This window comes from Asterias amurensis, chromosome 6 (assembly GCF_032118995.1).
Source record: "Asterias amurensis chromosome 6, ASM3211899v1".
NCBI classification, from domain to species: Eukaryota; Metazoa; Echinodermata; class Asteroidea; order Forcipulatida; family Asteriidae; genus Asterias; species Asterias amurensis.
Genome location: NC_092653.1, coordinates 9,713,191 through 9,785,279, shown reverse-complemented (window position 1 = coordinate 9,785,279; position 72,089 = coordinate 9,713,191). Strand labels below are relative to the sequence as shown.

General features: G+C 38.9%; 2 protein-coding genes across 2 annotated transcripts; both read right to left on the bottom strand.

Moving 5' to 3' along the window:
* Nucleotides 1–25,883: 25,883 nt before the first annotated feature.
* LOC139938806 (uncharacterized) lies at nucleotides 25,884–27,965 on the bottom strand. The gene has a single exon (XM_071934443.1). It carries the CDS (start codon nucleotides 27,231–27,233, stop codon nucleotides 26,205–26,207), a length of 1,029 nt encoding a protein of 342 aa, XP_071790544.1. The 5' UTR covers nucleotides 27,234–27,965; the 3' UTR covers nucleotides 25,884–26,204.
* A 3,468-nt stretch (nucleotides 27,966–31,433) lies between these two features.
* LOC139938982 (phenolphthiocerol/phthiocerol polyketide synthase subunit C-like) lies at nucleotides 31,434–53,494 on the bottom strand. The gene is made up of 5 exons (XM_071934673.1): nucleotides 53,363–53,494; nucleotides 43,886–44,191; nucleotides 41,751–43,222; nucleotides 40,787–40,880; nucleotides 31,434–40,622 (listed from the first exon to the last, which is right to left on the bottom strand). Exons 2-5 carry the CDS (start codon nucleotides 44,151–44,153, stop codon nucleotides 35,071–35,073), a joined length of 7,386 nt encoding a protein of 2,461 aa, XP_071790774.1. The 5' UTR covers nucleotides 44,154–44,191; nucleotides 53,363–53,494; the 3' UTR covers nucleotides 31,434–35,070.
* Nucleotides 53,495–72,089: the final 18,595 nt, after the last annotated feature.

Here is a 72,089-nt window from a genome sequence, read left to right as displayed (position 1 = left end):
GACCATCTCGATGTGCTTTTTAGCGCAGAAGATATTGTGTGCAAAGTGCAAACGCGTTTGTGACATTTTGATTTCTCGAAGTATTTTCACCAAGTGTTTTAGCTCTTGGTCTGAGTTTGCATTGGTTTGTACAAAGTGATGTGCGGGCAAAACTATTTTGTTTTTCCCACAAAAAAAGTGATATACGTGTTTAGGAGTTACTTGCTAATTAAAATGTTTGCTCGAATGTAACGCAATCGAGTGAACTTTATTATTTTACTTGTTACAAAGCCTCTTCACCATTTCAGTAATTGTACCAACCATTGTTCCTCATTTGTACAAAGTTTAAAGACAATGAACACTATTGGTAATTGTCAAAGTTCAGTCTTCTCACTTAGTGTATCTCAACATATAAGCATACAAAAAAAATCCTGTGAAAATTTGAGCTCAATTGGTCGTCGAAGTTGCGAAATAATAATAATACAAGAAAAAAACACCCTTGTCACACGAAGTTTTGTGTTTCGTGACCTCAAATTCTAACTGAGGTCTCGAAATCAAATTCGTAGAAAATTACTTCTTTCTCGAAAGCTATGTTGGTTCACAGGGAGCCGTTTCTCACAATGTTTTAACTATCAACAGCTCCCCATTCATCGTAACCAAGTAAGGTATGCTAAAAACTAGTTCGAGTAATTACTAATACATGTGTCCGCTGCCATTAAGCCGTTCATCATAATTGAGGAAAACAAGTAGTCATCACTTTCGAAGTGTATTTGTAATTCTTTATCGTTTTCGAAAGAAAAAAAAACAAGACCTCATACTAATTTTATGGTGTGATTCACTCGCAAATTCTAACTTTTGTAAGTGGAATATCATATAACTTTTTTTAACGAAAAATCCAGTCGGATGGTCAACAATAGAAAGGGGAAGGTAGCACAGCATTTAATCCTAACAGAGTGTCTTTAGAGTTAAGGCTTATAAGACACAAATCTTACCATTTTTCAACATTAACCCAGTTGATGGTAAAATGTTAGGCTTATAACCTCCAATCTTAAGTCAATTAAGTAATACCTTGCATCTTATTGCGGACAAAGTCATACCATAATATGTCAGGATTTATGCAGTGCTACCCTCTTAAGTCTATTTTGCTTTTGTATTAACTTCACATCTCTATTAACTTTTACTTCTCTTTTGATTTCATCTCAAAGCGCATAGGGACTTCTCTGTGATTGTGGTATGCGCTCTACAAAAATGGTTCATTATTATTGTTATTTATAACCATCTGACATCTATATTTGTAGAAAAAAATACATATATATTTTTTTTTATTGCACCGTTACAAAAGTCACATTCCCCCCCCCCCCCAATCCGATTACAGTTGTTTTCCGTACTGAAAGGTCATGTGCTTAATTTAGTGTGTTTAATCCAAAACCAGATGTAAGTCGAGGTCTGTCTGCTTCGCTTAAGGCGCGGACTTGCAAATAATTGTCAATCTATTTCGGCAACAATGTAGTTTGTTCAACATCCAATGTCAAAGCCATGTAGGGTGAGGGCCAGTGTTTCTCAGCATGTGCAAATTCGACCGGTCCTATATAACGGCTACAGCGTACGGCTACTGCTAGATTCCCACTCATCGTCATCTTGCGTTGAAGCATAAGGACGTCATTAATAATGGCAGTACCCAGCAACAGCCGTAGCCGGAGGGGCAGACGCCAATTCGCACATAACGAGTAAATATTAATTAGTACACAAATAAATACCTTAGAATAGAGCACTACAATAATGAACTGTTGCAGTAAACGAAACACTTACACCACACCCACAGAAATGTTTATAGGCCCAATTTCAGTTTTTAGATTGCATTTATAGTTTATCAAACACTTCTTTCAATCAAGATCTATTGTTATTTGCTGCGTCATCGCTGCCGTGTTTCACATTGTTGCATGCAGTCATTTTACCCCATTGTCAATACAGGATAGAGCTGCCAACGACTTACAGTCATTTTGTTTGACTGTTGTGCATAATTTAATTATAAATACGTCCTTCATAAAGAGTCACTTTGAAGGTAATCATATGTATCTTTGCGACAAAATAAGAAGTTAATCAATTGAGAACACAATTTTGTCCCTTTCTTTTTGGTTAAAATTCACTGCAACCGTACTCGGATCTAACACAGTGTTACTAGACTTGTGGACTGCCGCTGCGAGATACTCAAGTCGTGGTGGTGGCGAAATGATTCAGGTCTCCCCGATAGAAGACAACTCTCGCGAGATCACTGCTCTCGCGCGAAACTGCTGGCTGTCGAGACAGTAGTCGTGGAAGCATCAGACTCGCGAGAATACCGCCAGTGTCGTGGGAATCGCGGGTAGAGTCGGAACGCTATCATCGAAACATAAATTTAACGACTTGTCAACAAGTCTATACAGTGTCACCTGGTATACGAAGTATAAACGACATAATCATTTGAAACGAGGTGCGTGTACCATGAGGTATTAACAATCCATGATATATCGATGTGGCCCCTCTCAGTCGTAGACCAGCACACGATTCGCCTGTTTGGTCTGCCTGCTGAGTAAAGATCCGAGTGTTTAATTTCGTGTTAACTGGACGGCTCCAAACAAATATTAGCGCACATTGAAAGCCAAACAATCCCTGAATAATTAATTGAATAATACATATTAGTGCGCCATGTGAGGAGAGGTAACTTTTTTGATTACATGCTGAGGGTGTTTTTAACTTTTCTGTTCAATCTTCTTCATCTTTGTTTACCTCCTTCTTTCTTGTTCTTCTTATTTCTTTCTTCACTACGAGTGGTTCGGGTGGAGGGTAAGGACAACTCGCTCCAAGGGCAAGATCAGGCAATATCCCTTCTGTCAGGTAGGCGTTTAAAGCCATTATAAACTTTCGGAACAGAACAACAAAAGTTCACAGTTTTACAAATAACTTACAGGGTTTACAAAAGGTAATGGAGAAAGACTTCTCTTGAAATATTATTGCATGAAATGCTTCACTTTTTGAGAAAACATTAAAACAATTATCAATTCTCCGTATCGAGAATTACGGATTTATTTTAAACACATGTCATGACACGGCGAAACGTGCAGAAACAAGGGTGGGTTTTCCCGTTATTTTCTCTCGACTCCGATGACCGATTGAGCCCAAATTTTCACAGGTTTTAATTTTGTTTTTATAAGTTGCGATACACGAAGTGTAGGCTTTTGGACAATACTGTTTACCGAAAGTGTCCAATGGCTTTAATAATGGTTTCTTTCCTTGCCCTTTCCACTTCTACGGACCCCAGTTCAAATCCCACAAGGGCATTATGTGAATTGGGTTTCCAGTCCCTATTTGATAGCCAGGAGTGGCTTTCTTGGCATTAAGTTCCTCACACATCTTTAATCGAAACTTTCTTTCTTGTCGTCACTACATTGGGTTATTGACTAGTTTAGTGATTAATTTCACTCTTCTGAGAGTCATTGATTTACCAACCAAAATTGATCAATGACAAAATGAATAATTTGTGAGCAGGATTACACACTGGAAAATTAATCAAATCCCCCTTTTTTTTACCCAACAATGCATTCCCTTCAGTTGTTGTCACTTAATCAACGCGTACGGAGGAAGATAGAGTGTTCACAGATTTACAAATGACTTACAGGTTTACAGAAGGTAATGGTAAAAGACTTCTCTTGAAACATTATTCCATGAAATGCTTTACTTTTTGAGAAAACATTAAAAAAATTATCGATTCTCGACAACGAGAATTACGGATTTATAGTAAACACATGTAATGACACAGCGAAACGTGCGGAAACAAGGGTGGGTTTTCCCGTTATTTTCTCCCGACTCTGATGACCGATTGAGCCCAAATTTTCACGTTTTTAATTTTTATATATATAAGTTGTGATACACGAAGTGTGGGCCTTGGACAATACTGTTTACCGAACGTGTCCACTGGCTTTAACCTGAATCCGTATCCGGATCATCAACACGGTTCGGAACCAGAAACTACCCAAACGAAAGTCAATCTGAACCAACAAACCACTCGTTATAATGTGGATTGCATCACCGCCATTATCGAGAAAAGGCAGGAGAATGCACAGCGTAATATTAATAATAGTTTGAGAGGCTTGCCATCTTTACACGAGAGGCTGAAATAAGAGCGATATGATGCGTGTTAAAGGGAAGGTACACGTTTGGTAATTGTCAAATACCAGTGTCCTCACTTGGTGTATCCCTTCATAACCATAAATAACAAGCCTGTGAAAATTTGAGCTCAATTGGTCATCGGAGTTGCGAGAAAATGATGAAAGAAAAAACACCCTTGTTGGACGAATTTGTGTGCTTTCAGATACGAATAAAAGACTTCTAGCTGAAAGTTTTTTTGTATTTAGTGAGAAATTACCTCTTTCTAAAAAAATACATTACTTCAGAGGGAGTCGTTTCCCACAATGTGTTTTACTATCATCAGCTCCCCAATGCTCGTTACCAAGTCAGTTTTTAAGTTAATACTTGTTTTGAGTAATTACCAAGCGTGTACCTTCCCTTTAAAGTTCCAATCGTACCTTATTTGGCAGCGCATTTCACAATAACCGTCTCAATGCCCTTCACGATAGTGCCCTATATTCATTATGCCAATAACATTGGGTGCGTTTGATTACTTCTCCGGGTCGACCCCGGGTAGACCCCGGTCTGCCCCGGTGCGTTCGAATAGCTTCGATGTCATTCCATGGGGGCTCACCCGGTTCAGCCACAGAGCTCTTGTCATGGGCTCACCCGAGTGAGTGAACACTGCGGGGTCGACAGAGGGAAGCTAATCGAACGCACCCATTGATTTAATCTTCCTCAGCTCCCTGGGGAACGGTAAACAACCTATTATGGGCAACCGTGGCGCCTCAGGGGATTTTTCATTCACAACGTCAACCTCTACCCTCGCATGTACCCTGGGTCGACCCCGCGGTGTTCACTCGGGTGAGCCCCTGACAAGAGCTATTTGAACGACCACACTCACCCACTCAAGGTGACTTTATTCACCTCGGGTCACCCCCCCCCCCCCCACCCAAGTGACCCATTCCACAAGCAGGATGCAGGGCATTGAGGGCTGACCCGTTTGAGCCCCTGTAATGACGTCAAAGCTATTCGAACGCACCGTGGGGCAGACCGGGTCAAACCATGAAAGCTAAACAAACGCACCCAGTAAAAGTGACTTGCTAAAAAAGGGACACAAATGCAACGATTTGGATTCGAACCCACACTCCGATGACTTAAGCACCAGAACACGAATACGATGCTCTTCACCACTCGGTCATGACAACCTAGACCAGGTCTCGCGTTTCGATATGGACAGGGTGGGAATAGATTAAGAGAGGTTATACGATACTGCGACTGCACGACATTTGAAAGATATAGCTGCGATCCATCCAACCCAACTTATCAGCAAAGATTTCTATACGCGCAATGTTTTCGACATTCGTGGTGTTTCAATGGGAGACTTTGGGACGCTAGGTGGCAGCAGACTTACTATTGTTTACGTAGTTCTGAGCATGCGCACATGACCGAGAACAATGGATTTTACCTGGTAAGTCTGCTGCCACCAAGCGTCTCAAAAGTCCCACATTAAATTCACTGCCGGGTCTTTTGCTGTTCATTTCTCTCAATTGCCTTTTTTTTCCTTTTACCTGTATAATAAAAAACAGTATTCCCCTGAGACAACAAGTAAGCCTACACTCAAGCATAGCTGAGCCAGGTAGGTAGCAGCTGCAACCTGCACGTGTGGAAATACATGCAGAGCGTATCCTTTACCTAATAACGTGCAACAAAACATACACCTATAATTGATTTGCATCTGATGAAGAAAAAAAATTGTGTATAGTAAATAATACATAAAGATTCGCCGCATAATCACTCGAATGACTCTGCAAATAAATCCGATAAGATTTTCCCCTTGGGATCTTAACGAAACGAACAATCTAAAGTCGCCCTTCGGGACAGTGCACCTGCGGATAAAGTGGCTGATTATATAAGAAATTGCAATATGAATGACAATTTACACAGATTGCCCTCTAACCAGGGCTCTAGAGCTATATTATTATTATTATTATTATTTATGTGGCCCTTTCACAAAGTACAATAACAATGTCTACAAACAAAATGTTAGCTATCAAAAAGTCTGGTCCCGAATGATGAACATAAGGTTTGGATACAAAAAAGTAACCTGTGAAAGATAAAGTGGGTAAGGTGGGTAAAGACAGGAAATGGGGTGGGAGAGGGAGAAAGGCACAGAGAACACCCATTTCAAGCTGCCTTCGGCTCGGGCCTTTATATCGCACGGCAATTCGACCATGCCTGTTTTAAACGAACGTGAAAGAAACTAGTAGCTACCCTACTATTCCCTTATCTAAGAACTAGAAGTGGAAGGCACTAAAAACTAACCTCTACAGCAGTTCGGAACTTTTCGTGTGCTCTCGGAACATTCCGGCACGGTTCGCGACGATCCCCGACGCAGCAGGTTTGGGGAGTTGTTACATAAGAGTGGACTAACCACTAGGACCTGGTTGTTAATGATTTCATGTCTAAAAGATGCAAGTACTGCTTCAGACCTATTTATTCAAGTACATTTGTAGCAGCAGGTTTGGGGAGTTTTTACATAAGAGTGGACTAACCACTAGGACCTGGTTGTTAATGTTGTCATGTCTAAAAGATGCAAGCATAAAAAAAAAAAAATGCAAAATGACGTCATAAGGTCATTCTCGCTCGGGTATTCTCCGATGGGCCGAACCGCTGTGGAGTTTAGTATTTAGTGCCTTTCACTATAAGTAGCTAAAAACACAACAAAGCCACAATAGCATGTCGCATTGTGCGACATTTCTGCATAATATAGCTGACTTTTGTGAAGCAATAAAGGCCTTCTAAAAGCATATCCGTAAAACTGGGCATTAGGCCCAAATTCTGGGGGTAAAAAAGAGTAGCTAAGCACACTAAACACTTTTGCTTGTGGTTATCCACCATGATACCCTTTCCCATGTTACTGTCTTTGATTAGTTTCATGCTTATTGTTTTGCTTAGCAGCAAATTGTCAGCAAAATAATTTCTAGCATCTCCATGATGGTTCTGAACTTAATTCCAAAACGTGTGTATAAAGCGTTTACAAATAATGCTTTGCAGATTATATTACACTGCTCCTCCCCATTCGTTATTCAGTGGTAAGTAGTTCTGCAGCTTTTCAGCTATATGAAACTGATTGTCTCAGTAATTAAATATCCATTTTGCATGGCGCAAACTGTCTTGTTGAGAACACAAAATGGCCACCGAACAGAAGATTCCTCATCTCTCATTAAAGCCTGCGTCATCGATTCGACCCAGGCAGTGAGTATACGGTTTTGGCGTGTAGCTAAATTCTCCTAGGGAGAAGAGGGGAAAGAAGAAACGTTTTCGTAATAATCTCGAACAAGTTTTGTCTGTCTTCAAAAGCGAAAAAAACAATCAACACCCCTCTATCATTCTGCAAACAACGACATTACCCCAAAGGATATTTTAATGACACGGTTTTGTCACCATAGTGTCCTCGCTTGGATTATGTTATTCCTGCATCACGGGATCCTTCAAATCTTTCCTCTCTATACCTGACAGTGCGTATAATACACTCAGACCATCTAACAGTAAGTCCCAATGCCAAGGTGAATTTCATTTTCCCTTGAAACAAAAATTCTTTGGATCGAAAAATTAAGCACGGAACAAGAATTGAAGATCCTTGCATCAGACCACGAATAATCTTAATTGCATCTTAGCAATTAACATCGACCAAAAATAGATTCATTGCTAGACTAAATTGAGTGGACTGTAAATTTGTTATAGAATTCAACCGGCATCTGTATTCACAACACATAAAACACACCTTCTACTAGGACGATGTCTTCCCAAAGTCAACTCAAAGAAAACTGTTTTGAGTTGTTGGACTAGACAAAACAGTACGTACATTAAAGTCTGTTTCAATTTAACGTTTTGAGGTTTTGGGTTTGGGTGTTTGTTTTGGGTTTTGTTTTTCTGTTTGTTGGGGGTCTCTAATTTTGTTTTTGGTAGTTTTTTGCTAAATGAACTTTATTTGCATTAAGTTGCTTTTGACACTTGTTATCATCTTCTTGATAGCTAAATGAAGGCCAAATTGAACGAACAGCCAACAAAAACCGCTACCTATTATCTAGACATTAAGTATCATAATAATATGTAAATGCCGATGATACCCTCAAGCTAACAGCTTAACCATTCAAAATCTCCCACCATTGGGCATTGGACGACGACACCAACAACAAACACAACGAAGACGACAACAACAAAATTAACAAGAACGACAGCGACGACGACGAAGACGACGACGACGACAGCAACAACAACAACAACAACAGCAACAACATCAACAACATCAACAACAGCAACAGCAACAGCAGCAGCAGCAGCAGCAGCAGCAACATTAACAACGTAAACATCAACAACGTAAACATCAACAACAAAAAACGCAGTTTGAAACGCAGCTCAAAAAATGAAACGTTTTCACGAATTACCCATTATTAACAGAACCCATCAGTCACTCACTCTTTGCCATTTAATATTCCTGTCACACACGCATGTTATTCAAAAAAATACTTCGCTGCAAATTATAATCAGAGTGGGGATACAAATAATATATCTGGATCGATATCTGGTCGTGTTTGGTGAACACTTCTCTTATGATTAGCATCTACGTTTTGTCGAGTGTCAGTTTTTCATTATGAAAAATAGTCTTCGCGTGCATGCGGCTTATGCAAACATGAAACAGTTGTTGACGGCATACAACGTAATACTGGTCCGTGGTTCAGCTGTTTTAATACAAAAAAGAACCGCGGTCGATGTTGTTTTGCCTTGTTCTGGTAAAGAAAGTTGGTTTATACTATTGCGTTTGAATCATATTGTATTGTTATTGTTGTCGTCGTCATCGTCGTCTTCGTTGTTGTTGATGTTGCTATTGCCGTTGATGTTGTTTCTGTGTTGTTATTGCCATTGTTGATGCCGTTGCCATTGTCGTTGTCGTGGTCGTTGCCGTTGTCATCGGCGTCGTCGCTGTTGATGCTGATGCTGTTGTTGTTGCTGCAGCTGCCGTTGCTGTTGCTGTTAAATCATAATGTTGTTGTCGTTGTCGTCGTCGTCGTCGTCGTCGTTGTCATCATCGTCGTTGCTGCTGCTGTTGCTGTTTATGCTGTTGCTGTGGCTGCAGTTAAATAAGTTGCTGTTGATGTTGCTGTTGATGTTGCTGCTACAGTTGATGTTGATGATGCCGTTGCTGCTGCTACAGTTGCAGTTCATGTTGTTGTTGCTGCTGCTACAGTTGCAGATCATGTTGTCGTTGCTGCTGCTACAGTTGCAGTTCATGTTGTTGTTGCTGCTGCTACAGTTGCAGTTCATGTTGTTGTTGCTGCTGCTACAGTTGCAGTTCATGTTGTCGTTGCTGCTGCTACAGTTGCAGTTCATGTTGTTGTTGCTTCTGCTACAGTTGCAGTTCATGTTGTTGTTGCTGCTGCTACAGTTGTAGTTCATGTTGTTGTTGCTGCTGCTACAGTTGCAGTTCATGTTGTTGTTGCTGCTGCTACAGTTGCAGTTCATGTTGTTGTTGCTGCTGCTACAGTTGTAGTTCATGTTGTTGTTGCTGCTGCTACAGTTGCAGTTCATGTTGTTGTTGCTGCTGCTACAGTTGATGTTGATGTTGCCGTTGCTGTATGATCATGTTGCTGTTGATATTGATGTTGATATTGTCGTTGTTGTATGATCATTGTTGCTGTTGAAATTGATGTTGCTGCTGCTGTTGCTCTTGGTTTTGCTGTTGTTGTTGCCTTTGTCATGGTCGTTGTCATTGTCGCTGTCCCTATACAGGATATCGCCACTCATTAACAACAAAAATTAAACACTAATTTTCAAAAATAAATCTAAGGCATACATGACAAGGGATGAAAATAAAGACTTTAGTTTGCCATATGAAGAACCACTCTGCATGATACTGTCTAGACTAACACGCGCTTCCAACTTATCTGTATTTTTCAAGGTAGCCAGATCAGCTGATCAATCAAATTATAAAATACCTAGCAGGGTAACTGTTTGTCAGCACTCGCAGTCACGCTTACAAACTCAACGTCTAGTTGCAATAATCAAGTTGTGTTTGTTGTTTTTTCGTCCTCATGTAAAGTGAGAGCAAGTTTGCAGATTCCTCAACAAAAGCTTGCTCCTCTCAGCAGTTTTCTAAGTGGTTTCCACTCTGTGAGTGCATAATCATTGTCGCTATCAAACCATACATGTGTAGCTTAACCGGATTCAGGACAAGCCCTCTGCGTTACATGAATGGGTTGCTGAATGAAAAAAATAGTACAATATTCTCTTATGTCAGTCCACCATGATCTCGTGTCTTGTATTTCTATCATCAATATTTTTATTAGGCGTAAATGATTTTTCTTGTGAATGTTTTAAATAAAATGTGTCAATGAAATTTTCATTTACGGACTGTTTACCTTTATTTAGTGTGCATTTCTGTAAAAAAAATAAATTCTCAGATTTCATCTGTAATGTTCAATATTGTAAGATTTATGCCATACAGCTGTTGACTGTAATGTGGTTTTAGCAATAACTCAATCAGAACAAACAAATAAAACAAATTCTGCAACAACCTCAACAAATGATTCAGGTCAGTTTGTATTTTGTCCTTCGTTGTGTATGTTATAACATGGACTTTCTCCAAGGTTATTACAATAAAACCTGAGTGGGCAGGCTCAGCCGTATTGGCCTTTTCAGAGAACAGATTGGCTGCCATAAGACAAAGAAGTGAAATCTATTCTTCTATCTTACAATAGACATTGTCGTGTTCGTGACGTAATTGAACCGTTACATAGACGTCACGCCGTCTCCAACCAGCTAGCTCCAACGATTGCAAGTAAAACATGAAGCTAGTTTCAGTGGGGATTTACGTAAAGGCCTAATTGAAATATATTTTAACCACTAATTGCAAAGTCTTAATATCCATGCAGTAATCAGATTTCTGCCTTGATGATATACGTTTGGTAATCACCATTAAAATTAATTGCGTTGCAAACTTTTGGTTAGAAGACTTTAGCAGCTTTCGAGAATGTATAAAGTATTTTGAGAAACATTTCACTACAAAGTTTTTATGCCCCAAATATTATTTTCTTCTGAGAAGCGTTAGCGCGGTAACGTTTCTCGGAGTTTGTATTCCTGTGAGAGATTATTTATACTACGCGAACATAAATATTTACTCCGGATTTTCGACGATTTTTTAAAAACGTGACACTTTCGAAATGAAATTTTTAGATGTTAATTTTATTTTATTCTTCTACATTTTTGGATTTTTTTAATTTTGAAGAACAACAAAGGTTTTCAAAATCACAGAGCAATGTTATCAGGAGAGTCGCGTAAATCCGTTAAATCAATTATTTTGTGACATTGTTTTACTTATTTATCAAACACTACAACACCTCACGAAGTAATAGTCCAAGAGAATCGTTCATTATCTTCAAACCTCGTAAGTTTAAAGGATTTGGGTACTTTTTCAAAATGTCCACAGATTTACATTGATAGTGGAAAGCTTCCCTTCAAATATTACTAACTAAAGTTGTGTAGTTTTTGAGCAATGGGTAAAACAAGTCACAAAATAGTTTTGGTCTCATGAGACCAAAACTATTTTAGCATGTAAAATCCCCTTAACCAGTTATGATATTATACCAAAACCATAGCATAACTGATTTATACGTTTTTACATGCTAAAACCGAGACGAAAATTATTACTTTTACTCATTTCTCAAAAACTACAGCACCTCAGTGAGTAAAATTTCAAGGGAAGCTTTCTACTATCATAATCTTAAAACTGTGTAAGTTTAATGTATATCTGTGGACATTGTGTTTTTTGTTAGGAAAAAGTACATATACCCTTTAATGTAAATCTGTGGACATTTGTTGTGTGTGTTCTACAAAACAAAAGTACCCGGACCCTTTAAACGTCTTCCAGCTTATGAGTCGGAGGCAATGGAACATATATGTTCCGTATATATACGTTACTATTATTGACATGTAACGAGGTGTTTAATCGTTTTATCATGCCTGATTAACCAATAATAAATGCCAAGTTGAGCGGAACATTCCCCCTTCCCTGGGTACCCTTCACAATAAATGACTTTGTGAAACTCTTCAACAGACAACAGTAGAGATTAATGTGAAATATCATATCCTTTCGGGCTATGATTTATCATCATTTCAGTTTATTTAGTTATGTCACAACATTTATTCTCAATTTACTTATGTTTGACTAGTCTTGCTGAAAAAAATTATTTCAATATGAGCGGGATATTTTATCAAATGTTATTCAAGTAGGGTGAGCTTTGTGGAGGGAAACTATGCTAATACTAATATTTGAACACTTTGAATGTTTGGAGGAAGGACATTTATTGAATAAATGAATCAACCATTCGATTACCAAATCGGGTATTTGAGATAATTTAAATTCACTTAGTTTTTGTTTAACTACCACTGAATTATGACAGGTTACTGTTCCAAATAAAGACGATGTAAATCTTTTTTTTCTTCTTTTTTTTCGAACAGCGGTCGATTTGTTCTAATCATATACAAAGGGAGAGCATGCACATAATTAAACTGACCTGTGAAAATTACCTGTTAAGGTGGTAGCGTTTTGGGGATATCGCCGACAATCTGGAGTGGTTGCAGGAAGAATAATCCGTATTGGAATACAACATGTAAGAAACGTTGCATGCAGAAACGTTGTTCAGAAATGTTTTTTAATCCCTCCCTTTAAAACCACTTTACTGTGAAGGAAATTATTTCTCGAAAATGTGAAATCAACAGCTGCATTGAGTTTTTTTTTTTTTGTTCATCAACGAAGACGAGCAGAGTATACGCATTTCTTAATATTTATGCACGGGGTACGTCACAATGTCAATCCAAAACGAGGCGATAGGCGCAGCCACTGCAAGTGGTGCGGACGTGCGCCCATAGCCTCATTTTGGGTAAGAATTATGACGTCATGCATAAAATAATATTAAGAGAGGCGTATACTGTTCGTTACGTCAAGACCAAACCGGCTCATTTCAGACCCAACACCCACCCTAAGAGATTTACACATGGTTGTACCCGCAAGTTTACTATTTATTTATAGTCTCTCCTTTTTTTCTCCACACCATGCAAAGCTTCAAAAAGTGGGAGCAGTTACTAATAAACCAACAATATAATACCTCAATTCATGGTAGTTTGATTCTAAGGCATTTCCTCTGAACTGATGGTGTTTGTGTCATCCACATCCTTTCTAGGCCCAATCATTACAACTCAGCGAGATGTAAACACGATCATAAGCATATAGAAAATGATTTGAACTTTGATTTTAAAAATGACGATACTATCGAAGCTGTTTGCATGCTCGCTCCAGCAGTACTTATGAATTCTGCTTTTCTTTAACGATGACACGCACAAAACTATTGTTGTGTGTTTACTGCTAGGCAAGATAACTTCCTCTGGATAACGCAAAAGTTGTCCATTAGGGACACCGTTAGGGGAATTCTAATTAAAGCCCGGGGCGCTCTACAAAAGAAATTGTGTTCAGAAGTAGTAAACGGTTTACCGATTGTTGTTATCCTGATGCAGTTCGTGCTTTTAATGGGAACTGGTTTGTCATTAGGTAAGTTTTCTTCTGCTATAATTGTATATTATGTCAAGATTTTTTATTTTTTGTATGTTCTTTGTGAGGTTTTTTTAATGAAATTTCGTTATTGTAATTTTCTAGACAACTCGAGGTGCACTACAACTTACGATGGAATTGGTTTTTAACATTTAGAACATTGGCTGATTTAATACATTCTGGTAATTATCGTATCTTATCTTAAAAACACTGGACACTATTTGCAATTGTCAAAAACCAGTCTTCACAGTTTGAAAGACAAAAACACACTTGTCGCACCATGGTCACACGAAGTTGTGTGTTTTCAGATGCTTGATTTTGATACCTCAAATTCTAAATCTGAGGTCTCGAAATCAAATTCGTGGAAAATTGCTTCTTTCTCGAAAACTACGTCACTTCAGAGGGAGCTGTTTCTCACAATGTTTTATAATATATCACCCTCTCCCCATTACTCGAACTCAAGAAAGGTTTTATGCAGCTGAATATTTTGAGTAAATACCAATAATGTCTACTGCCTTTAACTTTACGGGGACAAAGGAGAGAACAAACTATTTCTCCGCACAGCCGGGATGTGTACCGCCGTTGATATATTCATTGCGATACATATGTTTTATTATGGTGTGGGTTCGAGTCTCATGTCATAACACTTGTATCATTAAGCAAAGACACTTTACCATGATGATTCGTCCTTCGGATGGGACGTAAAGCCGGTGGTCATGTGTGCTGTGTAACTCCCGTACAAGAATCCACTACACTTGTTTCCTGATTTGATCGGCAGCATTATTGCGCCACATCACCTTTAAACCAATAGATTGTGCTATATGAAAGGTCTCATAATTCAAACGTAGTTCAACAAACCTTGCAGGGAAATACTGTATGTTAAAGGCAGTGGACACTATTGGTAATTGTCAAAGACTAGCCTTCATAATTGGTGCATCTCAACATGTGCATAAATTAACTAACCTGTGAAAATTTGAGCTCAATCGGTCATCAAAGTTGCGAGATAATAATTAAATAAAAAAACACCCATGTCACACGAAGTTGTGTGCGTTTAGATGGTTGATTTCGAGACCTCAAGTGCTAAATCTGAGGTATCGAAATCAAATTCATGGAAAATTACTTCTTTCTCGAAAACTATGGCACTTCAGAGGGAGCCGTTTCTCACAATGTTTTATACTATCAACATCTCCCCATTACTTGTCACCAAGTAAGGCTTTATGCTAATAATTATTTTTAATTAATTACCAATAGTGTACACTGCCTTTAAAGCGCACTGAGCGTCACTGATGAGTGACGAATATGCGCACTATAATAGGAAGCCGATGTTATATTATACAGTATATCTGCTACGTGCCGTTTCCTCTGCGTCAACATAGTTTTTGGAATACTTTTAAAAACTGACCATTTTGACTCAATTATACAAGCCAGATCAAACCGGGGTTGAGAAGCTGTAGCGTACTATGACCCAGTTGGAGAGTTTGTGGAGCACGATTAAAAACTGACCATTACTTGACTCAATTATACAAGCCAGATCAAACCGGGGTTGAGAAGCTGTAGCATACTATGACCTAGTTGGAGAGTTTGTGGAGCACGATTAAAAACTGACCATTACTTGACTCAATTACACAAGCCAGATCAAACCGGTGTGGCGGTTTCAGTCTTCCGCCGTGTTCAGTGTTTTCCGGGTGACGTAGTCGGTCATATCTGCACGTTGTTTGAACGGTTTTAGCTTTCCGGCGTGTTCAGTTTTCCGGGTGACCTCTCAGATACCGCCGCGAGTATACCCTGGCGAGTAATGTAGTTCTCTCAGCAGTGACCCCACATTGTTTATATTACGATTCTTTTCTGTGTAGTCACATAATCTCTTGTCCTATCTTTACATGTATTCATGGGAACAACTTCAGGCAGGTCACACTCTGCAGGCATAAAAAACAACTCATACGATCCACGCGTTTGCCGCTAGTTGCACTCGACTCGTGGACGCCGCCATGACAGCTACCGGAGGGTAACGGATAACTCAATACGGCACTAAAAATGAACTACTTTCGCTTGCTGTGCGCAGGCATCGCATGACGTAATGCTACCGTATTTGGTCATTCGGAAAACTGAACACAGCGGAAAGTTGAAACCGCCACACCTGGGTTAAGAAGCTGTAGCATACTATGACCCAGTTGAAGTTGTGTGTGGGGGGATTTTGTGGGGTTCGGCTTAGCTCACTTTTATAGTTAAAGATCCAATTTGCTACACATTGTCCTTGCAGCTCTCGAATTCATTTTGACAATTGTGTGTGGGTGAGTACGGGTCTTGACGTCTGTGGTTAAACACATCCGTTAATCATAATATTATTACGTGTTTATGCTTATCAAATTACGCTATTAGAGGGTAGCTGTTGCCAATGGTCAAAACCGTATAAAAGGCTAACAATAACAGCGTTCTTACATCTTCCTAGAATTGAATTTTCCTCTGTAGATCCGCAGATATAAACACCTTAAGCAAAATAAATGTCAGTTTCTTAAAAAAATAAAATATTATGACTATAAGCCTGTATTTTTTTCTCAGCCTTGTGCATGTTTTTTTTTTTATCAAATCGACCTTTTTCATTATTTGAACCTGCGGAGAGAAATAAAATAACAGTAATACTTATATTAGCAGTATTTGACTCCAATATTTGCAACAAATTCGTTGGAGTCAAGCAATCACAAAAAACCCATACTGAACGATTATTGTTATTATTTGTTGTTGTATTTTGGTTCCCGTTGATTATGAAGATTGGCTTTATCACCAATTTAAATAAATTTGGATTCAAATTAATTTAGTTGCAAGCTGACGGGATGGGATAAGCTACAGCTAGCATGGTGTACGTGGTTAAGATGGTTCAAGTTTATGTGCATAAGTTACGGTAGTAAAAGCGAGTAACAAAATTAATGAACAACCAATTGCTGTCCTTCCATAGGTAATTTTTTTTCCATTATTTGAAACAAATTGTATAGGCATTGGAAATAATTTCTTAAAACTCTCTTAGATAATGTTTATGATTTGTTTTATTGTGGCAAATAATTATCGTTTACATCAAAATATGATACATACTAGCTTATATAAGAGCAAGTCAGAGACAATTTAAAAGGCAAAATCAGTAGTTTGTAGATAGTTCAAATCGTTGATAAAATTATATTAACATCACACCAAACATGATGAAGCACTTTCCATGCGTCAGGTTAACATTTTCTTCTCAAAAAGATTGCAACTTGTAAGTACCCAAAGTACAGCCAAAAGGTACACTAGTACAAAATGATCCCCTTTTCGTTTTGTTTAATGTTACAAATCTAAACTTGCTTTTCCTGTTTAGTAAAGTTTAACAATGGTCTTTGAATACTATAAATAATTGTCCCCAAGTCTTATTACAAAAAAAGTACCACGTTGAAGTTTTTAAGCCTCCTTGTATAGGTATTTTTTTTTAAGTTGAATTTGCAAGTGTTTTTTCTTTCATAATTTTCTCGCAACTTCGATGACCATTTGAGCCCAAATTTTCACAAGCTTGTTATGTTTATGCTTATGATGGGATCACCAAGTGAGAACTGGTTTTTGACAATATTACCAAAGTGTACAGTGCCAAGGGGGAAATATAATGACCGTCTAAAGATGCCTCAAAAAGTGGGTGGTTTTTCTTCTACTTCGTGAACTATCACGGTCCGCCATTTTGTGGAGTCAAAACTTCGGTTTAAACGGCGGACCGTTTTAGTTCACGGAACGAAAGAAAAACCACAACATTTCAAGGCACATTGGTGATGATCATTATGTTATACGTTTAAAGTATTTTCTTGGTTAGATAACATATGTATCTTGACGCTTATTATAGCACAAAACGCAGAATCCAATACAACGTGTCACTATGGATTGCACATGACGTCATTGACCGCCATCTTTGATGAAACGTGCACGCGTGAAAGGCTATCATTGGCGTAGAGTTGTGGGCAGCTTGTACACGCGTCCACTTTTGGATTGTTTACCGTCACTTACGGCGGTCGTTTACGCTATATGCAATTTCGATAATATTAAACCAAACCTTGGAGTATGTTTTTGCTTTTTTATATTTTTAATCATTGTTGTTGTTGCTTTGCATACAGGGATGAAAACTAGATCAGAAACAATAGTCATGAATTTATGGAAAGAACAAACACAACAACTGCACTAGCGAGATCATAACAAAGTCTAGGTCATTTCACAAGATTAAGATGCACACAGCACAGCACAAAGCTCGATCCTGAACGTGCCCGTGACATTTCAAAGCAAAAATTCAACCTCGTCAGCACAAAAACTCACGAGGTCGACCATTGTTATGAGCTAAAAAGCAGCTACGTCGTTGCAAATTGCATGCTCGGAACTACAATGTCCCTTTTAGTGCAATTTGTTTGGCTTTTGTTAAACTGCTTTTGTATATATTATTTAAGCTTTATGTGCCCGAGTTGCCTCAAGGGAAGGTACACGTTTGGTAATTACTCAAAACGATTATTAGCTTGAAAACTGACTTGGTAATGAGCATTTGAGAGCTGATGATAGTCATGAACATTGTAGGAAACGACCCCTTCTGAAGTAACGTAGTTTTTGAGAAAGAGGTAATTTCTCACTAAAATAATAAAAGACTTCTCTTTCATTCCTATCTGAAAGCACACAAATTCGTCATACAAGGGTTTTTTGTTCTTTCATAATTTTCTCGCAACTTCGATGACCAATTGAGCCCAAATTTCCACAGGATTGTTATGTAATGCTTACGATGGGATACACCAAGTTAGAACACTGGTGGTCTTTGACATTTACTAAACGTGTACAGTGCTTTTAGGCAGAGCATTTTCCTTAACAACTGCTAAGCAGCGTTGATCAGAATACCATTAAAAAAATTACATGTGACATTGTAGTGTGGCTGGAAACGCTATCCTGGTAAGCACAATTATGTCGTGCTTATATTATACAGCTCCCCATCGCTCGTGACCAAGTAAATTATTTTGACAACGATTATTTACCAACGTTCAGAGCCTTTAAGGACCCTTGGATCATAGCGTTTATGAAATTGCACTTTAAGACACTAGACACTATTTGTTATTGTCAAAGACCAATTTCTCACTTGTTATAATTTGAGCTCAAATTGATAAGAAGATAATTTGAAAGAAAAAAACACCCTTGTCACACGAAGTTGTGTGCTTTTAGATGTTTGATTTCGAGACCTCAAAATCTAATTCTGAGGTCTTGAAATCAAATACATGGAAAATTACTTCTTTCTCGAAAACTACGTTACTTCAGAGGGAGCCGTTTCTCACAATGTTGTATGCTACCAACATCTCTTCATTGCTTGTTGTTACCAAGTAAGATTGTATGCTGATAATTATTTGGAGTAATTACCAACTGTGTCCACTGCCTTGAATTACCTTATAGTTATGAGTAGAGGAGATGTAATTTTTCTCTCTATACCTATCACATATCTGATCATATTTTGTACGATGTGTACATGAAGTAATGTGCACATATGACGAAGTAAATGTTGCAGAAACGTGAAGAATAATCCCGACAGATAAATAGGCCTAAATAATGTCCAAGATGTAAATAGGAACCATTCAAATTTAAATTTAAGGTCAAGGCCCAGTGATAAGGTCTGTGCAAAGTTAGCGAAGTACAATACACTGGCTACAAATAAAGATTCGTATATTAATGTAAAAAGTCCTTCTAAACAAATAAATAGGGCTAAATAAATGTCCAATATAGAAATATAAACATTTCCAATTAGTTGATGATGATATGACGTGTCTTGCAAGAAATATATTGGCCTAAATAAATTTCCACTATATATATAATAACTATTCCAAATAAATTCCTGTTTAAGGCCTTATTAAATTCACGTGTTTTGTGAAGAAAAGAAAAAGAAAAAAAAACAATAAATTGGAAATCCTTTATCATTCATTGTATAAATTCATTGTTTTCTTATATAGTTTCTGAGTTTGACTTAAACTCGTATAAATGAAATCTCTACAAATGTAGTTTTGTAACACAATTTGTTCTATTGAAAAGTTTGATTTAACTGTGTGTCTGTTTTTCTCAACATTATAAAAACGAGCAAATATAAAGTTTTCACGGTATATTTACACCAATTTGACGTATAACTAATGTCTTTAAAACGCTTAATTTTATTTAAACGGGTCGTTGTTGTTAGAAATTTGTGCGGGTTTCCGTTTTATATCTTACTCATAAACATTTAAACTAAAACAGTTACTTTTACTTAGATTCTGTTTGTGAATATTTATAATCTTGTTAAAAAAAACGTATCATTAAAAATATTTATGTTTACATTTTGTACTCTTTGGCGTTATGTTGTATAAAACTAACACACACCGATTACTCATAAGAAAAATGTTTTAATAAACAAATATACAAACTGCACTTGATTATAACAAAAACATGACAGGCCAAAATGCTGACATAATTTTATGTTTGTTTCGTTTGGGTACATAGTAGTACCCAGGGTACAACCAAGTTGCCTTATACTGAGTTGCTTCCATTTGCATTTATGGATAATTACATCGCGCAAACATCACCTAGGGGCCAATTTCATAGAGCTGCTTAAGCACAAAATTATGCTTAAGAAAACAAAAATCATGCTTAGTAAAATCAGATTACCGGCCAGGACTCTACTCAGTTGTTATGCTAAGTAAACAACAGCTAACTACAAGTCACAAGCAATGTATATGTCATGAAATTTTGTCCAGTAACATGTGTAAAATAAGCAAGCTATTTTCGTGCTTAAGCAAAATTTTTGCTTAAAGCCAATATACACTTTCGGTAAACAGTATTGTCCAAGTCCCACATTTCATTTATCACAACTTATATATAAAATCACAAACCTGTGAAAATTTAGACTCAATCGGTCATCGGAGTCTGGAGAAAATAACGGGAAAACCCACTCTTGTTTTCGCGCGTTTCGCCGTGTCATGACATGTGTTTCAAATAAATCCGGAATTCTCGCTATCGAGAATTGATATTGTTTTAATGTTTTCTCAAAAAGTAAAGCATTTCATGGAACAATATTTCAAGAGAAGTCTTTCACCATTACCTTCTGTAAAAAACCTGTAAATTATTTGTAAATCTGTGAACTCTTTTTTTTTCATGGAACAATATTTCAAGAGAAGTCTTTCACCATTACCTTCTGTAAAAAAACTGTAAATTATTTGTAAATCTGTGAACTCTATTTTTGTCTGTACCGAAAGTGTATAATGGCTTTCAGCAGCCCTATGATATTGGCCCCAGATCATAAGGTAATAATCCATGTCGCCTATTGTGTATTTCTGTTTACAGAACAGTGCACACAAAAACAACTAATATTGCCGTGAACACATACATTAGATATTACCAATTCAAAAAATATATATTCCAGCATGCAGACATACCACGCTTCGCTATAATGAAATAGCTTTCTCATCCGACACGAACTTCACATTTCCCTTTTCGAAGTGAAAAATTACCCAAATATAGGTCCTGAGTGCTCCCATTACACTTAATGTGGGATCCGTAAGGCATTTTCACCGTCCGTTAAACTCATTGTTGTTTCCGTTTTGTAGACGACGAAAGTCTTTAAAGGCACTGGATACGTTTGGTATTAAATTGTCAAAGGACCAGTCTTCCCATTTGGTGTATCCCAACATAAATTTAAAAAACTGTGACAATTTTTGCTCACTGTAATCGAATTTGCAAGAAAACGGAAGAAGAACAAAGTCCTTGTTGTATTACTTTGTGTGCTCTCAGATGCATACTAAAAGGCTTCAGCTGAAGTATTTGATTATTTGAGTGAGAAATTACCTCTTTCTAACAAAAACTACGTTACTTCAGAGGGAGGCGTGTCTCACAATGTGTTATACTATGAACAACTCTCCATTGCTTGTCATCAAGTAAGTTTTTATGCTAGCAATGATTTTGTGTATAAATTACCAAAAGTGTCCGGTGCCTTTAACCAGTGTGCCATTATTAGTGTACGTGATAAAAACCCAGTGGAGTGCACATTCCCGCTTATACTTCTATCGTCCGTTGCCGAAGGCGAAATAAAAAAATGTCTCATATATTCGTCGCCATGCAGGCAAGTCTGTATAGACCTGCTGTTACTGTTGCAGTGAGCGAGAGAAAAAAACTCGCGCGTATTCACCGAATTCTCGTAATACTTAACATCAACCATGATCAAATTTCTAAGAGCGGCTGGAGCATACAAAGTAGGCTTAGCACATCAAATTATGCTTACTGGAATGAGGTTGTCAGCCAAAATAACATGTACAACTTGTGACTGGTAACCTGCTCATATCTGCTTAGCATACAATTGTTAAAGGCAGTGGACACTATTGGTAATTACTCAAAATAATTATTATCTTATAAAACCTTTCTTGATTACGAGTTATGGGGAGAGGTTGATAGTATATTATTGTGAGAAACAGCTCCCTCTGAAGTGACGTAGTTTTCGAGAGAAAGAAGTAATTTTCCACTAATTTGATTTCGAGACCTCAGATTTAGAATTTGACGTCTCGAAATCAAGCATCTGAAAGCACACAACTTCGTGTGACCATTGAGCGACACGGGTGTTTTTTATTTCATTAATATCTCGCAACTTCGACGACCGATTGAGCTCAAATTTTCACAGTTTTTATTATCTTATGCATTAAATGTTGAGATACACCAACTGTGAAGACTAGTCTTTGACAATTACCAATAGTGTCCAGTGTTTTTAAGCATATTTTTTTCTACTAATGCAGCTCTATGAAATTGGGCCCAGTACAGAAAACAGCCATCTGTAATTCATTCAAACGAGAGCACCTTATAATTTCGGCCGCGCAGAAACGAGGGCCAGCATTTCTAAGCGAAGTGGAAAAGTGAATGGTGAATAAAATTCTCGAAAGGCCGTTGATGAAATGAATTTATGAACGTGGTAATTGCATTTTGCCTCTAGTGCCGGATGGGAGAACAATACCACCTGGTCATCAGTGTAGGTTAATGTTTCATGTACGTAGTCAGCACATGCATACAATCATATTATGAGGTTATTATTTTTATTTTTATTTTGTTGGGGGGGGGGGGGGGGGTCAACAATAGTTTAATTATTATTAGTTTAAGAGTAATGTTTGTATTTCCAGGTATTGCCTGGGTTAATTTGAGATTATTTGTTGCTTAATTAAATAAGGTTTATAAATTTAATTTTTCTTGACGTTTGACACGATTTTGTGCACAAATGGCGCTAATGGAGTTTTGGCATAACGAGCTGAATAAATATACGATGTGACTAAATATACGATTCGACTAAATAATAAGATCGTGAAAACAAGTATCATTCGCTGACACGTTTCACATTACAGAGCTAAATGGCTTAGCAAAACAATGCTTGCCAGACTAAGGTTACCAGCCAAATTACCAGTTCCCATGTACAACCTGTGACTTGTATCCTGCTTTTTTTTGTTCAGCAGAAAATGTTTAGGCGATATTTCTGCTTAAAGCAGCTCTATGAAATTTGGCCCAGGTTTTGACCAACCTGATCGCAAGTCTATTACGTGTAGCATGTTAGTACTAAAAGAAGCGCCCCTGCTTGAGTGTCTGAGTTTGTAGCCAAGTACCCGGCAATAGCAAACGTTATCAAACTGCACAATATCCCAATAAAAGCAAAGTCCAGCTTGAACAAGGCCTACACAAAACAATTGGACCTTGATTTCCTGCATGCTTGGTGCGATCCTCAAAGTATTATCATAATTAATTATTGTGACAACACAAACGGCCGCGCCAAAATGCAATGGCACGCTGTAACATTGTCAATGTTCATTCATATTATTATGGGTGATTAAACAACGATCGGTTTTACGTTTGTTCAATGGTGGAATTGCTTTTTAAAAGCACTGGACACTATTGGTATTTCTCAAAGAGTAGCCTTCACAGTTAGTGTATCTCATAGTATACATAAAATTCAAAACCTGTGAAAATTTGAGCTCAATTGAGCAACAAATGTGTTTGTCTATTCTTTAATTTTGTATACTCCTTCAAATTTAAATCAACAATATTTGTGAATTTCTTTTACAGTTTGTTATTTTATGATACACCAAGCGAGAATACTGTTTTTAGACAATTACCAAACGTCTGTAGTGCCTCTTCCCATCAGAGTACATTTTGACATTTCGCAATTCTAAAAAAAAGAATTACAGACTGTAATTGCATCTTTTTTTTTAGATTTGCGAAATGTCAAAGTATTCTGTGGGAAATAAACTAGATTTAGGACGTCTATAGCGTCAGTTTAAATCATATTAAACTGGCTACCCGTTGGGGACCGTTAGCGCCGAGTCTGATGAATCCATAATCACAGAGTCTAATTACATTTCAAATAAAGGTTTAGTGTGGAATGTCTAGCCGAATGTCTAACAAATAAAATATCAGTTATGTTAAAACCCAATTCAGAATGCGAAGAAACCATGTTTCTTGCTTTGGGTTACCTCCTCACATGCTTCTGCCGAAGGCATCGCCTCCCAAATATTTAACCCCACCAAAGCTATAAAAGTAAGTATTAGTTACATTTTAAAATATTTAAGGGAAGGTACACGTTTGGTAATTACTCAAAACAAATATTAACTTTAAAATAGACTTGGTAACGAGCATTGGAGAGCTGTTCATAGTTATATACAACGTTGTGGGAAACGACTCCCTCTGAAGTAGCATATTTTGAGACAGAGGTACCTTCCCACTAAAATAATAAAAGACTTTAAGTCTGATATTACTATCTGAACACACACAAATTCGCCCAACAAGGGCGTTTTTCTCTAATCATTTACTCACAACTTCGATGACCAATTATTTAGCTCAAATAATGTTCACAGGCTTGTCATGTTATACTTATGTTGGGATACACCAAGTGAGAAGACTGGTCTTTGACAATTACCAAACGTGTACCTTGCCTTTAAAAAACTTTAATAATAAATGAAATAGGCCTAATAAATAAAAATTACACATCATTAAAAAACAAAACATAACAAAAATTTAGTGTTATCCCTCACAGTGACGTTAATCAATAATGAAATAGGGTTAAATAATATGAAAACTATACCCACAAATTTGGATGAGAGATACATCGCCGACTCGCAAGATTTTACTTGCAATGTATTTCAGTGACGGAGATTTTTAGTGGATTTTGGAGGGGAAAAAAGCTTCGTGTATCTCCCTCTGCTACAACGTAAACATTGGGAAACCTGTCCTAACAGAGTGTCTCGTACCACAAGAAATAAAAATGAGACCCCCCAAAATAAGTAACTCATTTCAAAGACATGGTACATTACTGGTTTTCAACAGATTCTTTTACATTGAGTTACAGAACCATGGTAAACAAGATTGGCTCATACATGTATCATATAACTTCCGTAACATTAACAGTCCTTTTAAGTAAGTCTGAACGCTCATATAAATGTTGTTTTAATTTTCGCTGTGTCCGATTTATGTCAACAACAGTTTGCTGTATTTATGACAAAGACGTATAATCTTAAACTCGCCGTAATTGTTCAGTCGTCATATTTTGGATGGTATCTTGTTGTTTGTTTTTAAGTAACAAGTGGTGTAAATAGAATTGACATAGTTTAATAAATTATGCTAATGAGTTTTGTGCAGCCAAATGAATAAATGGAGAGCAAACACTGTGGTGGTGATTGTGTAACGGATTAGTTGTTAAAACACATTCGTTTTGACTTTGTATACATTATAGGAAAGTCATGGTATTTTTTGTTCACTAGCTTTAAAAATACCCGAGAGTATTCGTGACTCTAAAAAAGGAAAAGAATAAAAAATACAAGTTCATTCAACTTCAAACAGCTATGACTGTAAAACAAACTTACATCTATAAATAATTTTGAATTATTGCAATTCATTTAAAAATTGCGGCGTTACACATTGCAATGTTTACTCTCAGAATGAAAGAGTAATTCGGCATAATTTTGCGTTTTTACAAAGACGAGGCACGTAGTTAATTAGCACATTAATAGTTAAGGCACTGTCATTGCTCCTCTTCAGTTTATAATATGACGTCAACATGACGTCACTAAACTCATGAATATTCATGACATCGAATGAGATGGATGTCTTCAAATGATTCTCATTGCGAACGTCAAAACTGTTGCTACGTTACGGGAGGCCTGATTCTTCACGGAGAAAACGGAGGCGATTGCCTCCATGCCCCCCCCCCCCCACCCATGTCAATGGCTTCGTGTCCTTGAAATGCTCCAGTAGAATTTTACAATTTCCTCAAAGGGTGCCATTTTTCAAGGAGAAAAAGCCTTAATTGAACTTTTCAAAAATGAAGCATGTACAGGTTACTGTTACGTCTTTGAGAACAGTATTGTCATAGCAAGAGTGTTTTACCAGCAAGGATTACCAAGCAAACGCAGCAATGTTTTGCAATAACACTCACTTATGAGGTCATGATTACGTCATAGACAATAGGAGATTCTGATCACAACCGATCAACAGAGAATCAGCTAAACTCACCAGGTGGATTCAACCACCCATAGCGTTTGTGAGTTTCCACAATGTTATTGAAGCTCTCAAGTGCCTCCTGTTTATTGAATGGTATCTCACCAAAGAGTTTCTTCTTATTTTGACAGATGCGGGCATGGCCTGCGACAAGGGTTGCCCCCAACTGCAGAATGACCGCTTCGATGGTGTAGGAGCTCGACCAGCCCTGTGGGGTGAGTAGCTCCATGCAGATGGCCCCTCCGTCTAGCACGTACCCGTTCTCAATGCGAGGTGCCGTCACTCTGACAAACGGCGGGGAGAAAGGGAAATTGTCCGGGAATGTCATATTGAAGTCAATAGAGGTCGTCTTCGTGACCTGCATGTCGTTGTAAAGTTGAGAGATCGGGTCAACCTCGAACAGCTTGATGTTCCACTCGTAGAGGTTATCCGACACCAGACTTACCTCAAATATAGGGTCATCATTCTCGCTGATGCGACTGACTGCACTGTACTCTTTCATGACGCGACGGTTGCGTACATTCGTCACGTACTTCTTAGTCGGTTGGGGTACATCCTCAAGATCCGATGACGAGATACCCTGTCCGGCCGGTTTAACCCTTGACGTGCTCGGTTCAGACTTATTCTTTAGGATAGGTCCGGATTTACTCCGGACCACCGGTGATTCCGACGATGGGATCATTCCGGGTAATGCCACCGCGGTGTCGTCGGAACAAGTACCATAAGAATCGTCACTGAATCTAACACTATTCATCTCTCGTCGTATATCCGGTTCCTCATTGGTGATGATCATCGCATTTGCACCTCCTCCTCCTCCTCCTCCTTCTCCTCCTCCTCCGATAGCAGCGGGGCCCCCACCAGTAGCACCCCCACTACCCGCCGGGAGGGTGACAGAATTCTCTGGTGATGTCGTACTATCCTGGTTACCTATTCGGAGCTTTTTCACCCGGCTAAACGAGTGTCTTTTCCGGCGAACGCTCGGCGGTGCCCGATTGCTTTGCCGTAGAAGCTTACTCAGCCCGGCCGCCATAATTAAACCTTCGGTCACCACAGCCCGTAATGCTCCCCAATAGCCACGGCGTTTATATCGATGCAAACGATTAGTTTCATGTAGATTTACACAACAGCGGCGGAGCCCACTATACCCGATGATGGAACCTCCTAGCAATTATAAAACTCACGCTTGGCTTGCATGCATACCGGACGTGTCAATAAGATGCCTTGTTGCATACGTCTGTTGTCAGGACATTTTTGAGGAATTGAACGAAGACGACACATTGTATTAAAACCGACGACATCATTGTCACAGTAAAGCGGAATGTTATAATGAGGCTCCACACAACTGAACAATGCATTGAATAATGATGAGGTGCAGTCGAGAAATATTGCGTTCAGACTCTCCTCGCATCATAGCCGCCAGTCTGCTGTATTGATGGGAGTCGTGGTTGGCGAAAGACGACGACCATTGTATAACGCAATGTAGGTTAATGAAACAACTCAATGGTGAATAAATGATGCGTGCCCAACCGCTCGTGCATTTTGAGGACAGGTCAGAAACGCAGGTAAAACATTCCCCCGGTTTTGAGACAGATAGTCCTTCGTACATCAACTCATGAAGCACGCTTTCAGCGGTTGAATTCCTGCTGGAGATGTTCTAAGCCGACGAGAGAGTTATAATGTTTCATGCACATCATGTATCCCTCTCGGATCAGCACATCAATCTCACCCACGAATATCCTTTACCCATTGCACGCACACACTGCGTCAGGTGTGTTGTGCACTAGCACAGTGATATAGATTAACTACCATAGCGAGTGTTTCCTAGCGTGTAGATGGATCAACCCGAGTTCTTGTGTGAGTGTTTGGATCATCAACTACACGTTGTAAAGCCATCCACATCCGCTGAGTCGCCAATTACAGGTGGAGCGGTTTTAATATGTTACCAATGAGCAATGAAACAATGATATTACGCGTAACGGTCTGTGCATGAAGGGGTTCGAGGGACACAACCCGCAATCGAGGGACACTTGTTGAGACCATCCCTAGGGTTAGTGCCTTTTGACATTTTGATGATCATCGATAACGTCTTAATGTACCAGGGGTCGATTTCACAAAGAGTTAGGACCAGTCTTAACTTAGGACTAGGTCCTAGGAGATGTACAAATTGCATGGATAGTCCTAAGTTAGGACGAGTAACTGGTCCTAACTCGAGGTAAGACTAGTCCTAACTCTTTGTGAAATCCACCCCCGGTACATAATGAATGTATTATTTTAGTTTTTAAAGGATGCGGGTACTTTTTCAAAATGTCCACAGATTTTCATTAAACTTACAGGGTTTGAAGATAATGATAGTGGGAAGCTTCCCTTCAAATATTGACAACTGAGGTTGTGTAGTTTTTGAGAAAAGAGTAAAACAAGTCACAAAATAATTTTCGTCTCGGGAAGACGAAAATTATTTTATGTAAAATCCAATTCACCAGTTATGATATTATACCAAAACAATAGCATAACTGGTTAATACGTTTTTACATGCTAAAACTAAGACGGAAATTATTTGTTTTACTTATTTCTCAAAAACTACAGCACCTCAGTAATTAAAATTTAAAGGGGAAGCTTTCTACTACTATCATTATCTTCATACTGTGTAAGTTTAATGTAAATCTGTGGACATTGTGTTTTGTGTTAGGACAAAATACATAGACCCTTTAAAGACGAGTAGCCACCGGGGACGGGATGTATTTGTGCATTAAATAACTCAATTTGTCCATACATTAAACATAGTTATTATACCTGCAGACATAGACGCTGACATCCCAGGAAATGTCATAATTCACAACCTAGCTCACGTTTCAGCAACACTACTGTCATGTCGGTGTTTTATTTCCACTTGTTGCCAATATTATTCTTGCTAGATTGTTTAGCAAGTACGCATACAAATTGTAAATCTTAAAGTTCGGTTAAAAAAAAAAATCTGGTAACATTGTCTCTCATTCTTCTATTACGTCTAGCATTTTTGTTTTCATTTTTAATTCTTGACCTAAACAAGAACAAAAACATGAGTTTAATTGATAGAAATAAAAACAAGTCAGAAAGTGTTGTACACAGGCCTTTCAGACAATGTTGAACGCCATATATCCTATGCAAAGTGTTAACACCAACAGACGGTCACCTTTTCACTGGTTCCAGTTTAACCTGAGAACCCGGATCTGATCACACTTCTTGGTCAGTACGACCCGTAATCTAAAAGTCAAAATGATATAACTAGCCGATTGAAATCCCGTCTTTCAACCGCCTGGCCCAGTACTGGGTCAGCGGTCAGCCGTCGATTTCACCAAAAAAACTATTCCTAACTTAGGATTAATCTTAGGACTTAGGACGGGTTCAGATCCGTATCCAAATACGTAGGACGCATTGAACCCATCCTATTAGCTAGGACGGTTTACTCGTCCTAACTCGAGATTGGATTAATCCTAGCGTTTCGTGAAATCGGCTGCTGGCCCCTTGGAACCTGAAACACAAAATTGTGATCATAGAATTTGTATTGGGCTATTTGCGGTTTAATTTGGGGTTTGTTTTCACACAAAAAATCAAACATGTGCCAGATTTTTGTCCAATGAAATATTTTAGTTTTTGTGTTCAACTTGGGAAAAAAGAGCGAAGTCGAACTGATTTGATTTATCGTTTTTACTTAATATATGGATTGTTTTTGTTAATGTGCACAGATTTACATTATACTTACACCGTTTGAAGATAATGTTAGTTGAAAGCGTACCTTAAATATTAAATGCTGAGGGGCTGTAGTTTTTGAGAAATGGGTAAAACAATGTCATGAAAATACGTTTTTACATGCGAAAATAATTTTCGTCTCATGATCACTGAGACGAAAATTATTTTTATGACATTGTTTTACTCATTTCTCTACAACACCTCAGCAACTAATATTTTCAGGGAAGCTTTCTACCATCATTATCTTCAAACGGTGTAAGTTTAGTGTAAATCTGTTGACATTGTGTTTTTTTGTCCTACAAAAAGTACATAGACCCTTTAACGAAAAAAAAAAAAAAACAGAAATCAAAACTGCTTGCCTTTTTATTATAAACCATAAAATAGAACCGGTTCACTTTTCCCAGCGTCATTCCATTTTTATTAAATGGAATTTACTTGCATTTTTGTGTAAAAATCATGGGGTTAATTCATCACTTAAAGGGGAACTTGTTTGACATTAATGTACGGCAGTTTACCCCCCCCCCCACCCCAATACCCCAAACCAATTTTTCTAAAAACAGATCAGCGAAAATTCAGCTGGATCATGCCACATAAGCAAATAGTGACACTTTTCAAACGTTAGAGGGCAGCAGACCAACATTCTACCGTTCGCAGGTAAACGAAGTTGTGGCCGGCATCTGCCGTACACAGGGACCGCCAACAAACGGGCTAGATAGCTTGGCTGAGTGCCGGTGTTTAGGTGAAATCTATCCGCTGGAGATGCTGACCCCAAATGTTTGGAAAGTAGTTTATACACAGTTCGCTGGGGGAGGCGGGGGCGCGGTACGCAAATATCTCGGCATTTCAATCTCGACGTCGCAGGTTCAAATCCCGCTCTAGTCAACGTATCTTTGTTCAACCAAACATAAGTCAGTTGTATGATAATAATGAATTAAGATATATATTATCAAAGTAATTTTCGTTTAGCCCAGTAATAACTGTGTGTGTTTTTGTCTTCTTCGGGCGAAAGGGAAAACAGTATCAGCCTCATTATTAAAGGCAGTGGACACTATTGGTAATTATTCAAAATAATTATTAGCATAAAACCTTTATTGGTTACGAGTAATGGGGAGAGGTTGATGGTATAAAAATATTGTGAGAGATGGCTCCCTCTGAAGTGCCATAGTTCTCGAGAAAGACGTAATTTTCCACGAATTTTATTTCGAGACCTCAGATTTAGAACTTGAGGTCTCGAAATCAACCATCTGAACGCACACAACTTCATGTGACAAGGGTGTTTTTTTTTCTTTCATTATTATCTCGCAGGTTCGATGACCGATTGAGCTAAAATTTTCACAGGTTTGTTATTGTATGCATATGTTGAGATACACCAACTGTGAAGGCTAGTCTTTGACAATTACCAATAGTGTCCACTGCCTTTAAGGGACACAAATAATGGAAAATGTTTATTAACGGATCAGTTGAAATGTGTTTTTCATAAATTGTATTTTATTATGTTCACACCTTGAATAATAAATGTATCGGTTATAACAAATCCGACTCTGAGTAAATACATTAATGCGTCGCTGAAAACCGCTAAGCATTTTTCTGATGAGAAAATAATATTCATAATTATATTGTAATTTTCTTAAATCATTGTTTCAGAGTATCTGATCAACAAATTTCATTGCGGGAAGACCTCTTGACGTTGATGGCTGCTCTAAATTCCGACACCCCTATGTTCCAAAAATCGCCGATGTTCCGAGAAAAAAAAAAGACTGTCGGAACATAGAAATGTCGAAACAAAACCAAGCGTTTTCGTTAGCCTAAAAGTAATTTTAACCCACATTCTGGATCACAATTTTCCAGAAATTATGACCCGTGACCCAGGTCATCTTTGATCCGGAATTGGTTAACAGGTTGGCAACAGTGACCCTTTCGTTACCTCTTGTTTATCAAACAAATTTTGTTTAAATGAAATCAAACACCGCAATAATAAGGTACGATAATCACAAAGTGTGAAGCAACATTAATTAAGATATAGAAACAAAGTTGTCAATACCATGCCTGTCATGTTCTGTATCGAATATTGAATGATATAAACAAGTGTTCCCCCATTCTGCAAATATTGTTCAAGTCCCTTAGCCCTACCTCTGAAACATAACCGTCACAAGTGAGGGAAGCTTTTTTTAAATCATGTGTATTTTGTATTATTTATTACCCTCTTGCATTATGTTGCATATGAATAGAAAGCTTAGGTGTTCTTCTTTAAAAAGACACTAAATGTGCATCAATAACATGTTGCTGGACTTGGCCAAAAACACGTACAGTTCACCTGAAGAAGAAAAAACAACAACATTTATTTACAAAGACAGAATTGTCTCGTCAGCGTCCGTCTCATACTATCAAGGTTTCCCAAAAGTACTTAGTTATGAATAATCAATAAACATTTATAAATTCACAACGTTGTAAAAACCTTTACAAATACTTGTGAATGATATTTTGAGGGTGATTATAAAACTGATCAACTCAATGTGTTTAACTGAAGCCCGGTTCACAAGTTTAAAACATTGTGTAAGTTCTAAGTACTAATACAGACAAGTTATGCAAACCATTAGAAAACTGCTATCATAGTTAAATACTTCACTATGTTTCTTGTCGTTTACCATTCCTCCACCAACTGTTAATTTTAATTCAGAGAGGGTAAAAGTAGTTTTAAAAAAACAAAAACAGTTTCTTTAATAGTTATGTTCTATACGAGAAACTGAATTTAACACTAAAGCCTAATGCTGGTATACACCGTTCATTCGTATCAAGTATAAAGTTGCTAGAAGTAATATTATTAAAAAAAAAGAAAACATTTAAACATTAATGACTCTTCAACCAACGTTCCACCTGATTGAGACATAGTAAGGACAAGTTCTTCATATAGGGTACTAATTATTTTCTTATACGAAAGACAGAGTTTATGCTGGTATACACCATTTCACGGTACAACTTGGTTAGTAAAATTATTGTTAAAGATATATTATCTGTAAAACAAAATAGCTTTAACCACCATCTTCCTCCGCCAACTTTTAATTTGATTTTGATCAAGTAAGACTATGTTCTACTAAAGGCCATATGTATTTTCTTGTTTGACTTCTAATGAACACCGTTTCCATGGTATAGAAAGTAGGATCGGGCTAGTCAATGTCAATTTATTCATTCAAAGACAGGTGACACAATAATTGGTAATTGTCAAAGACTAGCCTTCACAGTTGGTGTATCTCAACATATGCATAAAATAACAAACCTGTGAAAATTTGAGTTCAATCGGTCATCGAACTTGCGAGATAATAATGAAAGAAAAAACACCCTTGTCACTCGAAGTTGTGTGCGTTGAGATGGTTGATTTCTAGACCTCAAGTTCTAAACCTGAGGTCTCGAAATCAAATTTGTGGAAAATTACTTCTTTCTCGAAAACTATGGCACTTCAGAGGGAGCCGTTTCTCACAATGTTTTATACCATCGACCTCTCCCCATTACTTGTCACCAATAAAGGTTTTATGCTAATAAATATTTTGAGTAATTACCAATAGTGTCCACTGCCTTTAATTGAATTAAGATCATTGAGCAAACGATTCAAAAACTGCGTAGACTTACCCGGTATAAATCTTATTTTTAGGAAAAAAATATATTTCTAGAAAAATATAAAATAAATTCATAACAAAATATTCCGAAGTTGTTCTTGAGTTTATTTTGTACATTTAAAGGCAGTGGACACTATTGGTAATTGTCAAAGACCAGTCTTCTCACTCGGTGTATCTCAACATATGCATAAAATAACAAACCTGTGAAATTTTGAGCTCAATCGGTCGTCGAAGTTGCGAGATAATAATGAAAGAAAAAACAACCTTGTCACACGAAGTTGTGTGCTTTCTGATGCTTGATTAATCAAGAAAGGTTTTATGATGATAATTATTTTGAGTAATTACCAATAGTGTCCACTGCCTTTTAAACAAACCAAACAATTAAGAAAGAAAACACCAGAATGTTATTAGTTTCACAATTTTCTTGTAGTTTTACACGTGGTATTTTAAATTGCTGCCATGTCACCGAGGTGTTTAAACAACATAATTATGTTGAATGTCAGTGGCAAACTTGCATGCCTAATGTGGTGACTCCTCGTGGAAACAGTGAATATATGTTTTAGTGTTAAAGATTCATTTCCTCCACCACGTACTTACTAATATTAACTTGTCAACTGACTAATCGGAGTGTTTTCCCCAAAATACCAGTGTAAAAGTAATACCCTATTGTTGACACTAAAATAATACAGATGCATCAACAAACTAGAAAACGTACAGTACGGTTAAACAATGGTTTCGTTTAAAAAGAGAGTTCTGTCTCATAAGAAACAAAACTGGGCCCAATTTGATGGCTCTGCTTACCGTAAGCACAGAATCGGCGCTTACGGAAGCAGGGAATTCTGTGCTTACGGCAAGCGTATTTCACGGGTTAGCGGCGAATTTGGGCTTCTGCGCGTGCGTACTTCACACGTTACTAGATATTCTACGCTTTATAAGGTAAGCGCAGAAATTCGGCGCTTGCACGAAGCGGAGAATCGCGATCGTAAGCGAAGAATTCGGCGGTAAGCAGAGCCATGAAATTTGGCCCAGGTCGTTAACCGGTTCATTTACTGCAATAAATCTCATTCAATCATAGTGGACCCGTACCATGAAATATGTTACTTACATTCATGCATGCGTACATATCTTATTAGCCGTGTACAAAACAGTGCATTCTTCCCTCATTTTGCCAACCAAAATATTGTTGCACACGCGCTATGTGCAATTAACATATTTCATGGGATGGGGTCCCTATTGAAGGACGATCATGTAGAAACTACGACCTGTTATCTTGTTGTACATGGTATTTTAGGCTTATATCCATGTGCGTTGTTTAGAATGCAACAGTTATTATTATCTGCTTTGTGTAGCTTTTTGATATTTGTGGTGTTTTTAAAACTTGTTTAAGCATTGTAATATCTTTTTTGAGAGTAATACAGTTGTTAATGTATTATGCCGCAAAGAACATGCTACTCAACCAATAACAAACAACCAGACCTTATACCTTGGTCGATGTCACAACAGTATGAACTGGACATACTAGTGTTTCGTTTATCTTTTGGTTATAGATGTACATACATGACAAATCTCCTTTAATACCTCTGCAGATCTGGTCAGAATGTACATGTGGTTACCTTGAAGCAGAACCTTCTTGAATCGAAACTCTCTGGTCCTCTGCATTTCCCAACCATCAAGCAATCCTGGAGATACAAACGTGTCCTCTTTCCCGCCAAAAACTGTAAGTCCGCACTTCATTGGTTTCCGCGGCTTGGTTGGGTAGACCTTACACATTCCACACGCAGCTTCTATGCAGGGTACCAACCGACGCATGAGAGGTAGGTTGGAGAGAGTAGTGTTGTCCAAAAAACTAAATTTCACCTTTTCTTCCTTCAGTACTTTCAGAAGCATTTGTGGACTCGACTGCATTGACTCCTTGATTCTATCAAATGCTCTGTGTGAAATGTTCAGCTCTTCTGGGTGAGGGTATGGCACTGTTGGTGCGTACCATGAACTGATGAACAAATGTTTGGGGCTCAATCTGTCTTCGGCCACAAGAAGATGTGCAACTTCGAAGGCGATCAAGCTTCCCATACTATGACCGAAAAATACAAAAGGCGTACCACTTAGTTTAGGCACTAAGTTATCACGTATCAGTCGTGTGATCTCACTCAAGTTGTTTAAAGGTGGCTCGTCAGCTCGACCTTCCCAACCTGGTAGCTGAATCATTAAAACTTGGATGCCATATCGAGTCAAGTGTCCAATCCAGGAAGCATACAGAGATGGACCTGCACCATTTGAAGGGAAACAGACAAGCTTGACTGCAATGGATGAAGGTGCTTCGCCCTCAACGACTGCAACCTTTGGAGTAGAAGAGTCTCTGATGTCACTTTCTACACTTTCGTCTCTTGCATCTGCTTCCTTTGCGAATATGGATTTTGTGATAGTCTTCCCGAGTTCTTCGATTGTATTCTTATCGTTCAGAAAATCAAGAGCTCCAAGATTGACTTCAAACTGTTGGTTGACCTGTTGGCTGAACTCTGAAGCCTTAAGTGAGTCTAGACCTAGAGATATAGGTGACGAATCATATTGAACAGGATCTGTTAGCCCAAGTTGTTCGCTTAAGAACTCGGCCAACTTTTCCATGACCTTTTCACGAGCCTTAGGAACCGGGAGCTTCAGAATAACTTGTCGCAGTGTGTTCTCAGCGGCTGCCAGATAAACATCTCGATCATGAAATATGCTTCGCATCATAGACACTGTTCCTTGTTTTTCCGTGAAGTGCTTCAGCATGAGACCGCGATGTTTCTTGGCGTACAGATTGCGGTTGAAGTAGCCGGAAACACCGAGTTGTGGTACATTGGCTTTCAACGCACAACCAATGGCACCTAGAACATCATTCGGAGTCATGCTGTCGACACCGTTTGTTTGCCACATACGGAGTAGATCCTTACGCACTGCAAAGCCAACATTGCTGATGACTCCTGCTTGCAGTGCAGTTGCTGGTAAACCTCGTGTGTGTCGATAATGTGACAATGCGTTCAGGAAGACATTGGCAGAGCAGTAGCTCGCTTGACCAGCATTACCGATGAGAGACACAATTGAGGAGATCATTAGAAATCTATCAAGCTTAATCCCTAACTTTTCAGTCACCTGGTGTAGTAGTAAAGCTCCATAGGCCTTAGGTGCCATTACACTGTTCCACGATTCAGTTGTCATATTGTAGAGAAAACCATCATTGAACACAGCAGCACAGTGAAAAATACATTTCAAGGTTGGCCAGTTATCAGACCCTTTTTGCATTTTCTTCAACTCCCTCTCGACATCAGTGGCGTTGGAAATATCCATTTGGATGTGCTGAACATTTGCGCCTACTGTAGCAGCTTGTTGGATAACTTTCTGGATCTCATCATTCATTGGTCGCCTAGAACCAATGTAGATATAACCAGCTCCTCTGGCCACCAACCACTCCAGCAACTTGAGACCAAACCCACTTGTACCTCCAGTAATGAAGTACGCATATTCTTTGTCAGCAATGAAGCCATCTTGTTCAAGAGATAATGGAAGAAGAACTTCATTTTCGCTTACTTCAATGATTTCTTCCTCAGGAATGGGTGTGTTTGATGCAGCAAGGGATGAAAAGTCTTTGAAGTTTTCAAGATTACATGACAAATGACCCTCAGTTATTGGGTCAAACATCTTCCAGAGATCAGACAAAGCAAGTGACATATCTTCAGTTGTTAAACTCTCAACTACGGCCTGAACCTTGGGATCAAACATCATCATTTTCATTTTAGGAGGGAGAGTTGGAAGATGTGTATGGTTTCTCTGATAAGTCCCTTCTATTATCACAACAGTGGCGTTTCTTTTGAGCTTCGGTAACAACGACTTCAGGGATCTGTCCAGTGTTGATGCACTGGTGCACAGAAACAGAACATCGATCGATGACTCATCAACACTGTTGGAGCCTGTTACTGTTGTACTTGAGTTCTTGGTGTCACGGCCTTCGTCGCCTTCATTCAGAATAACTGTTTCAGCTCCGGAGGAACGTGCTAACTGCTCTGCTGCTAGTAAGCTACCGTCAACAACATCGACCTTGAAGCCAAATCGCATGCCAGAAGACACTGGTATAGCCTGATCAAACAAGACGGCATAGGGTAGGAAATCTCTAACAATACTGACAGCTTCACTGCTGGTCAAATAACTAGGCACTTCTGTCAGGTTCGAGAACTTTGCTGCCATTACTGACGAGATCGTCTGGCAAGTGGTCACTCCAATGAATGTACTACTATTTTGGGCCAGATCTGACTCTTTGCCTGGTCTGCCTGCATACGTACACAAAAATGAAGCATGCTTACTTGTGACATCCGAACTAGATGTGTAAAATAGAAAGGCTTCAACTTTAACGGGGAAGGATTCCTCGTCAACTTCATCAGTAGCCTTCAAAGGAGTGTTTCCTACGAAGATGCTACCAGACGATGCCTGGGCATCTAATGACCAGCCTGTTGCCGGGACAATTCCTGGACTCTCCGATATACTGTCCATCTGTATCCGTGGGGTTAAAATGTCAAATGACGTTCCCCGAGATGTTAGATTTCGGACGGCGAGGCAATTTTCGTCACGTAGAAAAGCATCTTCTCTTCGAAGTATTTCCCATGCGCTCTTAGCACAGTCTTCACTTTCTCCTGTGATCGGTAAGTCGATCAAACTCCCACTGAGATTATTTTCTTCGTGTGCCAAGATCATCGGAACAGCTTGATTAACTGCAGCAAAAGGTTGTATGTCATCTCCTTCGTTGGTCTTGTACCCTCCCTTTGTGATAAGAAGTAACTGTAGTTGCATTCTACCAGCCATCTGCCTGACACCATTAAAAACAGCACAACATGCCAACGGGCCATCTTTTTGCAACTTCTCGAATTGGTTCTGTGACATAACAGACTTTGTGTTCAAGTCAATGCCAAGAGCTTCAGAGGTTCTCATCAGGATGAAAATTGTGTCAGTGTCTTGATACTTAGATAGGACCTCAAGCACCTTCTCTGTTATATCCGTGTTACCTTCGATCACTGCCAGATCGACGCCATCTTCTTTCAACAGGCGTATCAAAGATAAACTTGTATCCGTACCGTCAGAAAACATGACGATCTTCTTTTGGAAAGCAGTCGTTGATTGCGTTGATGAGATATCAAGAGTGCCGAGGTTTTTCCAGGATGTACTCCACACCTGATGTTGTATCTTTTCGGCCTGAATGGTTTCAAACACAAGCTCCTTCACTGAGCAAAATACATTCTTTGTTTCGCTGTCTGCCACATCTATGTCACAAAAGAACTGTTGGTTGGTGTGCTTCACCCTCATGTGGATGATGACACGTGGTGGCGTTTCTGAATGGAGAACGAACCGAGTTATACTTTTTGGAACGCGGTATATGGATCGCCACGATTCGCCGGACATGCCTTGTTTCTCCTGAGCTGTTAACAACATCAAAACAGCGAATGACTGTAAGATGCTGTCCATAAAGGCTGGATGGTACACGAAACGATGGAATTCTCGTTGCACACTGGGAGGGGCTTCAGCAGTCACTAAAGCCTCTTTGCAATCTTCGGAATAGGTAAAAGCTACCATTCCTCTGAATGTCGGTCCAAGCTGAAAGCCACACTCACGAGCCAAACCATAGAAATCTTCGGTTGGTCGAGCTTGGGTACATCGTTTGGAAATTCTCTCATCATCAACTTTAGCTGCAGAGGATTGTTGGGCATTACCATAATCTACGGGCCGCGTAATGTTGAGATGGCAATGCTGTGTCCATTTCTTGGTTGATTCTTCGTGACTTCTGAGTGTGAACAAGTACTCATCTGATGTCTTCTCTTCTACAGTTGTCTCCAAATAACCTTCGCAATCGGGTGCGAACATGAAACGATCAAATGACAAACCAGAGAGTACCATTGGATAACGTTTATTGAACAACGATCTAGCTGCTGCAAGGGCCGTCTCTGTGTACGCAGCAGCTGGGACAACTACTGCACCTTGCAGTACGTGGTCTTTCACCCAAGGAACTCTAGACGCATTCAGGTTAGCCCGCCATATCTTTACCGGTGACTCCTTCAAGTAGAATGTCTGGCTTTGCTCACCAAGTAGAACATGTTCACCTTCTTGTATCGGAAACAGAAAGTCCTTGATTGCCTCTTGCGTCATACATGAGCATTTCTCTCGTTGCCAGGGGTAGTGTGGAATCGATACAACGCGGCGGTAGGCTGGTTGGAACAAATGTCGAAAGTCAACCTTTATACCGCTCACATGAAGCTTCATCTGAGACATTAGAAGGTTCTCTGAATCTGCCGCTATCTTACTGGTATCTCGTGGTCTCACTAATGACCCGGTAGAGATAAACTTGCCATCTGCATCCTGGAACTCTGTGAATGTCTCTCGAAGAGCAGGAAGCAGCGATGGATGGGGACCGACCTCGACGAATACACGGTAGCCGTCTTTTGCGAGTTTCTTCGTGGCTTCCATGAAAGAGACTTGTCTACGTACATTCTGAAACCAGTACGCTGGCGAGTTGGCTTCCTCATCCGTTAGATACCGACCAGTTACGGTCGACATCATGGGCAGAGTTTTGGTCTTACCTACCACTTTCTCCGTGTTCAAGAACTTGCTGACCTTGTGAATAAACGGATTCTTGACGACATCTTGCTGTCTACTGTGGAATGCATTATTGACTTTAAGTACAACACATTTTACATTATCAGACTTAAGATCATTAACAAAACCCTCGACAGACGAGCTGTCTCCAGAAAATACAACCTGAGTTGGGCTATTAACAGCTGCTACATCAAGCAGCTTCCCATACTTGTTGTTCTTAGCTAGCTGTAGGGTGTCTTCAACACGGTGCAAGACAGCTACCATCTTGCCTGATCCGCTGGTCTTTTGTAGTTCCCTCCCTCTGCGGTAGATGAGCTTTACTGCCTGCTCCAAGCTGAGTAATCTTGCTGCATAGGCTGCTGCAACCTCTCCAACACTATGTCCAACCACTGCGTTGGGTACCAGACCACGCTGCCTCCAAAGATCCACAAGTCCGATGGCCACTGCACAAAGACATGGCTGGCTGATTTCTGTAATAGGATAAGATCAAATATCTCTTTTTAAACACGATGCAGGTTAACATTTTTAGTACGCTTATATAGAGAAAGATTGCTTTGTCAATTTAGCACCTAGATAAGTTTAATGAAATAACCCCTAAAAATTTGCAGAGATATGGAAAAAGGGAAATACTTACCAGTCTTGTTTATCAATTCTTTGCTTGTTTCCTTTGTCAGCATGGCAACCAACGACCACTTAGTTCCGCACTTCCGGAGAATCTCATCAATAGTCTATAAACATTTAAAATAAAGATAAAATACACAACATATAAAAATACAAGAATAAATCACATTAAAGGAAACAAAATTAGAACGCCCACATATCCACCAACAACAAAGCACATTATGTACCTATTTTGTTCATTCCAGCAGCAACAACATTTAATAGAAGAGAATTTGAGAATGCGACCTTGGGGTTCACATGCCCGAACTGTGTAACACCCAGTCACGAGTTTGCAGAGATACCAGGGGTGATTTGGATAGTGCCCCTAAATGTAAAAAATATATATATATTGACTGCCAAATCATATAAGTATCGAAAGACTAGGGTAACGTGGAACATGTATTGGACAGTAAGAGCACCGACACTTCAATCCGGCTGTCGCAGGTTAACATTCCACTCGCAAAAAGAACTTCACCTTTGTTCATAATGATTAAAGGAACACGTTGCCTTGGATCGGTCGAGTTGGTCTTTGAAAAGCGTTTGTAACCGTTTTTTATAAAATGCATATGGGTAGAAAGATGTTGTAAAAGTAGAATACAATGATCCACACAAACATGCCTCGAAATTGCGTGGTTTTCCTTTTACCTCGTCGACTAACACGTCGGCCATTTATGGGGGTCAAAATTTTGACTCCCATAAATGGCCGACCATGTTAGTTCGCACAGTAGAAGGAAAACCACGCAATTTCGAGACAAACTTGTGTGGATCATTGTATTCTACTTTTAAAACATCTTTCCAACCATATGCATTTTATAAAAAACGGTTACAAACGCTTTTGTTTTGACCAACTCGTCCGATCCAAGGCAACGTGTTCCTTTAAGACACATTGTATCACAATTTTGTGAAAATGGATTCCCAAAACTAATTCTCATGTTTACCTTAATCTTCGAAGCGAAAACAGGCTGCGTCCGCATGAGCTCCCTTGCCATGCCCCACCACTGTGTTCCCATACCAGAGAATACGAAGACTATCTGCTGCTTAGTGTCTGAAGTTGCTGAAGCTATGCCTTCCACATATCGAGCTTTATCTTGAGGGACGTTGTCCAGTTTATGCTGGAGCTGTTCAAGAGCATCCTCCCTCGATCGAACAATGAATCCGATACGGTAGGCGTGGTGATGGGATCGAACAGCTGCGGTATACAGTGAAGCATTGTACACAAGCTTGTTTCCGTTGACTGAATCTTCAATGAAACACTTCTTCCAGTCTTGTACTCTCTGATGAAGAGCTTCTTGATTGGCTGCAGATAGGAGAAGACATGCCAGGGTGTCCTTCTTTTCTGTCGAGCTCTTGATGCCATTTGACACACCATTTGACCTCTCCAGAACAAGGTTGGCATTTGCTCCACCGAAGCCAAAGGAGCTGCAGCAGGCAAGATTACGTCTGTCTTCTTTAGGCCAGTTGGTCAACGTCTTTGGAATGTTAATCTGAAGAGCTTTGAGGTCCAAGTTGTCGTTTGGTGCTTCAAAGTGGACTACACGGGGGATACGTCCTTGATGTAGACTCAGTGCTACTTTGATGATTCCAGCCACCCCTGCTGCACCCTCCGTATGACCCAGATTGGACTTAACAGAACCGATGTATAGTGGAGGGTCTTGAGGTCCGCGATGGCTTCCCATGACCTCACCCAACGCACCGGCCTCTGTCTTATCACCCACTTTTGTTCCAGTACCGTGGGCCTCTGCATACACTATCTCTGAGGGGTGCACTCTGGCGTTGCGGCAAGCACTCTTCACCAGGTCAACTTGTGCTTCGTAACTGGGGTTCGCAATTCCCGGAGTACGTCCATCGTTACTGAGTGTACCTCCTCGTATGACTGCGTAAATACGATCTCCGTCCTTCAAGGCGTCACTCAATAGTTTCAGGACAACCACACCAGCCCCCTCGCTTCGAGAATAACCGTCAGCTGATTGATCGAAACTTTTGCATTTCCCATCCCCTGCCAGCATTCCTGCTTGACAAAAGCCAATTGTAGCAGTAGGCATCAGTATCAAGTTGACCCCGCCAGCTAACGCAGTAGAACATGAGGTTCGTTTTAGTGCCTCGCATGCCAAATAGACTGAATAAAGAGACGACGAACAGGCAGTGTCCACTGAGAAACTTGGTCCCCGAAGATCGAACTCATAGGAGATACGGTTGGACACCATGCATGAGTTGGTGCCTGAGTTGCTGTACTGGTTCATATTGTGATACGGTGTAGTTGTAAATGTGTTGTACTCCTGTGCAGTGACGCCCATGTATACACCGGTCTGAGATCCTCGTAACGCTGACGCGGGGATCCCAGCATTCTCCAAAGCCTCCCATGTGACTTCAAGAAGCAATCTGACTTGAGGGTCGAGATGAGCTGCCTCATCTGATACAAACAGGATGGAAATGAAAACACATATAGTATAGTGGTGGAAGTGTGTATTGCAAGTACAGCACGATGGAAGTTAATTAAAGGGACACACAGGCTCACCGTTTACGCAATTTAGGGGTGTAGAATTATAAATTATGTTTTTATAGATGGTTGCTGTAAAAAAAAAATCATCAAAATGTCACGTATTTAGCGAAAAAATGGGTGGGGGGGACGGCCATATAACAAGCTTCCGTTACACGGACTTTTTGAATGTGAATCTTACGTTAGATTTTTCACCATTATTTACATTTTGTAGCGATATTTTGAATACGTGATCTTTTTCGTCAATTATTCGTAATAATGTTGTAAAAAAAATATTTAAATTTGGTTAAGTACGTTACTTTTGGACGGCTGAAAGTAAAACTAGCCCGGAAGGTCACGTGATTGTTTGTACCACTTTTTGGTAAGAACAATCACGCGATCTGCGTATTTGTCTTAAAATGCTCAAAAACGGCTAAATTTGATGATTTTTTTTAAGGACTGTTCTTCTTCACTCCTGGAAGACCGTTGAAGTCATATCTTGGTCTATTTTTCAGCCCAAAAAGCCCAATTCGGCCGGTGTGTCCCTTTAAACTACTGTGGCCAAAGTTTAAAATTGAAATTGATTTAGGTATCTACCTGGTGGCATCTTAAAGAACTGTCTGTCGAACATGTATGGATCCTGTGAGATGTATCCACCATTTTGGGTGTACAGTTTCCCCGCCGCTTTATCTCCAGGACTCAGGAAGTAGCTTGCGTCAAAACGATCACGTGGTATTGGTGTTGTACAGTCTAGGCCTTCTGCCAGCATCTCCCAGAACTGTTTGACGCTGTCGACCCCGTTGCCATAGCGACATCCGATTCCGACTATTGCCACCTTTTGATTGGCGCTCTGAGGTTCTTCCATTCTTCACGCTCTGGCTCCTTCACTTAAAGAAGTTTAGTCTGAAGAAAAAATTAAATCGTGTTGTTATTATTGGGAGCGGCTTACAAACATTTTTGTTCCAAACAACGCCCACTTCAATGTTGTTGTTTTATTTTAGCTTGGTTATTTTTAACGTTTATACGGATTTTTTAACTTGAGAACAAAAGAGGTCGACATGACGTAGGGATTTGGAATACTATCTGGAATTACACAAGTCCAATCAGTCTTTTTTACCGTGTTGAAGAACATAATTTCCAGGTGTACAGGACAAAAGGAATGTCCACAAAGTGCAACACAGAGCAGGGGTTGGCTTTACAGGGATTGTATAAGCGGATTAGGCTATGAGGCCTTGGACAAGTCACGAGGGCACAGTTCGTCAAAGGTAAGAGGTCGACACAGCAAGACGCGACAACGAGATCTTAACAACTTTTTACTTTCGTCCTGTTTCACATCATGATGTTTAAAAACATGCTTTATTTTTGTTTGGAAGTGCTTGGCGCTTTTTTGTGCGTTTACTGAGAATGTACATAGTCGTTTTACAGTTTCTGTTTGCGAAACCTTTTGATAGAAAAGTATGTTTCCTGAAGACAGGCAGAGTATACTGTTCGAAGCGACGAGACCACTGGCTTTTTTTTTTCAGAGCCAACATTCCACAAAAAGAGACAATTAACATGGTTGTATCCGCAAGTTTACTATTAAGAATTTATAGTTTTCTTAAACTATGTTCATTTTTGTATGATGATGTATACTCTATTATTTTTTAGGAGATGATCTTTGAACCCATCTTGAATCACCACAAGGTATACCCTCTTGGCATGGACTCTCAAATTGTAGTCTAAATGCGTTTCAAGTTTCAAGTTAATAAACAACATTGAAAATTGTCTGCAGCAGGAGTTTCGTCGCCACGCATGCCAAAAGGGAAAGAAACACACGATGCAGATTAAATCTACAATGGCGTAAATATGTTGTTAAGTAGTGCTTTACAGTAGAAATCAGTCAAGCGCTGATACTGTATACAGAAGAAAAACAAACTATGGCAAAAAAAAACGTCAAGGTTGTTTGACGTTTTATTTTGGGCCAGCCCATAACTTTTCCTGATGCGTGCAGGGTTCGGTACTTTCACAATCATACTATAACAACATGTTAAAGAGTTAAAAAAAAAAGTGTTTAAAGCCGAGTCATGAAAATAAAGGTTGTAGCTACATAAACATTTGCGAAATAAGATATAGAAAGTGTTGGGACACTCAAATATATAAGTTATGAATTGAAATTGAGCAACTCAAATTGGAAAACAGTTTATAGGCGAGTAATCAGGGCTCATTTTCACAAATTTCGTAAGCACAGAAACTTGCTAAGTACAGCAAAGTATTGCTTAACAGAAAAAGAATACCAACAAAAATTACATTTCCTTTACATTCCTTAGCAGAGACAGTTGCTAAGCAAAAATGTCCTGCTTAACAGCTTATGAAATTTGCCCCAGATATGTGACCCTATCAGAGAGGGGGAAGAGGGGATGATATTGGTGCACAACGAGAGAAGGCTTGACTGAGGAGGGGGTAAGGAGGGGAGACGTATGTCTACTCGAAGTAAAGGTGGGATTTCTTTTCTTGATTAATTTCATTTTATTTCATTTATTCTGATTGTGAAGCAAAGGATTCTCCAAAAAGCAAACTTAACACCGTATATTAGCCATAAAATACAACGGAGAGAAGACCAAAAGAACGTTCCCTTTTTTTAGATGTAATTTAAGAAAAAAATAGCTATGATATAATTATTTTCAGGTATGAATTTCTGTGAATCAAACGACGCTCGGAATAGCGAACTTAATCACCGTATTAGCCAATAGCCACATGAAGAGAAAAGTGGAAAAGTTTTAGTTTTAACTGCGGGATGAAAACCCTAGTGAAAAAGTGAAATAATGCTGTTGGTTGGTTTTCCAGCGGAAATAGGGACTGAAAACTCAGCAGCGCCCAACCAACCCCAACGACAAACAGCTTGTGCAACAGGGCCTAATTTTATGGAGCTAACAGCAAATATTGTTCACAAATTTCTGCTCAGTACAAATGAGTTGTCACAAAGTGTACTTGTGACATGGTATTTTGGCTGGTAATTTTGTTCTGTATGGCAAAAGGGTATTGTACTTTAAAAGCAGCTCTGAAATGGGGACCAGTTGAGAAGAATACAAGAGCGTCAAGGCCGTGTGTCGTGACCGTTAACAGCATCAACTGGTGAAACTACCGGCGCAAGCTTTTGTGTTTTATGTATTGTAGTCAGGTAGCTTAGCGAACGGATGTGGACGTTCCGGACAAAAGCACCAAATTTTGTCCACGTGGTCCTTATTACCTAAGCTTTGCATTTTTGATAGGAACCACCTCACCAAGACGTATTATGGCGGCCATCTTGGATTTCCAAGATGGCCGCCATTTAAAAAAACCTGTTTTTGCCAGTATCTCACCTCCTGAGTCACCTAGGATCACAATTATGGTGTCTAGATGTACATTTCCATGGTCAAGGAATACATCTTCACCACTTAGAAAAGCAACAGTGCTTTTTTTCTTTGTATGGCGGCCATCTTGGATTTTTAAGATGGTAACCATATAAAAAACCCATATTTGCCGGTATCTCGCCTCCAAAATTACATAGAATCACAAATAGTGTGTCCAAATATATATTTCCATGGTCAATGGATCCAACTGTACCACTCAGAAGAGCAGCAGTGCCTTCTTTCTTTTATAAAGCGGCCATCTTGGGTTTTCAAGATGGCCGCCATATGAAGAAAACACACATTTTATCAATATCTCACCTTCTAAATCACTTATAACCACAATTTTGGTGACCAAATATACATTTTCATGGTCGATGAATTTAATTGTACCACTCAGAATAGACCTTTCTTTTGACACGTCACGAGTCACGTGACAAAACAATTCCACCATCTTGGTTGGCAAAAGTTTGTTTACTTGTGTGTAAATGTATACAGATACGAACTTTACAGTCGAATAATCATGATTCTTAGCCGCTGTTGCTGCAAAAATTGGTTCGGATCAAAAGAAGGGTTAAAGTTCTTTCGCTTCCCTGAAGTTGACAAGTTTCAGGATCAAAATAAAGCGTGGATAGATGCCGAAACACGTCCGCCAGCGCAACAGGCATAAGATTGGCAACCTTCACGACATGATGATCATGATATTCATGACCGGATATGCATGCATGCTAGCCCACCTTGTTGAGCTGTTAATGGCTCCGCTTTTAACATCGGTCTCAGCACTGTCACGACAGTGATGAGACCGATGTTAAAAGCGGAGCCATTAACAGCTCAACAAGGTGGGCTACATGCATGCATGCATGGTGTGACCACTTTGTGTCCGGTAAATCATTCATTATTTCCGTGTTATTGTTAGCAAGTAGAAGTACAGACTCTAGTCTTTGTTGTTAGTTAGCGTTTTCCTCGATAGTTGGATTATTCATATTGGAAAGAATGTCACACAGAACTGCCAGTTTTCTCATAATAATAAATTTGAGACATCACACATTTTCTTCCTGTTCCATCTACCTCCCAAAAATGGTTTAGAGAATTATATAGAGAACAGTGCATTTTTTCTTTCATTTTCACACAGTCCCACAGTACGAGTATCACACATTTTCATGTATCCACATTTTGCTCGCAAAGCATAAAGAAGGGTTACCGTCACTTGCCAATGAACTGATCGTTTTAAAAGTCAGAATGGAAGGGGCCTACATACATGGTTGCTGGGAAGAGAGAATACTGGTCTTTAACAATTACCAATGGTGTCCAGTGTCTTAAAGGAACACGTTGCCTTGGATCGGACGAGTTGGTCAAAACAAAAGCGTTTGTAACCGTTTTTTATAAAATGCATATGGTTGGAAAGATGTTATAAAAGTAGAATACAATGATCCACACAAGTTTGCCTCGAAATTGCGTGGTTTTCCCTCTGCTGTGCGAACTAACATGGTCGGCCATTTATGGGAGTCAAAATTTTGACCCCCATAAATGGCCGACGTGTTAGTCGACGAGGTAAAAGGAAAACCACGCAATTTCGAGGCATGTTTGTGTGGATCATTGTATTCTACTTTTACAACATCTTTCTACCCATATGCATTTTATAGAAAACGGTTACAAACGCTTTTCAAAGATCAACTCGACCGATCCAAGGCAACGTGTTCCTTTAACAGCCCCCAGCTGGCACAAGGGTAGAGTTGTCTGACAACTGGTGATTTTTCGTTTAAGACACAGCCAGTTTCATTGCATTTTGCTGTTCTCTCAAGTAATTTCAAACGTGCAGATTCCAGTGTGCTATGAAATTTAACCTTTTGCAGTTGTACTAGGTGGGGTATGACCCAAGTTGTCAAGTAGTAAATTTGTGATCCAGATCACTGAACGAAGGAGGTGAGATATTGAATGGGTTTATACTTAGCAGCCATATTGAAGGTGATCGATGGCCTGCTTTTCCAAGTGGTACAGTTGCACTCCTTGACCATAACAATATATATTAAGAAGCCATTATTGTGACTCTAAGTGACTTAAAGGTGAGATATTGGCAAATACGTTTTTGTCTTCTTATGACGGCCATCTTGAAAACCCAAGATGACCACTACATAAAAAATCCAAGATGGCCGCCATACAAAGAAAACAAAGCACTGCTGCTCTTCTAAATGGTACAGTTGGATTCCTCGACCATGAAAATGTATATTATTTGGTCACCACAACTGTAATTGTGATTATAAGTGATTTAGGTGTGATATTGATAAAAAATATGGGTTTTCTTCACATGGCGGTCATCTTGAAAAACCCAAGATGGCCGCCATCCAAAACAAAGAAGGCACTGCTGCTCTTCTGAGTGGTACAGTTAGATGCATTGACCAGAAAATGTATATTTGGTCACCATAATTGTGATTAAAAGTGATTTAGAACATGAGATATTGACAAAATGTGTGTTTTCTTCATATGGCGGCCATCTTGAAAACCCAATATGGCCCTATATAAAAGAAAGAAGACACTGCTGCACTTCTAAGTGGTACAGTTGGATCCATTGACCATGGAAATATATATTTGGACACACTATTTGATTCTATGTAACTTTGGAGGCGAGATACCGGCAAATATGGGTTTTTCATATGGTTACCATCTTAAAAATCCAAGATGGCCGCCATACAAAGAAAATAAAGCACTGTTGCTTTTCTAAGTGGTGAAGATGTATTCCTTGACCATGGAAATGTATATCTAGACACCATAATTGTGATCCTAGGTGACTCAGGAGGTGAGATACTGGCAAAAACAGGTTTTTAAATGGCGGCCATCTTGGAAATCCAAGATGGCCGCCATAATACATCTTGGTGAGGTGGTTCCTATCAAAAATGCAAAGCTTAGGTATTAAGGAACACGTGGACAAAATTTGGTGCTTTTGTCCGGAACGTCCACATCCATCTCAAATATGGTCATAAGCTGCCTGACTATTGGTATCTCTTGAAATCAAGGTTATACAAGTAAGCATTAGTTTGGTTCTTGGAACCGCATTTGATTGATAGCCCTGCACATTTAATTTCAAAAGGATCGTACTCTTTAGACATCGCCGAAAATCCGGAGTGAATTTCAATATAGGAAGAATAAACCCTTGTTAAAGATACACAATTTGAGAAAAGTTACTGGCACCAACTCAGATTACAATTTTGGGGCAAACAAACGAATAAATATGTTTAGATAACCACATAACCTCGCAGTGAAATTTGTTTTTAATACTGTATACTTCCGAATTATACTGAACGAATGCTTTATCACAAGGCTTCTAACCAAGAGTCTGTATTGCCACTAATTTAAAGACATGGTTTACCAAGGTGTTTTATTCAGTTATCTGTAAGCATAGAGGAAGATTCTTGTAAGAGTGATTAAGAAACTTGTTTTTACTCTTCATCTGAGTAAAATAATTTAAAGAGGAAGACACATTTTTATGGAAAAGGGATAAACAAAAAAGGTATCATTGTGTCTGTAGACCATTCCAGGAAAATCATCGTCCATGCACACGCAGTAGGCCTAGAGAAGTCATAGGGGGTGGGGGTGTGAGGGTGCCTCCATTCACCATTTGAAAAAATCAGTTATGCATAGCTATACATAAGGCACATTAATCACATTCAAAGATTAATGGGGGTGGGCGTACTTCTGTTGCTGCAGGTTGTTGATGTTATTTTTTACATTTTTTTTATATTTTGTTCTCGAGTTTATTTGTTCAAGTAGCAACAGTCTAACTGACGCAGGACATAAATCAACAAATGCCATGCAACAAGGGCAGTCTCAAAACTCAGTTACAATTCATGTCTGGCAAAACCACTGCCTCCGGCTCTTTTTTTAGAACCAACATCGCTTCCAAGAAGAGATTATTACCATAGTCTGATGGATTACTATGAGTCTGGTCTGATCTGTAGGAATTGTGTAATATGATCGTTCAAATGTTCAAACGTACCAACAGGGGGCATGCAACAAGGGCAGTCTCAAAACTCAGTTACAATTCATGTCTGGCAAAACTACTGCCTCCGGCTCTTTTTTGGAACCAACACCGCTTCTAAGAAGAGATTACAACTATAGTCTGATCGAATACTATAGTAGTCTGGTCTGATCTATAGAAATTGTGTTCAAGTTCGTTTCCATCAACAATACCAAATTTTCGTGTCGTGACGATCACGATTATAATAAGGGAATCAATGTGTGGTGAAGAGGTTTTAAACTATTTGGTTTAAACCAAACGAGGCCTGTAATTTTACCGAGACGAAGTCGAGGTAAATTATCAAGAACCAGGCTTCGGTGGGTTTAAACCACTAGTTGAAAACCGATTCAACACACTTTGATTCCCATTCATAAATACCTTTTCGGTAAAAAAAACCACCAATACTTGTTGTTCAAAAGGTAAAATAAATGCAAAAATTATAATTGCTCAATGATTTCTTTCAACACAACACCCCTCCAGCTATGAAATGGTAGGGCCCCTGGTTAAACAACTCCTTATAAGGAGATGTTGTGCGCGTCGCGCGTATCGCGTGTTGTTGTTCAGCTGTGTTTCAGCCGTTGCTCTCGACCAATACGATAGAAGGAACTGTCTTATAAAGCACGGGTGCAAGCGCAAAACTATCAAGAACCAGTTTGGCCTCGTTTGGATTATATCACAAGTTGAAAACCTCTTCACCACACATTGATTCCCTTATTGTTCCTTTTAGTTTGTAGTTAATAAAATTTCCATCCAAAAGTAACACAGCTGTTTTACAACCATAGAGCTATATATATTGACTAGAGCGCTAACACCCTGTTATACACGCACTAAGGTTTTGAATCCGTGTGGGCGCATCCATGTTTATGTACAAACCAACACAAAAGCTTGAAATTTTGTACGGCAATTGTACGGGTATTTGCATGATCGTGCGTCTGTTCTTTTTTATGTGCCATCGAAGCAAAAAATGCCGTAAATGTGAACGCACAATCTGCTGATCAGCGCACAAACTGCGAGCGTCATGTGCGTCATGATTAAAAGGCGCGTTTACCTTTTTTTAGTACGGCAACCAAGTCGAAGTTACGGTTTTCGTAGCGCGGACGTACGCGAGTGGACAGTTGCGTACGTATATACGCACACGCCGAATGTAAAATAATCGCGGCAATGTGTGTTCTCTTAAAATTCCGAATTCACGCAACACACCAAACATGTCTGCGCCTAGGGTGGCTTCAAAACGCAGAGCAAGTTAGCGCTCTAGTCAATATATACAGCTCTATGGTTACAACTTACTTTGTGTACACTACGGGAAGTGATTTAAAAGGAAACCACAATAAATTGGGGGTAAACTAACGGCAGTAGTGCTTGGTAAAATGAATAATCTCGATCAATGGGTAGAATATTAGGCAAAATCGGTAAAAGTTCAACCATTTATTTTAACAAAAAGGGAACATAGTCTTCACGTGGGTAAACTTTCTACCCAACTGTGCTGTTCTCAAGATGTTGCAGATGCTAACGATCATGGTTCCCTTTGTATACAGACATGGTAATATTTCCCCCCCCCCCCCCCCAATGCTGAGCAATTGTTTGTCACGGAAGGTAGCTTGGCTTACATCATACTGGAATGAGGAACCTTGAACAAGAGGGCGACCATAGAAATGGGTAGACAATTTAGGAGGAGAGGATGGGACTGAACTGTGAGCAATTGCCGCGGACTGTTGAAGATCTGGACCCAATTTTATAGAGCTGCTTTAGCCAAAAAAAAATATTGCTAGACAACTCTCTGCTCCGCAGAAATGAGCAGGATACCAGTCACAAATTGAAGAAAAGTAATATAGTAGTTTGGCTGGTAACCTTATTCTGGTATGCGCGATTTTGTTATGCTAATAGCAGTACTTTTCGTGTTTAAGCAGCTCTTTGAAATCGGGCCCCTGGAGTTGCGGAGGAAGTGGGTTGTGGCCGCCATCTTTTCAACCCTATTGCCTAACTCGGAATGGAGTAGTGAGCAGAGGCGTAGAGTGGAAAGCCTTGATGGGCCCAACTTCACGTAGCTGATTCAGCAGATATATCTGCTGAATCAGTTTATTGCTTAAAGACACCGGACACTATTGATAATTGTCAACGACCAGTCGTCTGGCTTGGTGTAATTCAACATAATACATAAAATAACAAACCTGTTAAAAATGTGAGCTCGATTGGTCGTCGGAGTTGCGAGATACTATGTCACACGAAGTTGTACTCTTTCAGATGCTTGATTTCGAGACCTCGAATTCTAAATTTGAGGTCTCTAAATCTAATTCTTTGAAAACTACTTCTTTTTCGAAAACCATGTCACTTCAGAGGGAGCCGTTTCTCACAATGTTTTATACCATCAACTTCTCCCCATTGCTCGTCACCAAGAAAGGTTTTGTGCTAATAACTATTTTGAGTAATTACCAATAGTGTCCTCTGCCTTCAACAACTTTGGGTTAGACGCCCACAACAGCTTTCGATGGTATAAAGCACTTTTAGGGAAATTAAACACTTCAAAGTAATAATGCGGTTATAAAAAAAAACAATGTTTGTGTGCCCTAAAATTTTAACTCAAAAAGCATTTTAGAAACAATTAATATCACGGTCAGATTTTACAACAGAGTTAACTTTACATAACAGTGTAAATGTTAAGTAACACATAACTCCCAGAAATGAAAATGAAAAGCTTACCTTTCGTCTAGAAGATACAATGTCCATCGAGCATAGTGTGATCTGTGAACAGTCTCAACCACAGCCTATTAGAACATTTGTGTTCAAAGAAAACAACCAGACGCATTTGGAACTGGGTATTCCCAAGCCCAATTCAGCAATATCAAAATTCAACAGCTGATGTGGCTGCTTTTTATATGCGGTGACACAGAGTGATACCTTCAACCTGAAGAAGACTAACCAATAGTAGGGTCCCACGAGCACACCCAATTCAAGCCTACTGGAGCGCGTATGCGGACGGCCCTGATGGAGAAAGGATATCACCCAAACAATTTCTGTTCATCACCCGTCGGCCAAGGATAACACAAACAATTTTAGTGGATAGTGGTTCCAGGCTTTTTCATACAATATCCAGTTTGACAAAAGGGGTATTTAAGTCTGTTCTTTATTATGAGAATACGTCATCGGTTTTTCCAGTGACTTGCATGTTTTTCTTCTTCAAATGTGTGTATAACTCTTGTCACAACTACCCACACACACGGATGATAAAGGTCCGTCTAGGACACGGGTCAACAAGCTAACCTTACATACAGTGTGCGCTTTAACACCCCTTGATTCAGCCTTGTAGGGGGTTTTGTGAGGGTCACTTTATATCGCCACCATTTTCTTATTATGGTGGTAATGAAAATAATAAAATGGTTAATTGGACACCTTCAAAGACCAGTATTCCTATTACAACAAACCTGTGAACATTTTTACTCAATTGGTAATCGAGGTTGCAAGAAAATATTGAAAGGACAAAAAAACCTTCTTTTTTTTTTAATTATTGTGTGCTTTCGGTTGCTTAACAAATTTAAATGGTAAACGAACATGTTATCAACCAATTTAATTAGCAGTCCAACGTCAAAAATGCAAGAAGACCTTTCATCTCTTTAATCGCTTCTGCGATTTCACGAAAAGCCACAACAGCCCGAAAGAGTCGTGTAGTAAATTGCAACAATAAAAAGTGTAGAAGTAGGTCAAATTGGTTTTCGGGTTTCACAATGGAGAGATTAAAATAGTTTATACAATGGAGCGATTAAAATGTTGACCTCCCTCTCACACGAACGTCACACGCAGCGACCGTGCCAAGTTCTCTGTGAGTCAACAACTGGCAAAACGGCCTATAAATAATACCCGCTGCACCTTTTAACAATTCACACAGGTGTAATTGAATCCGACAATGGTACAAACAAACCATATTGTGATGTATGTTGACGCCATGTTTTATTTTGCACAAAATATAGGAAGACAAAAAGGGAAAATAATTTAAAACTTTTGGCATTGGTTGATATATGATGAGGAGTAATAATTAATTTGTGAATAAATAGCGTGCACCTTAAAGGGACGGTACACGTTTGGTAATTGTCAAAGGCCAGTCTTCTCACTTGGTGTATCCCATCAAAACCATAAAATAACAAACCTGTGAAAATTTGGACTCAATTGGTCGTCGAAGTTGCGAGAAAATGATGAAAGAGAAAAAGACACCCTTGTTGGGCGAATTTGTGTGCTTTCAGATGAGAATAATATACTTAGCTAGAAGTCTTTTATTATTTTAGAGAGAAATTACCTGTACTACATTACTTCAGAGGGAGTCGTTTCCCACAATATATTATCAACAGCTCTCCAATGCTCGTTACCAAGTAAGTTTTTAAGTAAATATTTGTTTTTGAGTAACTACCAAACGTGCCGAGATTCCGTTTAAGGTCATATTCTCAAAAGCAGCAATGGTCTGTTGAACGGAAGCTACACAGCTTGAAAATGAAACCCTGGTAAGTGATAAAAGTTTTTCAACTGTGCAGTTCATACAATAGTCTGAATGGTGTGCCATTTGCTAAGTCTGCATACAAAAATAATAATAACAAGTTTTAGTTTGTTCGTGGAAATTGCATAAAGGACTTCGAGGGCAACGAGGGGAGACTTACAGACACTGGACACTTTTGGTAATTGTCAAATACCAGTCTTCTCACTTGGTGTATCTCAACATATTATGCGTAAAATAAAAAACCTGCGAAAATAATATGAGCTCAGTTGACTGTCGAAGTTGTGAGATAACTATGAAAGAAAAAAACACCCCTGTCACACAAAATTGTGTGCCTTCATCTTGATTTCGAGACCTCAAAATCTAATTCTCAGGTCTCGAAAACAAATTCGTGGAAAATTGTAATACTTTCTCGAAAACTACGTCCCTTCAGAGGGAGCCGTTTCTCTCACAATGTTTTATTGCCATCAACCCCGCCCCGTTACTCGTTACCAATTAAAAGGTTTTAAGCTAATACTTATTTTGAATTATAACCAATTTCCAATGCCTTTAACACATTGTGAAATCGAGAAGCTGACTGAATTCGACTACAGAACAAGCGTTATTTAAAGGAAATGTATTATGCGTTTTGTGTAAATCACTCTTAAAGTAAGAAAATAGAATTTGCTGTTGCAAACTGCTTATCAACAAAAAGAGGTACACAATATTAATAAACAACAACTCTTGGCTACAGACGCCTACTGTGGCAGTAGCGTTCGGTCATAGAAAGCATTTTAAACGAAACATTTCACCCCGTGCAGTAGTGTGGTTATGATTGTATAAACATTAAACAATACAAGTTTTCTGCTCAAAATTTGAATGAAAAGCGTATAATTGTCTTAACATGGGGAGGAATATCACGGTCTTAGTGGTTAGTATGTTTGTGTACTAACCTCCATGACCTAATTCTTAACATGGGGATGGATATAGAAATTTGAAACAGAACTTGAATGTATTAATCATGATTCATAAATACCTCAGACAGTTCCGCTATTCCTATTGGTGGAGACCGTGTCACGTGGGTGTGTATAAACCTTTCTTTATGACCGGTAAAAAGTGTTAATTCATGGGCGTGACACGCAACCTTGCACCTGTTCTTATAAGATAGTTTTTTCATTCCTATTGGTCGAGAGCAACGGCTGAAACAGTTGTGCCACATCACGCGATACGCGCGACGCACACAGCATTCCCTTATAAGGAGTTGTTTACCCGAGGGCGGCGGAGGGCTTCACCATTTCATAGCTGGAGGGCTGTTGTTATCAATTAATCATTAATCATTAAACAATTTATAATATTTGCATTTATTTTACTTTTTGACCAAAAAGTGATGATGTTTTTGACCAAAAAGATATTTATGAATGGGAACCAAAGTGTGTTGAATCGGTTTTCAAACTAGTGGTTTAAACCCGCCGAGGACTGGTTCTTTATAACTTACCTCGACTTCGTCTCGGTAAAATTATCTAGAACCAGGCCTCGTTGGGATTAAACCACTATAGTAGAAAACCTCTTCACCACACATTGATTCTCTTTTTTTAATTACCAGGTCTCAGTGGTTAGTATATGTTTGTATACTAACCTCCAGGACCTATTTCTTGCGATTTGTTTCAATTACCAGGTCTCAGAGGCTAAATAATTATGCTAACCTCTGAAACCTGCTTATATGGGGATCGATATAAGATTTTGTGTTGGTAAATTGTCAAAGACCAGTCTTCCCAGTTGGTGTATCTCATTATATGCATAAAATAACAAACCTGTGAAAATTTGAGCTCAATTGGTCATCGAAGTTGCGAGATTTAAATGAAATAAAAAACACCCTTGTCACACGAAGTTGTGTGCTTTCAGGTGCTTGATTTCGACACCTCAAATTCTAAACTTGAGGTCTCGAAATCACATTCGTGGAAAATTACTTCTTTCTCGAAAACTACGTCACTTCAGAGGAAGCCGTTTCTCACAATGTTTTATATTATCAACCTCTCCCCATTACTCTTTACCAAGTGATGTTTTATGCTGATAATTATTTTGAGTAATTACGAATAGTGTCCACTGCCTTTTAGCATTCTTTTTAATTCCTGAAAAGGTGGGCTGAAAATTTCTATTCAAAGTCTCAGATGTACAGTTTGTACCGTCACCCCATCCGGACTTCCATTAACACACCATTGAGTCCACCAGGGAAAGTTAAAATGCTACAAGAAAACATATGCGGTTCCTGTTAAAGGAACACGTTGCCTTGGATCGGACGAGTTGGTCAGAACAAAAGCGTTTGTAACCGTTTTTTATAAAATGCAAACGGTTGGAAAGATGTTTTAAAAGTAGAATACAATGATCCACACAAGTTTGCCTCGAAATTGCGTGGTTTTCCTTCTACTGTGCGAACTAACATGGTCGGCCATTTATGGGAGTCAAAATTTTGACCCCCATAAATGGCCGACGTGTTAGTCGACAAGGTAAAAGGAAAACCACGCAATTTCGAGGCATGTTTGTGTGGATCATTGTATTCTACTTTTACAACATCTTTCTACCCATATGCATTTTATAAAAAACGGTTACAAACGCTTTTCAAAGACCAACTCGACCGATCCAAGGCAACGTGTTCCTTTAACTCGAGCATACAAAAAAAATTCGGTTTCATAACCCTCCCTCCCCCCCAAAAAAATATATATAATAATAATACTCAGCAAACCCGAACGATTGCAATAAACATGAATTTATCAGATCACCCTGAATTGTGTAAGCTCCAAAGGACTTACAAAAGTGAGCAATGCTCACCCAAGCATGAACTTTTTCGAACTTGTCGGTGTCATATGAAAGTTAGGTACATAAGCTATTCATACATATCAACTTTTTGACCCATTGTAATATATTATTTTGGTCGGCAGCCGTTTCAAAAGTGTATAGTTTTTTTAGGACACCCTGTGTCTTAACATATGTTTTAACAAAAATCAACATTGTCTGCAAATTTCCAATCAAATAAAATACCTCTCATGATACGTTGTTTTGTTTTAAACAAAATCAACAAGGTTGGCTACATTGTTACCAAAAATAACGATCTTTTCTTGATTTGCACTTATGGTTTTCCATAGTTTTCAAATCTGGGTTGGCAAAAACTCGGGCTGTGACGTTGCAAAAGAAAGGTATGTCGGGTTCATGAACGCCGCCATGACAGCTACCACTCCGTGGACTAGGGCGCTCTCTCTCGCTTGAGTTGCCGGCACGATGGGGTTGGCGGCAGGGGCGGTTTAGACTGTGCTCCTGTATAGGATAATGCCCGAGGTGCGCGCCATTCGTGGGTAAGAATGGCCAGAGGGCGAAGCCCGAGGGCCATTCTTACCCACGAATGGCGCGTTCACCGAGGGCATTATGCGACTTAACCCAGACCTGTGACGTCATGCTATTGTTAAAATCGCTCCATTATTTCGCACGAATGGCGCGATATTGGTTTAATTTTTAAGTTAATTGTTTGTATGTATTACGTAAGCTTGTTCAATCCAGTGAACACCACTGGTGGTGTGTGAACAATGGACGAAGACCAACATTTTAGGAAATATGCTCGTTCCTTCGATAGTGGCATCATAGATCGGGAGCGAAAGTGGCAGCAGATAAGTGATTTTGTTTCTTGACTTTAAGTAAATTTATACAAGTTAGTGATAGAAACAGACTATCAGATGATGTTGTAGCCGACTTTCTCGGTCTACAAAAAATCCAAAAGGTGAAGATAAAAGAAGTGACCTACCCGCGTACAAGCCTGTAGTTTCAGATTTGTTTTTAATAAACAAATTTAAGCTACCTTTATGATCAACAATTTCAGTTGAATTCCTGTTATTTTATGATGATATTGAAAAAAGTATCTTTACAATCTTAAATTTTAGGGACTTTACTCACTAACCATGTTTGTGTATGATAAATTAAGCATTTTGAATTAATAAAAACAACAAACAAAAATACTGGTTAAAATGAAATTGATTTATCTGAATTTAAGACCTGCCTAAATTACTGTTGTAGTTCTATAATTATTTTTTAACATCTCAGCTAAATAATAATTTAATAATATAGCTGTTCACTTGTGGAAAGTGTTAACGATCATTTTGCAATACATGTGTAGCTCTATTAACCTGTGTTAAAAACCATTAAAAACAAAATAATTTATGGTCCATGGCGTCATTGACTTGATTTACTTTGTTCCCTAACTCTTTTATGCACAATGGGTGAATAGATGTACCCATCGCGCCATTCGTGCAAAATAATGGAGCGATTTAACAATAGCATGACGTCACAGGTGTGGGTTAAGTAAGGATAAAGACAGGTACCTGCTGTTCAGGTCCAGTGATTCCATTGGATACAATGATATCATTTGATAAAAGAGCAGTGACTGTTAAAGGACGCGTTCGATAGGCTCCATTGGGTCGACACCGCTGTGCTCACTCGGGTGAGCCCCCGACAAGAGCTAATCGAACGATCACACTCGCCCTCTCGTGGTCGTGGCACGCACATCAGGTCACCCTCAAGTGACCCACTTCACAAGCAAGGCACTGGGGGCTGACCCGGGTGAGTCCCTGGAATTTTGTTAAAGCTATTCGAACGTACCAGGGGCAAATAAGGGTCGACCCGGGAAGCTAAACGAACGCACCCTAAATGCTACCGTATCTGGGTTTATTTTAATTGGTCTGTGGCCACCTCGCGGACAACCAATCAAAACTAAGATATGGAAAGCTTACGTCCCGTCGTCTGCATGCTGTTTCCACGTACGTGTAAATCGTGTACATTAGCGAGGTTTAGCTGCACGTTAGGTGATCAAAAACGTGAACGTAAACGTCAGAAAATTGTGCCGTTTCTAGGTGACGTCACCACTTTGGGCTTATTGCATGCTCACGTATGGCGTCTGCACATACGTACCTGACGTAAAAAGTGGTAACTACACGTATGTTTAAAACGCGAGATTTTACACACACACGATTCTCAAGTTGACGTTCACGTTTTTGCTCGCCTAACTTGCAGCTAAACCTCCCTAGAGTATGCATGTGGATGTACTTCCGTGAAATGTTGGTGTGGAATTTGACTGCGTATCTCTATGAAATGAATGTAGGTCAAATGTTAATATACACGCCGGTTGTGGAGGCCGGTCTCTGGCGTTATTCACGAGCATCGAAGTGTGACGTCAGATTTTTAGGCTAGAGGCGGTGTGGACAGCTTTACCTGGCTTGTCTAGGGCATAGCGTACCCCGAGACAGTATTAGTATCTCCTAGGATAAACTGTCTTTTTTAAGGTTATTTTTGTTTTTGAGGCGTAGTTTTATCCTACTAAGTGGTGCTTAGCAGAAATTTCTGCTTCAGCGCAGCTCTCTATGAAATTCGGCACAACATCTGACGTCAGCGCAGCAGTAGGCCTACGTGTTGGGGGTCTCCCAACCGGTCTCCCCAATCTGGTCGTTGTCTTGGTATAAATAACAAAATGTAGGTGAGCCGTGAAATTAGGCTCCGATCGTTTCTCACATCAACTGAATCAAAACACCTTGACAATCCCGAACGTTTTTGACAATAACAGCTATATATAATCCTTACATCACACGGAAGTTCATACTTAAACGAGAACAGGACATAAACTATAAAGGAACAATCAAACTTTTATTTGTCACCAGAAAATGTTTTTATTTGAAGGTCGCAGTCGGCAAACCTATTCGAATAACAATGCATACCTATGTCAGCTCAACTACGTGCACGTGTGCAGTCTTAAGTTATTTTAACTAAAATTGTTTTTAGGGAAAACTGATAGGGTTGAATGTGCTTTCATTTTGCGAAATTGTGACGCCCTGCCAAGCTCAGCTAGTGGTAAACAAGTTTCGCTATTATCTTTTCCCCCCAAAAAAGCATCGGAACAGTGTTACTGCTCAACGGCGCGGCGTTGCTTCGGTCTCTACCCCTAGCCTAGGACCTCCCCGTCTCTGGCTCGTTTCCCCCCACTCAGACCTCCCCGTCTCTGGCTCGGTCTTGCAGTCTCGGAGTATCGGGCCTCGACTACAACACTGCTGCCTCAAACCGATCAACCAGACAGTCGGTGAAGCGGAAGTGGATTTTCTGTGTATCAGTCTGCTTATACCAAGAATCAAGTCAGGAATGGCCGAGACCAACCTGCTAATCGTTGTAGTTCTCCTCATGATGACTGCAAACCACGCTAATGCTCAAGGTACTGTCTCATTCATGTATTATTTTAAGCTTTGTGGTAAATAATAATGTGGCAAAATCATCTTGTAATATTGCATAACATTTTCATTCCTAACTGATGCGTACTCTATACGTTTAACAATGTTTCCCCCCTAAATGAGCCTGTCATTGTATGATAATTGACCATGGCCAAATATCACCAGCTGACAAAACTCCAACCGTTGCTCGAAAAGTTTTCAAAATAATAAAAGTTGGTATTCACATGTATTGGTTGTTGACAATCAGACAGTGGCAAGGATTCTATTGTTATTAAACTATTTCCCATTGATTACATAGCAGAATGGCAGTTAAGAGTAGATTCGTAGCGAATCTACAGCCATGGAGGTAGCTAATTCTACCTCCATGCTACAGCTAAGTGTAGATTCATAAAAATAATCTACACTTTCACCACCAGAGTGACGTCACAGGAATAGTTTAAGTTTAAGAGAATTGATGAGAAAATGTAGATCCCGTGGAGATGCAGGTTGGACTTGTTTTGAGGTGACTGGCCGTAATGCATGGTTTAATAACTTGTCTTATTTACTTATTCACCCCTGTTCGGGTTTAGAGGTGACTAGCCGTAATGCATGGCTTAATAACTTGTCTTATTTACTTATTCACCCTTGTTCAGGTTTAGAGGTAACTGGCCGTAATGCATGGTTTAATAACTTGTCTTATTTACTTATTCACCCTTGTTCGGGTTTAGAGGTAACTGGCCGTAATGCATGGTTTAATAACTTGTCTTATTTACTTATTCACCCTTGTTCGGGTTTAGAGGTAACTGGCCGTAATGCATGGTTTAATAACTTGTCTTATTTACTTATTCACCCTTGTTCGGGTTTAGAGGTAACTGGCCGTAATGCATGATTTAATAACTTGTCTTATTTACTTATTCACCCTTGTTCGGGTTTAGAGGTAACTGGCCGTAATGCATGATTTAATAACTTGTCTTATTTACTTATTCACCCTTGTTCGGGTTTAGAGGTAACTGGCCGTAATGCATGATTTAATAACTTGTCTTATATTCACCACAGACACTATACCGCCACAATAATTATTTGACTGTCCGATGGAAGATGTAAGAGGGAACGAGGTAGCTACCATCGGAGGGACAAACCTTACTACTTGGAACACTGTTCTTGCTTTCAATATTGGAGGCAGTATTACACCGGCAAATTCGTCAAGAAGCCTGTACGGACAAACCACTTCCACTCAATTCCCATATGGGTTTACCACAGTTGGGTATGAGTTTATCGACAACCCGGTTCCTCCAGGCCCGGCAAATATCGCACTTTGCACGTTCTTTGTGGCAATACCAGGTGAGGGTGAAGTTACAAATGTGAAAAAAAAAAAAAAAAAACACTAGTGAAAAATTGATAAGCGATACTAGTATTCATGAAGAGTATTCAAAATCTACGGAGCCCCTAAAGGGACAGGTAAACATAAACATTGAAAATGTACAATCAATGTTGAGTTACTTTTGTTTCCTCGTAATATAAATTCGTTCCCTTGAAATACTAATGCCAAAGTTCGAACGAAATATTTTTACAGGAGATGAAATTATTTTGAGACAAAATAGTTTTTTGGGGGGAACAAATATATTTCGTATGAGCAAAATAATGTTGACTTTTTTACGTTGTCATAATTTAATTACTTGCCCCTTTATTTATGGGCCCAGTATTTTTCTCATTTTTTTGGTCAATTGGTCTAGAATGAGCAGGAACATGAAACCAGAAACTTATAAATGGAACGTTACTACTAATTGGTATAAAAACAAAAATCGTGAAGATCGCAGATTTACATAAAAATTACACGGTCAAATGATGACGATAGTTGAAAACATCCCTTGAAATATATTCATTTTTATTTTGACATCGATGCAAAGCAAAGTTTGTAATTGGTTTTTTTTTTCACTATTATCTCGTGACCCAGATGGCCGATCGATCTCGAACTTTGACAGGTTTGTCAGTTTATATATATGGTGGTTTTAATAAAGTGCCTACACTGCCAGCAACGGTTTTGTTAGCAATAGCCAATTATGTAATGTTCCTGTAATGTTGGAGAAGGCTTAATTAAGTATCTCTGTTTTATTTCCCTTTTTCGTAGTAGTGGATGACGCTGCTCCTCAAACAGAGACCTGCCCAAATGACGTATCCATTAGCATTACCAACAGTAGTACACAAGGGGTTGCACGCTGGGTTGAACCTGAACCTGTGGAGAGTAGCAGCATTGTTCGCAGGGTATGGAGATCCCACGCACCAAATACCACATTACCAGTGGGTGTTACAGAAGTGACATACAGGTGGATTAATCCATCAATTCAAGCGACGACTTGCACGTTCTTGGTATATGTGTCAACTACAGGTATTCAATTCAATTTAATTCAATTCAATTCAATTCAATTCAGTTAAAAAAATGTATCCATCCTTATTGGCATTAACATAGTAGGCCAGTTCCTTTAAAGACACTGGACACTATTGGTAATTGTCAAAGACAAGTCTTCGCACTGGACACTATTGGTAATTGTCAAAGACAAGTCTTCGCACTGGACACTATTGGTCTTCGCACTTGGTGTATCTCAACCTATGCATAAAATAACCAACGTGTGAAAATTTGAGCTCAATTGGTCGTCGAAGTTGCAAGATAATAATGAAAGAACAGTCTCTAAATCAAATTCGTGGAAAATTACTTCTTTCTCGGAGAATACGTTACTGCAGAGAAAACCGTTTCTCGCAATGTTTTATACCATCAACAGCTCCCTCCCCACTACTCGTTACCAAGTAAGGTTTTATGCTAATATTTTTTTAGTAATCACCAATTGTGTCCACTGCCTTTAAGGAAACATAACAACAAATAAGCATGAACATAACACGTGACACTTCGAGCCTCGTGAGTTACGCCAGAGAGTGGCATCTAATCACCTTTCATCTACATTCATTGCACACGTACATACGCATTCAAATCATTTATACTTCGGACACTGCATCCAGACGACGAAATTGCCAATATCTCTGTTTTGATTGGTCCGATGTGATTTTGTCAGCTTCACCCACATTCCTCTCTCCTTGTATCCAATGAAACCACTGGTTCTAAAAACCAAACACCAGCTGTCTTTATTATTACGGTTAATGCTAGGGGTAGAATTGGTCAATGTTATTATATCAAATTAACTTAAAGGTGTATGTACTTTTTGTAGGACAAAAAACACAATGTCCACAGATTTACACTAAACTTACACAGTTTGAAGATAATGATAGTAGAAAGCTTCCCTGAAAATATTACGTGCTGAGGTGCTGCAGCTTTTGGGAAATGAGTAAAACAATGTCATGGAAATAATTTTCGTCTCATGAGACGAAAATTATTTTAAGCATTTACAAACGTATTTTCATTACATTGTTTTACTCATTTCTCAAAAACTACAGCACTTCAGTAAGTAATATTTGAAGGGAAGCTTTCCACTATTATTATCTTCAAACCCTGTAAGTTTAATGGAAATTTATGGACATTTTGAAAAAGTACCCAAATCCTTTAACCTCTTGTTGTGGAACTGTTAGAATTCCTCAAGCTTGATTAAGCTTAATTCCCTTCACAGGAACTGACAATATAGTACCAAGTTTGACATGCCCCGGTGACTTTAGGACTACATCGGCAAATCCAACTTGGCCAGTCCCAACAGCAACTGATGAATCTGGTGTTCAACCTGTTCATGGCAGCCATAATCCTGGAGGTGCAATTCCTGTAGGCTTCACGACAGTTACATACACTGTCAATGACAACGCAGGCAACCGTGCCTCTTGCTCGTTCATCATAAGCAGATCACGTAAGTAAAAACTAAACAGTAACTGAATTACGGTTTACCCAATTGTTGTGACCGGACAGAATGACAGTTTTCGATGTGAATATAACAAGTTTGACATTTCTAACAAACCTTACCTTGTACTCAATTATAATTCCTTTAAAACCATTATACACTTTCGGTAAACAGTATTGTCCAAGTCCCACACTTCGTGTATCACAACTTATATATAAAATAACAATCCTGTGGAAATTTAGGCTCAATCGGACATCGGAGTCGGGAGAAAATAACGGGAAAACCCACTCCTGTTTTCGCGCGTTTCGCCGTGTCATGACATGTGTTTATAACAAATCCGTAATTCTCGTTAACGAGAATTTATATTGTTTTACTGTTTTCTCAAAAAGTAAAGCATTTCATGGACTAATATTTCAAGAGAAGTCTTTCACCATTACCTTCTGTAAACCCTGTAAATTATTTGTAAATCTGTGAACTTTTTTTTTTTTTTCTGTACCGAAAGGGTCCAATGGCTTTAAAAGAGTCAATTAGTACGCGTATTATATCTTTCCTGCTGATTCATTTTCTCCAACGTCGCGCGAGTAGGCCCTACGGCTTCTATACACCAAACTCAACATGTTTGAGTATTTTCACAAAAATAAGTAATAATAATAATAGTGTGAGTGCGAAACGCAGCGGTGTCATCGAGTACTTTACTAGTCTTGGACCAAGACGACAAAGATTGACAGTGGATCTAACGCTATCATCGATATCCATTATACTGAATATCAATGCACATTATCCACTGTCGTCTTGATCCAAGACTAGCACTGATTCCCAAAATGGTGCTAAAGAGGTAAATTGGGTCATTATACCAGCTTTTTCTGCGATGTCTTCTGATCATTGTATCTATCCACACAGCGGGAACTGACCAATTTGATCCGGTTCTTACAACATGCCCTCTAAATATCCAACGAGAGGCTGTTTCTGCCACAGTGCTGCCAGCAATCACCTGGACGACTCCGACCGCATATGACGCTTCTGGACATGTAAGACTCGTCATGAACACCCATTCTTCAGGTGATACATTCCCCATAGGAACCACCTCAGTGGAATATCTATTTGAGGATGCTGTAGGGAAGTATGCTCGATGCGTCTTCAATGTCGTCGTTAGCGCACCGGGTGAGGACATTTTGTTAGGGGTCCAACTTAATACAACCTAGTAATGCTAAGCAGAAACAGGTTTACTAGCATTACGTTAAGTTTAACATCGCTTTGGCTGGTGCCCATCTCAGCTTCTGCTGAGCTATGAAATTTGTCAAGCAGTATTTTCTGCTTAGCAGCTTTATTAAAATTGGGCCCAGATGTAATTCATACCCGCTAAGACTTCAGCCTCTCTTTAGGACAATGGGAGACTTACCAACGCTAGGTCGCAGCAGACTTACCTGGTGGATTTCCATAATTCTGAGAACAATGGATTTACCCTGTATGTCTGCTGCCACCTATCGTCCCAGAAAGTCTCATATTACCATCCTACCGGTTCTAGGTTGTCATTTAGTCTGACAAGAAGACTTTGTACTTATGCGTTAAGTTTTTTTTACCGTTTTTTTAACCGTTTAGTATGCTGTAAATAATATGCGTGACGGTCGGCAACCATGGTGGCTGAATTGCTGTTGCCTGTGTGCATCTGTTACTTAGTGGTTAAATAGCTGCCACTTGTGACTCAAACAGAATGGCCGTTTGGTTCTGATAACACTTTATCGACGGTTACTTTCATCGGCTGTTTGACTGTTGCCCGTATGTTCATACTATAGTTACTTTTGAACAAGTCAATAAGTCAAATAAAAAAACACACGTTAAAAATGCTAGTCTGTTTTGAGACCATTATAAAAACAAATTTCTTTAATTGACTGAAAGTTCCATGAATTTTGGTTTAATTGAAATTTTGTTGACATTATTTTTAAAATATTACCATGACACAGATCTATGTGAGAATGTTCAGTGCTTTAATGGGGGTGTATGTCTGTTTGATGGCACAGCTGGGTTCGCCTGCTGGTGCGTAGTTGGACTTACTGGACAATTTTGTCAAACGGTTGTTAGTATTAAAGTATACATAGTTCAGTGGAAATCTTTATCAAACTGGTACCATAGTAGTACGTACACATGTAAATTAAGATATTTTCATCAGATGTTTAACTGTTTCCCTTATTTTCACATTGTTACTTTCAAACAAGTGAATAAGTCCAACAAAACCCACAAGTTGCCGTGCTAGTCTGCTCTTCCAGAGACTGATGAATTTATTTTGAGACAATTATACGTCATTACTTAAAAGTTCCATGTATCTTTTTAAAGATGAAATAACGTCAACGATACTTATCACGACACAGGTCCATGTGCGAGTATTTAGTGCGTCAATGGAGGTTTATGTCAGGTTGTTGGCACTTCGTTCACCTGCCAATGTCTTATTGGAGTCACTGGACAATTTTTTGAGTTCTTTGTACCTTTATTTTGTTGAAGTTTAGTTGAATGTACTTTTAATGTTATACTTTCCATGACACAGGTCCATGTGCGGGTGTTCCCTGTCTCAATGGAGGTACATGTCTGGTTTCTGGCACTACGTTCACCTGCCAGTGTCTAATTGGATTCACTGGACAATTTTGTCCAACGACAGTCAGTAAGTATATACTATAGTTCAGCGATTAGGTTTGGTCAAACTGGTACCGTTAGTAGGTACAAATACTTAGTTGTTTTCTTCGGCTTTTCGAATGTTGCCTGAACAAGTCGAGAAGTAAAATGAAAACAATTATTTGCTTTTTCACAAACTCTCAAGCGTTTGTTTCGAGAAATAAATTTCTTTGACTGAAAGTTCTTTGAATTTGAAATAAATTGAAATTTCGTTGACAATACTTATAACTATAATATAATTTACATGACACAGGTCCATGTTCAAGTGTTACCTGTTTCAATGGAGGTACATGTCTGGTTTCTGGCACTACGTTCACCTGCCAGTGTGCAACTGGATTCACTGGACAATTTTGTCACACTACTCTCAGTAAGTATACATAGTTAAGCGGAAAGTTTTATCAAACTCGAACAGGTACCATTAGTTAGTACAAATGCAATCTTAGTTGCTTTCTTCGGCTGTTCGAATGTTGCTTTTTTCATACTTTGATATTAGTTACTTTCGAATAAGTCGAGAAGTCAAATGAAAGCAAAACGTTATGATGCTTTTTTTTTTACAAACTTCCAAGCATTTTTTTCGAGACTGAAAGTTCTTTGAATTTGAAATGACTTGCAATTTCGTTGACATTACTTTTAACCATACTTTCCATGACACAGGTCCATGTGCGAATGTTCCCTGTCTCAATGGAGGTACATGTTTGGTTTCTGGCATTACGTTCACCTGCCAGTGTCTAATTGGATTCACTGGACAATTTTGTGCAACGACAGTCAGTAAGTATATACTATAGTTCAGCGATTAGGTTTGGTCAAACTGGTACCGTTAGTAGGTACAAATACTTAGTTGTTTTTTTCGGCTTTTCGAATGTTGCCTGAACAAGTCAAGAAGTAAAATGAAAACAATTATTTGCTTTTTCACAAACTCTCAAGCGTTTGTTTCGAGAAAACTATATTTCTTTGACTGAAAATTCTTTGAATTTGAAATAAATTGAAATTTCGTTGACAATACTTATAACCATATCATAATTTACATGACACAGGTCCATGTTCAAGTGTTACCTGTTTCAATGGAGGTACTTGTCTGGTTTCTGGCACTACGTTCACCTGCCAGTGTGCAACTGGATTCACTGGACAATTTTGTCACACTACTCTCAGTAAGTATACATAGTTAAGCGGAAAGTTTTATCAAACTCGAACAGGTACCATTAGTTAGTACAAATGCAATCTTAGTTGCTTTCTTCGGCTGTTCGAATGTTGCTTTTTTCATACTTTGATATTAGTTACTTTCGAATAAGTCGAGAAGTCAAATGAAAGCAAAACGTTATGATGCTTTTTTTTTTACAAACTTCCAAGCATTTTTTTCGAGACTGAAAGTTCTTTGAATTTGAAATGACTTGCAATTTCGTTGACATTACTTTTAACCATACTTTCCATGACACAGGTCCATGTGCGGGTGTTCCCTGTCTCAATGGAGGTACATGTTTGGTTTCTGGCACTACGTTCACCTGCCAGTGTCTAATTGGATTCACTGGACAATTTTGTGCAACGACAGTCAGTAAGTATATACTATAGTTCAGCGATTAGGTTTGGTCAAACTGGTACCGTTAGTAGGTACAAATACTTAGTTGTTTTCTTCGGCTTTTCGAATGTTGCCTGAACAAGTCGAGAAGTAAAATGAAAACAATTATTTGCTTTTTCACAAACTCTCAAGCGTTTGTTTCGAGAAATAAATTTCTTTGACTGAAAATTCTTTGAATTTGAAATAAATTGAAATTTCGTTGACAATACTTATAACTATAATATAATTTACATGACACAGGTCCATGTTCAAGTGTTACCTGTTTCAATGGAGGTACATGTCTGGTTTCTGGCACTACGTTCACCTGCCAGTGTGCAACTGGATTCACTGGACAATTTTGTCAAACTACTCTCAGTAAGTATACATAGTTAAGCGGAAAGTTTTATCAAACTCGAACAGGTACCATTAGTTAGTACAAATGCAATCTTAGTTGCTTTCTTCGGCTGTTCGAATGTTGCTTTTTTCATACTTTGATATTAGTTACTTTCGAATAAGTCGAGAAGTCAAATGAAAGCAAAACGTTATGATGCTTTTTTTTTTACAAACTTCCAAGCATTTTTTTCGAGACTGAAAGTTCTTTGAATTTGAAATGACTTGCAATTTCGTTGACATTACTTTTAACCATACTTTCCATGACACAGGTCCATGTGCGAATGTTCCCTGTCTCAATGGAGGTACATGTTTGGTTTCTGGCATTACGTTCACCTGCCAGTGTCTAATTGGATTCACTGGACAATTTTGTGCAACGACAGTCAGTAAGTATATACTATAGTTCAGCGATTAGGTTTGGTCAAACTGGTACCGTTAGTAGGTACAAATACTTAGTTGTTTTCTTCGGCTTTTCGAATTTTGCCTGAACAAGTCAAGAAGTAAAATGAAAACAATTATTTGCTTTTTCACAAACTCTCAAGCGTTTGTTTCGAGAAAACTATATTTCTTTGACTGAAAATTCTTTGAATTTGAAATAAATTGAAATTTCGTTGACAATACTTATAACCATAATATAATTTACATGACACAGGTCCATGTTCAAGTGTTACCTGTTTCAATGGAGGTACTTGTATGGTTTTAGGCACTACGTTCGCCTGCCAGTGTGCAACTGGATTCACTGGACAATTTTGTCAAACTACTATCAGTAAGTATATATAGTTAAGCGGAAAGTTTTATCAACCTCACTGGTACCATTAGTAAGTACAAATGCAATCTTAGTTGCTTTATTCGGTTGTTCGAATGTTGTTTTTTCATACTTTGATATTAGTTACTTTAGAATAAGTCGAGAAGTCAAATGAAAGCAAAACGTTTTGATGCTTTTTTTACAAACTTCCAAGCATTTTTTTCGAGACTGAAAGGTCTTTGAATTTGAAATGAATTGTAATTTCGTTGACAATACTTTTAACCATAATATACTTTCCATGGCACAGGTCCATGTGCGAATGTTAACTGCCAGCAAGTATATATAAGTTCAGTGGACAATTTTTTTTTTTTAAACAGGTACTTACAAAATGTACATCAAGTTAATTTCTTCGGCTGTTTGACTGTTCCCAAATGTATGTCAATTTCTTTTGAACAAGTCAATAGGTCGAATGAAAACCATAAGCCGGGATGCTAATCTGCTCTTTCAGAAACTCACAGATTTGCTTCGAGACAATTTTAATTCTTTGTTTGAGAGTTCTTTGTACCGTTATTTTGTTGAAGTTTAGTTGAATGTACTTTTAATGTTACTTCTTATGACACAGGTCCATGTGCGGGTGTTACCTGTTTCAATGGAGGTACATGTCTGGTTTCTGGCACTACGTTCACCTGCCAGTGCGCAACTGGATTCACTGGACAATTTTGTCAAACGACTCTCAGTAAGTATATATAGTTAAGCGGAAAGTTTTATCAAGCTCACTGGTACCATTAGTTAGTACAAATGCAATCTTAGTTGCTTTCTTCGGGGCTGTTCGAATGTTGTTTTTTCATACTTTGATATTAGTTACTTTCGAATAAGTCGAGAAATCAAATGAAAGCAAAACGTTTTTTTTTTTTTTTTTTTTTTTACAAACTTCCAAGCATTTTTTCGAGACTGAAAGTTCTTTGAATTTGAAATGAATTGTAATTTCGTTGACAATACTTTTAACCATACTTTCCATGACACAGGTCCATGTGCGAATGTTACCTGTTTCAATGGAGGTACATGTCAGGGTTCTGGCACTACGTTTACTTGCCAGTGTCCAGCTGGATTCACTGGACAATTTTGTCAAACAACTGCCAGTAAGTATATATAAGTTCAGTGGACAGGTTTTTTTTTTTAAACAGGTACGCACAAAATGTACATCAAGTTAATTTCTTCGGCTGTTTGACTGTTGCCAAACGATGTCAATTTCTTTTGAACAAGTCAATAGGTCGAATGAAAACCATAAGCCGGGATGCTTATCTGCTCTTTCAGAAACTCACAGATTTACTTCGAGACAATTTTATTTCTTTGTTTGAGAGTTCTTTGTACCTTTACTTTGTTGAAGTTAAGTTGAATGTACTCTTAATGTTATACTTCTTATGACACAGGTCCATGTGCGATGGTTACCTGTTTCAATGGAGGTGTATGTCGGGTTTCTGGCACTACAGTCACCTGCCAGTGTCTAATTGGATTCACTGGATAATTGACACTTTAAAACCGCGGATATTA

Excerpts from the sequence above, each read along its gene's own strand:
- LOC139938982 (XM_071934673.1), bottom strand. The coding sequence starts at position 44,153 with ATGGAAGAACCTCAGAGCGCCAATCAAAAGGTGGCAATAGTCGGAATC. Across the intron at positions 43,223-43,885 it reads GTTCTTTAAGATGCCACCAG|ATGAGGCAGCTCATCTCGAC; the intron begins GTAGATACCTAA and ends TGTTTGTATCAG. Across the intron at positions 40,881-41,750 it reads TTTTCGCTTCGAAGATTAAG|ACTATTGATGAGATTCTCCG; the intron begins GTAAACATGAGA and ends AAATGTTTATAG.
- LOC139938806 (XM_071934443.1), bottom strand. The coding sequence starts at position 27,233 with ATGGCGGCCGGGCTGAGTAAGCTTCTACGGCAAAGCAATCGGGCACCG.